The following is a 72,089-nucleotide window of genomic DNA, read 5'->3' as shown; positions in this document are numbered from 1 at the left end:
CTCCTCTTGTTCAGCCACTTGAAGAAGAATATGATCAGAATTTTTCAGCCACCACACATACAACTCATCCATTCCAAAGGGTAAGTGAAGGTACGTCATTTTCTAACTTTTGACCATAGAATTCCATAAAAGCTAGAATGATAATTGTTGGAAAAACATTTCTCTTCCTCATTTCGTAAAATTGCCAATACCATCAGTTGGGGGGGGAATACATTCATATTCATATCTTGCCATGTCCATATCATATTCAGGAGCTCACATACTTCCAACATATATTAATTATTACATTGCTATTATGAGCATACAATGGCTTTTGAAAAAGATCTTAAAGGATAAATTGGATACAAACAAAATCATGGTTGTCACACAAGAACCAACCATCATGCAATCCAATAAAGATATACTTTGCAACAATAATCAAAATATCATTATGCAAAGTTCAAAGATCAAAGTAGAAGGCAACAAAAATAAAAATAAAAATAAAATGGTTGTAACACAAGAACCAACCATGTTGCAATTCAAGTAAAACACTTTGCAGAAATATGAAGTTATCAAATGATATCATGCAAATTTAAGCCAAAGCTCAAGGATCAAAAGAGTTAATGTAATATATATTGCATGAGGACATGCAATAGCTTCAGTTGGGGGGTATGTTGAGTCTTGAAAATGTCATTCATTTGCATTATACTTTCACTATTATGTCCATTATATCACCTCCATTTCACTACTATGTCACTACATTCATCCCACTTTCATTATCATTGGGCCACCTTTATGTTTTTCCAATCTTTATTATTTCTAAGCCTTTTAAGTGAATTTATGGTTAAACATTAGAAAATAATGTGCATATGCTTATACCTAACAAATGGGTTGAGGTTGTTGACATGTGTAGGTTGAAAGGAGACTTCTAGAAGACCCTTATGTGGCACTCTAAGGCCAAATTCGAATTTGGTTGGAAAGAATCATGGGATCATGAGGATATGTGTCACATATCCTAATTGTATTGTAACTCTAAGAAGACATGTGTCTTATCAGTTCCTATTTTGATTAGGACTCTAGAGGTAGAGGGAGAGATTCATGGACTATCATTAATGAGATGGCTCTCATCTTTTTGTATAAATAGGAGATCTCTCTCCTTCATTTGTTAGTCCTTTTTAGTCTTTTAGTTTCTAGTTCTCAAGTTTGTAGTTCTTCCTTGATGGCTTTTGAAAGCTTTGGAGGACTTTGTTGTACTTTGTACTTTTGAAGAAATTGAATAAAGCTTTGATGTTCTCAACATGGAAGGAGATGTGAAGTAGATGTCATGGAGCATATTAGGATGTAAGGTAGAGTAGATTTCATTTTGTAAATATTGCTTTGTAGAATGTAAGGTAGATTAAATTTTTCATTCATGCAATTTTAATTCATGCAAGTGTGTTTAATTTTGCTTTGATTTCATGACTAGTGGCATGTGTGATCATCTTGTCTATGTTGCTGACCTTTATTTTTCTATAGTTTGATTTTCATTAGTATCATTTCTTTAACTTGCACTTTACTTTTGCTCTTAGATATCAAGTTGTTCATCTATTGATGGTTCTTTTTCCATAATCAAATAACTTTATTGGAGCCAAAATATCACTTAGCACAGCTTGGTTTAGTTTGCTTTAAGACTCACATTGCTGACTTGTTCATAACTGTTCTCACATGATAAATCTAGCTGAAAGGCAAAAAGGTTAAGAAAAGGTTAAAGTAGTGTGATTTGTCTCCTTTATGTAGTGACACTTAGATTTCATATTGCTTAGATTAAGTTTTAATTTTCATTTTAATCAGCAGTAGAGATACTGGGCCGATGTCATTAGTCCTTTATTTGATGTCTTTATTTTCTTTTAAGCATTTGATTTCATAGGTAGTAGGGGGCCCCTGCCTTGTATAGTTGTCATTTTATTTTTGCATTTTATTTCACCATGTATATTAGCTGTACATAAATTGCTTTCAAGTTGATTGTAGATTAGTGATGCACATAGACTTTTAATGAACTAATGAAATGATAGAATCATCTTGTCCTTTTGCTGAAGCAGCAAGGATACTGGGTCTCATAGTCATTCTCTCATTAATTGATTATTGCATTTTATTTTGATTGAACTAGTTGTATATTTACACTTTTGTTTAAATACTAACTCCATCAATAATATGTTTTAAGTTCTTTTGAAGTGCTAAGTTTTGGAAATTACCATTAGGGACAAAGGCCTTGTCTTGAAATATTTATCCATACTTGTCCTTTAAAAGTATTCTTAAGACCTTAGAATAGGATTTCCATTTGCATTAAACACTTTAGAAAACCAACAAAAACAAAACCCCAAAAACAAACATAAACTATAAAACAACGAAGTAAGAGAAAGGTTAACTAAGCACATATAGTGCACCACACTTCATCAGTTTACGATACCCGGATTGATAATTTATGTAGAGAAATTTAAGACATTAAATTGACTAGACAGTTTCAACCATCTCCTTTGTATGTGCAATCTAGGTGAAAGCATTATTATTTTATCAGCCACAAAGTTTGCTCAAAATCTCATGGAATCAAGTCAAAGTCCCAACCTATGTAGTAGTGTGTATATGTATAAAAAAGAGAGGACTTGGGCCTTTTCATAGTGTACATTAGAATGGATAAATATAAATATAATGAAATCACAAGAGAATCAAATCAAATATAAATTAACCCCAATCCAATTTATATTTCCATATTTCGAGCATGCTTACCATTTTTTTGTGTTAATACGATAGTTGTTTAGCCATGAAAAATGTTGCAATTTGATTTGAATGTGAAACATATTGGCAGGGATCGTGCGTGTTATATCACACTAGGAGGTTAAACTCGAAAAGAATAAAGGTGGGCACTTAAGGAATAGACAGGAGATATAAAGTAGGCGAATGTGGAAAGGGAAAAGGTTAAGCATCTAGTAAGAACGCAAAGAGAAAGAGGTGAAAGTGGGCCACGAATGAAGAGTTGTCCCAACTAAGACATCATGGCTATTTCAAATGAATGAGTGAAGTAAAGCTCGAAGGTAAGATGGACAAGATGAATAGAAAGGAGGTGGTGTAGAGGATGAATCAATGAAGTCGTGCAGTACAAGGGGACTATAACTACTTTGATGTTGTTAATGCTCATGTCACCCCAAAAGGAGATTACTGGGAGGATGGAAAGGAGAAACTTAGGAAGGATATGGGTAGAAAACCTCTGGGATATGTGTAAAAAGAAGGCAAATATGCATGAAATGAAAAGGGGACCCATGAGCAATGCACTTCCTTGGCGCTTAGGCTAACCCAACGCTAATTAAAATTACAAATAATATAACTTCCATGAAAAAGGTATCGGGCTGACGTGTAAAGTGGATAGCATGGAAATCCAATAAACATAAACCATAATGTGAATGTAACATGTTGTGTAAGCTCAGAACGAAAATCCTGGATGTATTCGAGAAATGAAAATGGGGAACATCCTGGACTAATACCTCCAGGCTATGTGGTATAATAAAGCAAGGCACATGAAAAGAGAATAAAAGAAAGAAAAAGGGGCCCATCTATCCACGTCATCCTGAAAGGATAAAGTCCTCGAAGAAATAGAAGAGGCTTAAAAAATTGTTGTCAGGAAGAAACAAACGAGAAGATGTGGAAGGAGTGGAAGAGAGTGGACCAATAAGCATCACATAAGGGAGAATCCACATGCTTCAACATATTTATATGTCACCCTAGAAGGGAAAACCAAAAAGAAATGAAAAACAATGCTCTTCCAATAAACAGCTAGAATGATTACCTCCATAGTGAAACAAGGGTTGTTATAAAATGGTTTAGGATGACATGGCTTAAAAAAAGATTCATAGGGGCATGACAATGGGCAGGGATAATTATTTTTAACTGATATGAAATTAATTGTGATTTTGCTTTGCCTCCAGGAACCATTTTTTGGTTAAGCATTAAAAACTTCATAAACAAAAGGCGCATGACATAACGAGACAAACAGGAGCCAAGCATTTTGTTTCAGTTGTATCAACAAAAAAGGAAAAATATGATCATGATTCATCTTGCATATTTTCAAAGAAAATAAAATAAAAGCAAAGAACTTGTAGTACAGAGCTTAAAAATTATGATGAGTAAATGAATGCTTTCTTGAATATGTTTGTGAGAAATTTTTCTCTAAAAAGGATATTTTCTCACTTATTCTTCTTCTTGCAATATTAAAATAAAAACAAAAGAAAATTCATCTAAATTTAAACTAATCCTATTCTAATCTATTCTAAGAGAGAAAACTAAAACTAAGTAAAATTATACTTCCATTGAAGCCGTTCCATTAATTTTATTTCTGTGCAAATGAAAATATAAAAAAATAGTAACATGAATAAAATTATTGCTAAATTATTAAAACAAATGTTAATCCTATTATGTACATTGGCTTCTAAATCTATCAAAATAAACATATCTACAAAATTTCTCTCTTGAAATGTATTTTCCAGTTGTATCATAGAAATATGAATGGATTTCTATTATTGATTGGAGAGGACACTATGGAAGAGAGGATAACATGCTAGATTTGAACGATATTTTTCTTTGATATTGTAGCCTATGGAAAATTATTAGTATTATGTACATAAGGAAAACCATTAGAAATATTATGTTGAATTGAATTTTCCAAACAAGTTTCAAATGAGAATTCGACGAAAGGATGAAATATTAATGAATAATCCAGAAGATCTTTATTTGAATTAGATGGTTGGTCATTCTGTGAATTTACACCCTCAAGTGATGATTCATGCAGAAAATGAATTCTAGAAGAAAGAGTAAGTTGATAAGACATGAACATCAAATCAAACTGAAAGCTTAAAATATCTTGATGCTCATGATTAAAGCTTTGAAATTCATTTTCACACACTTTCTGTAATGGACTTTGCAAGTGTTCATTGCTTGGCTATTCAATATGTCCACATAGAATATTCAAGAATTGAAAAATAAAAGAAGTAAACAAATCTAAAAATGACCATAATAAATAAAGAAAAAAATAATAAAATCATATCATTATTTACATTATTATTACAGCTAGTGATATAATACAGTTGGTACTTGTTTTAAAAATTGTCTTTCTCACCAGTTTTGCTCATAATAATGAAATCAAAAGAAATACTGGAAATTGCTTGTGAATGAAGAAGAGGCTTGGAAATATGACCAGGAATGAGAACTTGAAGATTGTCTGAATCATAAATAGGACTGGAAAAATCTTCATGATTAGATGAGGATTCAAAATGCAACTCTTCAATAACAATATCGGTAAAAGGAGAGTTTTCATTTTGAAACATACAAGAACTATTAATAGTGTGAGGAATTGATAATGACTTAAATGACTCATTATCTTCCAACTCTAAATAATCATCATAAATGACTTGACTATGTTCATTAGAATTCTCTTCCTTTTCATAAGATGTATCAGAACAAGAAGAACGATTTAGTAAACTTTCAATGTCATTGAAGGAATGTTCATTAAATTACTTTTTATCAAAATCAAAACTAATTGGTAATTCATTATTTATGAAATTTATAACAACCTGTCCACTCTCAAGATTACCATTTGTTAAAAGAGGAATTGTTGGATTAATAGCAAATGAATTACCATTAGCAAAAATATCAGGATAAAGAGAAAAATCATTGTTGGATGAAATGGACCTAAAAAATTCTCTACTTGGAGTAGACGGTTGCTTTCCATATTACAAATTTAGATTCTATATTGTTGGGCACACTTTCTTGAAGATTGATGTCTGGTTGCCCAAATCTTTGTGATTCATCACAAATTTTATCATGAGAATCATTTATTGTTGAAAACTTATTGTTGGAATTTTCAATTTGTAATTTTTCTTACTGATTTCCTTGTTGCACATTGTTTGCTAAAGTTGTTTCTTGCTAATTTTCATATTTATTTGCAATTGATTCTTCAAGTATCCTATCCATATTTTCTTGAAGTTGTTATCAAGTATTTCCAAGCTCTATGATTGTAGATTAATAACATGAGAGAAAGCATCATGGCCTTCAACAACTTGTTTCAAGGATTCTTTAAAATCAGTTCAAGATTATAGGTAGTATTTACAAGTTGTAGGAATCTATCATACATAGTTGATGAATTTCATCATGATTGAAATGTGCGTCTTTAGTAGGTGAATTTTTAGTCATGTTAATAGAAACAAAAGGTGACTCATCAAAGCTTGAAATTGTTTTATTATATGGATTTGGAATGTAGAAAAGAGAAACTAAATGTTTAAACCATCCTGCTAACTAAAATTCAAGGGGCAAGTCTTAAGATTGAAACTGAAAACAAACTTATTTAAATCTAATAAGAAAATCATCCAAAAACTCACCTTCAAATATATGAAGTACTACAAGTTGATCACAAACCTTTTCACAATCGTAACCTGAAAAGCATGAAGGAAGGTTTTTTGTGAATTCATCCCAAGTGTGTATAGAGGCAAATGGAAATCATCTATACTAGTCTTTGGCTAATCCTGTCAAAGTAAGAGTAAACATATTGCACATCACACCTTCATTTATATTAAAATTATTACAATTTAAAATAAATTGAATAATATATGATCATAGGTAGTGTTGAAAATAGCAACAAGAAATGTTAAAAATAACATCAAGAAAAATCCTAATTTAACTTTTTCCTTGAATTAAATTAGGAATTAAGTTGCACTTCTAATTTTCATTGCAACTTGTAATAGTTAACTAAGCTAATTTGACTTATTTGGCTCAATTCATTCGAGTTGGGAGTCTATCTAGAGTCATGTAGAGTGGTTCCTAAATTTTAGGGGCCTAGGTTGAGTTCTTTTTAGTTGTACTTATTTAATTTAGTTTAACTGAGTTAAATTCACTTAAACTAGTTCCAACTGATGGAGGAATTAGCGGGAGATCCAGTAGTGGGGTGTAACCAGCACTGATCAACCAGTAAACTGAAGATTCACTTGTAATTAACTCATGCATGTCAGATCATAGAAAGACCCAGTTGATATTGGATTTCAGGGACAATGTATTATCAATTGTATAATCATCTGAATTGTACAAGTGGTGCATGCAATCAGAGGAAGGCCTATGATGCATTGTGCAATTCTAATGGAGGAAAATTCCTATTAAATAGGGGCCTAATTCCTCACTGAGCATTGCAAGGAAGTAGGATCTTGGAAGGCTAGGAAATTGGTTGAGTATTGGCCAAATCTTGTCCAAGAAGTTGTGATATAGATAAATATATGAAGAGGTTTCTCGGGCTCGAGCAAAGCACTGTAATATTCTCATATTTTCTGACTAATGCAATATACATATAGCATAGGTTTTTAGCTGTGAATTTCCCCATGAAATCATTGTGTAATGAGTTGATTGAATTATTTATCTTGTATGCTTTGTGATTTCTTGATCAATTAATTATTTCCGCTGATGAATAGAGTAGATTCAAGTCTATTATTTTAGCATATTACAATCTATAGTTTGAATCTACAAGGAATTTCTACATTGTATTGGAGCTAAAATCAATATAGAAGAGAAGAATATGAGTTTGTATTTTACAGGAGAAATCGAATTTGCAATCTCATACTTCAGAGCCAGCAAGATATCATTCTATGGATTGAGACTCGAATATGCCCTTGAGGGTAGTTCAAATTATATTTCTTGGAAGGATAGGATGGAGGCAGTGTTGGAATACAACGAGCTTAAGGAATTCATAGATAAAGACATTCCTAAGACATATGATGCTTAGGATCTGGCAGAGTGGAGAAAGTGTGTGGAAAAGGAGAGAAGGATTATCCTAGAAGGAGTTCGAGATCATATTTTCTCAAACCTCCACAGTAAGGAAACTCCATTTGCAATACAGAAGGCCTTGATAGACCTATTTCAAAACAATAGTGACCACAAGAAGATGGCACTAAAGGAAAATCTCAGAAAGATCAAGATGGAGAAGGGAGACAGTATACCAAAGTACTTGACCAAGTTTACCCAATGTTAGGATGAGCTTGGAAGTGTTAGTGTTATAGTTGTTGAACACGATATGGTGATATTACTTCTTTTATGCCTTCTCAAGAGCCAGAACAATTACCAGGACTCGGTTAATGGGAGGGAGAAGCTACCAGAGTATGAGAAATTATGGTCTGAATTGGTGCAATAAGAGATTTGGCAGAACATCAGAGATGGGACCTCATCCAAAGAAGTGGAAGATAACTTTGCATTAGTCAGCAAAGAAAATAAATCCAAGGGAAAGAATCCCCAAGGCAAGGAGGGTAGAAAGAAGAAATAATTATTGAACATCAAGTGTTTTCACTGTCATGAGTTTAGGCACTATTCCATGAAATTCCCACAGAAGAAAGAAAGAAAGAGGGAGCCTATAGTAGCAGCAGCAGGTGAAGCTATAGCTTCACAATTCAAACTTGATTTCACTCTCATTACATGCATGGCAAGAACTGTAATGGGAAGCATGTGGTATCTCAGCAGCAGTGCCTCATTCCATATGATGGGGAATAGAGATCTCTTCAGTGACTTGGAGGAGAAAGACCTCAAGAAGAACATAGGGTTTGGAGATGATGGGAGGTATAACGCGACCAACATTGGGATTGTTACTTTTTAGAGTGAGTCTAGCTCCCCTCTCAGACTCACAAATGTGATGTATGTTCTAGGACTAAAGAAGAACCTTGTTTCCTTCGTGGTATTGAAAGACAATGGCTACAATGTGATATTTAGCAAAGGAAAGGTTTTCCTTAGACACGTCACCATGGGATAGGTGAAATAGATTGGTGTGTGAGTCAAGAACTTGTATGCTCTTAAGGCACAAGATGCATGCAAATCCTTGAGGAGCAAGGCAAAGGTTAGAGACTTGGTGGTTGAGAGAGAACATGAATTACCTCTCAACATGTAGCCTCAAAAACAACCTTAGCAAGTTGTGGAGTAGCCAAAACTAGAGAAGCAGAGAGGAAACTGATTGGAGACATTCACTCAAGTAGAGATCTCCAATATGGGGAAATTTTGAGCCAAGTGAGCAGAAGGAGCACATGCAACCACTCCTCCAAGTGTTAGATGGGGCGATATGAAACCTTAGTCTAAGAGTTTTAGAAATTTAGGCAAGGTCCATGGAGGTGTGTTCCTCTCATAGATCATTACCTTGATACATGGGCCCACATTATTCAGAAGCAGAAGGATCAATGTCAGTCAAATACTAAAGAGTGTAGAGCAGTGTTGACAGTAGAGCAGGAGGTTTAGGGGCAAATTCAGCGGCAACATAGTTTTCGCAGTAGACAATTGTACACATAGTTGATTCATTTTATTTTGTTTGGATGATTTTTAGTTGTAGTAGCAACAAAAACAGTGACAAGAGTTGCATGCAAAGCATTATAAAAATACCTGATCGGGATAGAGCTGGATTCCTTTCTTGTTGAGAAGGAGTATTGAAAATAGAAACAAGAAATGTTAAAAATAACATCAAGAGAGATCCTAATTTAATTTTTTCCTTGAATTAAATTAGGAATTAAATTGTAATTCTAATTCTCATAGAAACCTATAATAGTTAACTAAGTTAATTTGACTTAATTGGATCAGCTAATTTGAGTTGGGAGTCTATATAGAGTCATGTAGAGAAGTTCCTAAATTTAGGGGCCCAGGTTGAGTTCTTTTGAGTTATAATTATTTAATTCAGTTTAACTGAATTAAATTCAATTAAAATAGTTCCAATTGATGGAGGAATTAGTGGGAGATCTAGTAGTGGGGTGTAACATGCAGTAATGGGGTGTATCCAACACTGATCACCTAGTAAATTGAAGATTCACTCATAATTAACTCAGGCATGTTAGATCAAAGAAAGACTTAGTTGAGGTTGGAGTTCAGGGACAATGTACTATTAGTTGTATAATCATCTGAATTGTATAGGTGGTGCATGTAGTCAGAGGAAGGCATATGATGGATTGCGCAATTTCAATGGAGGAAAATTTATATTAAATAGGGGCCTAATTCTTCGTTGAACATCACAAGGAAGTAGGAGCTTGGAAGGCTAGGAAATTGGCAAATTATTGGCCAAGACTTGTCTAGGAAGCTGTGAGACAAATAGAGATAGTGCAAAGGTTGCTCTAGCTTAAGCAAAGCATCGTAATATTCTCATATTTTATGACTAAGGAAATATACATATAGCAGGGGTTTTTAGTTGTGCCTTTCCCCAAGAAATCGTTGTGTAATGTGTTGATTGAATTCTTTCTCTTGTATTATTCGTGATTTCTCGATCGATTAATTATTTCCACTAATGAGTAGAGTAGATTCATGTATATTGTTTTAGCATATTACATAAGCAATTTGAATCTACAAGGAATTTCTACAAGCAGAAACATTTTCTATACCTGTAAACTTTGTTTTTGACAGAAGCTTTAGTACCTTTATTGGGGTGGTGGCTTGTGGAAGTCTAGTAAAACAACTCTAAATAGGAATTTTATAAGGCACCATTACAAAGAGATAAAACTTTTAAAACCAAAAACCTTAAAAGGAAAACTTAATTTTGGTCCTCCTTCTAGCACCACGTTGATGGAGAAAAATGACCTCATCAAAAGTTTGAAAGATCACTTGGTCAGAGCCCCAAATAAGTTCTTATCAATTTTATTTTCCTATTTTGACGGGTTCTATTAGGTCCAGTTACCATAACACCCTTCCTGTTGACTTGTGATGTATCTAACTAACTATCAAAAAGAAGAGGAAATTGAACTTACCTTCCTTTAGTGCACATTCAGGAAAGCAAACCTTAAGCTGATTTAATGGCTCAACCAAGACACACCTAAGGTTGCTCCGTATTAAAGAGACATGTAAAATGAAATGTATTAATTCTACATGAAAATATATTCTAGGATGCAACCAACAAAAAGGAAATCTAATCTATCTTGTCTCGGTTAGGACAATATATAGATCTCATCCAAATCAAGAGAAAGGTTCTTTAAAAGAATGGAGATTTAACATGCCTCTCTTATGATGAATATGAAACTATTGAATAGTTCTAACAATTGATATTATTATTACAAAACATGCGTTGTTCCAAGATTTAAAACCATGAAAGATAGCCATTAAAATATAGAAATAGTTCTTACAATTCAATGACATTTAAATTAATCTATTATGGCAAATTTATGAGTAAATAGTTACTTAGAAAAATGATTAAGCACAAGAGAAAATTGGAAATAAATAATAGATCTATAAAAACATTAGATAATATAGCTAATATAGAGGATTATTATTCTCATATTCGACGAAAGTGTAAAATATGAAAAAATTTACGCAGATATTCAATTGAAAAGAATAAAAATTTCATTACCAAATAAATGTATTTGCATACAAATTAAACCTGAAACCTTTTTCCTTGTTTACAAAAAGATCTCCAACAATCCTTCCAAAATCATGAGTTTTGTCACTGAAGAAAAGAGTTGCAATAGTGCAAGCTTTGTCTCAAAGAGAAGCACTAGATCTTGAAAAGAAAATCCCCGAACATTCAGATATGAGTATTCCTCTCTACCTACAGCTAAAATTCTCCTCACAAAAGTGCTTAGAGCCTCAAAGTTGTAGAAAAGAGGAACCACTTCCTTATTCTCAAAACTAATATTTATAATTATAGAAAGAATCTCCAAAAAAGAGAGTTGTTGAGCATAGATCTGCTTCATTAATTTTTAGTTGGAAAAAATTCCTTTTGTTTTCTCTCTTGCTGATGGAATTTGATTGCTCTAGAAATATTTAGGGTCTTCTCTTCTCACTTTCTCCCTTCCAAAACTAATCAAAATAAAAGAAATTAATCTCAAAATATCAATTGTCATAACCAAAATCCCAAATTAAAACTAAATAAATCCAAAAACCAAATTAAATCCAAAAGTATCCATGTATTCAATCACTATGGAGATTTGATTAGCCCTTGAATAATTTGGAAAATGAATTTGCATCAACAACTCTTCCAAACCAATGAAATTTTCTTGAATCAAACTTGACAAAAGTAATTTCGATTGCAAATTCGTCACTTAGACTTTTGCTAAATTTTTTGGGTTATTGAATGACCAAATCTACTTGATTTGATACTACCATATTGTTCTCCATTATTTTATCTTTCTATCGAGTAGTATTGGGCCTCATTTGGCTCAGTAGAACTCCATTTAGAGCTTTCCAAAGATCGAGTTTCAAAACTAGTAAAGTCCTTGAAAATTCACAATTTGAACAAAATTTCCTGGGTAGTTTTATAAAACTTATGATTTATTAAAATTAAGATTTAAATAATAAAATTAAACTTACCAATTTTTTTTTAACTATAATGGTTGTATTAATTATTTAAAAACTAGTTGGGTTGAAACCAAAACAACCATCATTACAATATTCAGAAGTACTTCTAGTTACGTCTATCATTTTCCTTACAAAGGTGTAGATATACTCTAGATTATGGGATCGGGATCCATGTAGGTTCTTCATCATTCTTTCTAAATTCTCCTTGAGGTAGGAGGCATGCCAGGTTCGATTTTGTGTCTGCTTACTTATTTGAACCACGTAGGATATGGAAAAGAAGGTAGGAAGAGAAATATTGAAGCACGTATTGCAGCTTTTGAAGTGTCTTGCTTAGCGCCGGATTGCTGAAGTGGTCCTTCGAATTTAATATCTTTATCAGAATTTCTGAATCCCTGAAGACTTGTATTTCCTTATTTCCTTTTTCACGTGCTATCTAAGAAGCTTTTAATAGCCAAAGGATTTCTGCCTGGTTGTTGGATCTATGTCCAAGACCCCAACTGAAGCTATCTTCTCGGATACCATCTGGGGAGTAGTTCACTCCGCCTGCTCTTGCTGTTCCTCGATTTCCTTTGGAGGCACCATAAAAAAAGATTGTTATTTTACCCTGTTTCCTCCACCAAGCTTGAAAATCTGTGTCCATATCTCGTACTCCCCATACAAGAATTTTACTAGGGCGAGTAGTGTCCTTTATCCTGTCTCGGAATATATAAGTCCCCAACCATTTCTTTTCTTCAGGGAGGAGTGAGTTATAATTTTTAAAGGGGTGATTGGCCACAGTCTCAAGGAGTAGTTCTTTTTCTTTTGTTGCCACCTTCAAAGGGGAATTCAGAATGCTATTGAAGATCTGATCATTTTTGGCAAGCCATGTTTTCTAGCAAACATATTTAGGTAATGCTTTCCAAATTCTGTTCCATGCTGTCTTTCTTTGGGTCACGTGGGGGTATCGCATTCTCTAGGTGCTAAAGAGGGTTACTATTGTGACTTGTGATGGGGCAGAGACATTAAGGCCTTGAAGGATGCAATCCCAAACTTCTTGAGAAAATGAGCAATCCACGAACAAGTGCTCCATGGTTTCCTGGGCTTTGTAGCAAAGAGAACACCAATGTGGCCTGTAAATACCTCTTTTACTCAGATTGTCGCCAGTTAGCACTTTCCTATGCATTAAAACCCAGGTGAAGAAGTTTATTTTGGGGAGACCAAGAGGGTCCCAGATCTGTTGTCACAATGCTATAGTGTGGATCAGAGCTTGGTGAGCTTGAAGAGAGGTGAATCCATGCATTGCCTTGTAGATTCCAGTCTCCCCCAATCCCCATTTGTCTGTCGAATGTAAGTGGACCGGTGTCAAGCCCGTTAAATCTTATTCCATAAGTGTCTTTTGAATGTGCAGCTGCTCTGGAGCTCGTGGAATATTCCAATCTTTCCAGTTTCCAGAGTCATCCCATGTTGAAATGTCTGCTAGGGTGAGAATTCCTTGTCGCATGAGCCAATTCCTGACTTCTTTGATTACTTCAGAATTTCCAAGAGGTGACTGCCCATTATATTGTCTTGCGATAGCATCGTGTTTTTTCCATTGCCATGGATACGGTATAGGTTATTTTGGAAGAAATCAATCCCATAATGATAGAGATGCCACATCATCGTCCCTTTGATGCTGTTATCGATTTGAAGGTTTTTTAGCATGGATCCATTTAGATATTTTTTCTTTAGAACTTGATTAACAGGGTGTTTGTTGTTTGAGAAGAGGGTCTAGAGGATTTTTCCTCCCAGAGCCAGATTGGAAAGGCCTAAGTCTCTTATCTGTAGGCCTCCTTAAGAAATAGGGCGCTTAACTATGCCCCAGTTCACTAAGTGAAATTTTCTTTGATTTCTTCTTCCTCCTCTCCACATAAAATCCCTGATCAGTTTGGAGATCTAGTCTATGATCTTATTTGGAGCCAGAAGAAAGGAATCCTGATAAATTGGCAAGGGGGATAAAACATATTTAATAAGGATGATTTTGCGAGTGTTGGTGAGCCATTGCCCTCCCAAGCTATAATCTTGGACTTAATTTTTCTTATTACATCTTTCCACAGTGAATATTTGTTAGAACCCAGGGTTATTGGTAACCCGAGGTATTTGATTTTATCCCAAGAAGAGAAACCCAAGAATCCTAAGAAGAGGGATATTCTCTGGATTGAATGTTGATCCACATTCCACCCGTATATTGCACTTTTCCTTTTATTTATAAGATCTCCTGATATGCTGCATAATTTTTGGAGAATTCCACTGTAGACTTTGGATATCTTGATGGAGGCTCCAACCAAAAGAAGAGATTCACCTGCAAATAAGGCATGGTTGAGAGGTTCTAGCCCCTTCATCAACCTGATTCTTGGAGCTGTCCCTGCTTTATTTTCAGCTGTTAGTTTTCTACTTAATGAGTCTACCATCAGGATGTACAAGAAATGGGAAAGAGGGTAGCCTTACCTCATTCCCCTCGAGGCTTGAAAATAGACTAACGCTGCTATCCATGGCTTTTCAGTACAAGCTTTAATAAAATTGACAAAGTTAGAGCTGAAACCAAAGGAAATGAGGACTTTGTACAGGAAAGAAATACTTACCCGGTTGAATGCGTTTTCCATGTCTAGCTTTATGAGCATACCTTGCTCCTCCCGAAGATAACTAGAGTGTATGACTTCTTGCACCTGTATTACATTGTCCAGGAGATGTATCCCTTTGAAAAAGCCACCTTGGGTGGGAGAAATGAGTTTCCCAAGCAATGGCTTGATTCTTTTTGCCAGTAGTTTTGTCAGGATTTTGTATGATGCATTGCAGAGCGAGATTGGCCTAAACCCGTCAAAAGTGCCCAGATTCACTTCTTTTAGTATTAATGCAAGAAAGATAAAATTAGTACTGCCTCCCACTTTAGCTTTTTGGAGAAAATATTTAATCATCCTCAGTAAATAAGTTTTTATTATTTCCCAGCAGATTCTATAAAAATGAATTGAGAATCCATCTGGTCCTGATGCCTTGTTTGGCTCCATGGACCAAATTACTTTGCAGATTTCTTCCTCGGAGAAAGGTTTCAAGAGACTAGTGTTGTCCTACTTTCTTACCAAAGATCGAATATGAGAGAGAAAGTCAAAGATGAGTTCTTCATAGCCATTCCCACCCTCTTTATAATATTCTGAAAATGATCTTCTGCTGCCTCTTTAAGCTATTCTTGACCTTTGAGAACAGTCCCATCTGAAGAAGTGATTTCAGAGATATGATTTCAGGATAGACGAGCTCTATATTGCCTATGGAAGAATGAGGTGTTTCAGTCTCCAGCTTTTAGCCACAAGCTATGAGACTTAAGCCTCCAAAACTCTTCTTCTTGGCAAAAATCATGGAATGATTTGATTTGGGCAGCTTCTTCTTTTTCTAAATCTGAAGAAGGGATCTTCTTACTTTCCAAATCCATTTGTGTTGGGTTGTGTTATATTCTTTCCACGTAGTTAACAGGGGGTTTGAGGGGCACTCGTAACCCCACTTTATGGGGTTCGGGGTAGCGCCTCGGAAAATTTTGGTTTTGGACCCTATGTTAGGTTGGGCGGACCCACCTATGGATTTGTGCATGATTTTCACACATGTTTTTTGGACGCGATGGTTTTAGGTGCATGGTATTGGACGCGATGGTTTTCGGTCCATGGTATTGGATGCTTTGACATGCATAAATATGTATTATAAAATTGAAAGGAACATAATGAAAAATCAAGCTGGTAGTCCCGGTTTTGGGATCCAGGGGAAAATCTTTGTGTATATGTGTTTTATGTGTTATGATATCACATTGTTTATTTTGTTTGTTTTAGAATTCGTATGTAGGTAATTTCTGTACGGGGTTAAAACCTACATTTGGTATCAGAGCAGGTTTATGTCAAAACCAGAAAAGGAGCATTGGACAGCAGTGAAGCGGCTTTTCAAGTATTTGTGTGGCACTAGTGATTATGGTTTGTGCTACCAAGTAAGACCAGGATTGGACAGAGTGTTGGATATTCATGGCTTTGTTGATGCAGACTGGGCTGGAGATCTGAATTAGAGAAGATCTACAAGTGGGTATGTGTTTAACCTATTTGGAGGTGCAGTCAGTTGGATGAGTAAGAAACAATCTATAGTGGCACTATCAACTACAGAGGCAGAATACATGGCAGCCACTCATGCAAGCAAGGAAGCAGTTTGGTTGCAGAGATTGTGTTCAAGTATGGGGTTAGTACAGTGAGCTATAAGGATAGACTGTAACAACCAAAGTGCAATTTTCTTGGCAAAGAACCCTGCATATCATTCAAAGACAAAGCACATTGATGTTCAGTATCACTTTGTGAGGGATATGATAGAAGACAAAAAGGTGTTGCTAGTAAAGGTGGACACTTTGAAGAATATTGCATATGCATTGACAAAATCTGTGAGCTCTAAGAAGTTCTCTTGGTGTAGAGAGACAATGGACATTTTAGGGCTGGAAAAATGACTAAGCTCTCTTGTGGCCCCTTGTGGAAAGAAAACAACAAGTGGCAGAATGTTGGGTTGTGTTATATTCTTTCCGCGTAGTTAACAGGGGGTTTGAGGGGCACCCGTAACCCCACTTTATGGGGTCTGGGGCAGCGCCCTGGAAAATTTTGGTTTTGGACCCTATGTTAGGTTGGGCAGACCCACCTATGGTTTTGTGCATGATTTTCGCACATGTTTTTTGGATGCGGTGGGTTTTGGTCCATGGTATTGGACGCGATGGTTTTTGGTCCATGGTATTGGATGTGATGGTTTTCTGTCCATGGTATTGGATGCTTCGACATGTATAAATATGTATTATAACATTAAAAGGAACATAATGAAAAATCAAGCTGGTAGTCCCATTTTTTGGATCCAGGGGAAAATCTCTGTGTATATGTGTTTTATGTGTTATGATCTCACATTTTTTATTTTTTGTGTTTTATAATTCGTATGTAGGTAATTTCTGTACGAGGTTAAAACCTATAATTTGCAGATCTGATAAAAGTTGAATTGTCTCCTTTTTGTTGCTGGTAGGAGATTTTGAGGGTTTTCTAATCCATTTTTTCAGAGCTCCCTTGGTTGCTTTCAGTTTCTGCTCCCACACAAAGCTGGGAGATCCTGTCACAGGTGTGGACCATGCCCCTAGAGCAATTTCCATGAACCCTTCTTTCCCTGACCAAAGCGGGTTGAATCTAAAAGGGATGGGGCCCAAATTTTCTTCCTCTTCCAGTTGTAAGAGGATAGGTTTGTTGTATGAGGAAAACTTTGGGAGAATTTTTGAGGAGATCAAACTTTTTTCTAGCAACAAAGAACTTTGTGCTAGGAATCGATCTAGGCGAGCAGAGATGTGATCTACCCCAAGTCTATTATTTGTCCAAGTGTAAAGACCTTTCGTAGGTTTGAAGCAAAGAAGATCCCAATGAAGTATTAGCTCCTCTACAAATGGAAGCATTTGGTCCCTACCACTACTGCCACATCTCTTTTCTTTTGGATCAAAGACAAGGTTGAGATATCCAGCCACTATTATATTATGAGGGGAGTAAATTTCTAGGAAATCAGACAAGGTTTGCCAGCATTCTTTCTTCTCGGTAAGGAGGACTGGAACATAAAGGTTGAAGAGAGAGATGGTGAGCTTACTAGAGAGGTGCCAGAGTTCAGTGTAAATCCAGTGTTGGGTCTCAAAGGAACTTTCTAACTGAAACTTGTCCTCCAACCACATTTTTGCTAGGCCACCAGAAGAACCTCTTGCACTAAGGGCCTTTCCTACAATTTTTTCCATTTTAATTTGTTGATCTCAAGAAGGGTTTCCCCTTCAATCTTAGTCTCTTGGAGCATAAGGATCTTGGGAGTTTCTATTTCAAAAGGTCTTTAAATGCTTCAGATTTTGCAGGGTTCCCCAAGCCTCTACAATTCCAAGAGACTAATCTCATTATTTAACGGGTGTGGAGTGGGTTGGGTCCCCCTTAGGGGGCCTTGCTCTGGTGTTTCTCTCAATGGACATTTCAATGGTGGATTGGTTGCCTTGCATTTTTTTCCTCTCCACTTCTTCTTCCCTTCCTTTCTTATGAGATTTCCTCCAAACTCTTTTCAAGGGTCTCTCGAATATCTCATCTTCTGATGACCCAGAGGTTTTCTGAGGTTTTTTCCTTGTCATTTTTGCATAGGTAGGTGAGGAGGAGGTTCCCTGCTGGGGAGTCAAGATGGGTTACTTCTACGTTATCCTTTTCTACTTCGGGTGGAGAAACTTGGTGTTTAATCTCCTCTATCAGTGATTCTGGAATTTTTGTTGATGTGCTGAGGGTTTCGAATGGGTTTATTGAATCTGTTGTCCTTGGTTGTTCTCCTCTTCCTTCTGCTTGTACCGTTCCTGTTAAGGGAGCACCAGACTTTGACGGTACCTCTTTCCCTTTATTTATGTTACTCTCCTTAGCCGAGACTGCTTTCTGTACCTGGGTCCATTTTTCTCCTTTCAACTTCCCTAGGTCTTCCTCCGCCTTTTTTTTGCAGTATATTGCGAAATGCCCATAGTCATGGCAATGCCTACATTGAATGGAAGTTACTCGTAGTCTAACTCTTGAATATAAGACCAGTCTCCTATTGTTAAATTTATGCCTTCAGGTAACCCTATTTCCAAGTCGACTTTGATGCATATTCTTGCACATGAGTACTGATCCCTTCTCTCTGCTCATTCTATGTATTTTCTCAGAGTTTTCCCAATTGATTCTAGTGACTACGGGTTCTAGTAGTGTAGTGGTAGATGTGGGAGGCGCACCCACACTGGAATTGCTGACGGCACATCTTGTGTCGGATCAAAGTTTGGTGACCATGAGTTTAAATACAGACCATGAGGGCCCATGAAATATGGTCCATTCCTAAAAATGATATTTCTATCTTCTATCGAATAAAAAACAAAGACAAAAAGTCCCTTACCAACCAGAAAACTTCTGATGCCTTCCTTGACTAATGGTCGCCAGTTCCTCTGTACCCACACCTCAACAGCCTTGGGGGAAGGCCATAGGCCTATAAATTAACATATGAGCCATCTTTTAGCTAATTTCATAGAAGATCTGCAAGAATCTTCAGCGGTCAGGGTGACTGTGGGGATGCTGTCAAGTTTCTTTACAAACTTGCGTTGAATTTCCCTTGCTGGGCATTTACTACTGGAGTCGATTAGCTTCCTGAATGCAAGGATATCCGGTAGAGAAGGCAGAGGAGGATGGGCCTCGGGGCCCCCTCCTGGGGCCATGGTGAAGGAGGCAGAGACTCAAGTCGCACTAGGGCTATGCGTGCGCAAAGGAGCAGTATCTCCTTACTAATTTTAAAACCAAATAAAAAATATAAAAACTATAAAACAAATAAAATGAATTTAATTTAAATTAAATATCGTTAGGCCCCTATACTACTAGTGTAACCCCTTATTTTTATTAGTACAACCCACTTATTATATTGATGTACCCATGTAGTGCCCATATTGTTACTATTGTGCCCCATAGAAGCCCACTATTGTTATTATTGTGCCCTTACATTATTATTGTTATGTCGGTTGTAATTATGTTATGACCCCTTAGACTCCTATATATAGAAAGGAGGTATTTTCATTTGTATCATCCAAGAATTGTTCATTTATGTAATGTAAAGGAGGTTTCCCCCTCAAAGAGGCTAAATTCTAAGGCGTTGATCTATCTTTTCTATCTTTTCTTGAGCTGGTTTCATAACATTTGGTATCAGAGCTTTGGATTCTAGGGTTTCGCTGCTCCAAATAGGTCATCATGGAATTTTTGCTATAACTTTGTTTCTGTGATGTTTCAGAAGCTAAAAAAAAACCCATTTGAGATAAGATCGCACTGAAGCTTGGATCCGAATTTCAGATGTTTTTGTGCTATATTTGCGGAGATATGACCTGAGGAAGTTGCTATTTTTGCAGACTCCTGAATTACATTCCAAACAGGTGACATGGGGAAAATCATTATAACTTTCTCTCTGAGCATCGGATTGAAATTTCGTAAGAAGGTATAGAAAGAGGATGGACTTTAGTTTCTCGTAGATATTTTTCAAAGCCAAAGGTCGAAAAAGTGACACGTGGCACTTCATACAAGTTCGCTCTTCTGGAAAGGTCTATAATCAGGTCATCTTGGGAGATTGTGCATAACTCTTTCTTGGAGAATCCAATTTGGATCAGACTGGTGGCATTGGAAAGAGAAAAAAAAGGGTTACCACAGGTCGCAATTTTAAGAACTTAAAGATCTGAAACTACAGAGTTACAATCGTTTCAAGATCGAGCTCCTAAAATCAAGAAAAAGAAAGATGAGGAAGTTTGATGGCAAGGATCCAGTAAATTGGATACTTAAGATGGAGCAATATTTTGATCTACATGGTGTACCACTGTTACAAAAGGTATGTATTGCATCTTCATATTTAGAACCAGATCAATTTTTATGGTATGAAGGGTTTTGTTCTCATAAACAACTTGTTACGTGGTCAATTTTCATGGAGGAAATGATAGCACATTATGAGGATACAAAGAGCAACACCTTCTTTAGAGCAACGCCACTACAATTGGAAAGAGTAAAAGGGCTTTGTGACATAGTGGAAAGAAAAATTATGGAAACTAGGAAGCCTACCCCTCACAACTATAAATATGGAATTGTTGTTTCTCCTAGCCTTCCACAACCTACAAGGGTTACACCACAACAATTGGAAGAAAAAAGAGAAAAAGGGCTTTGTTACAATTGTGATAGCAAATGCACTAAAGGTCATAAGTGTGCTGAGAAGAAATTATTTTACATAGAATATGAAGAGGAGGAAGAAAAGGATCAAGAAACATCAAAAGAAGAAGATATATGCCAGGACCCCACCCCAGAGAAAGAAGAAATGAATCAGACCATATCTTGTAAAGCATTGGCAAGAATTACCACTCGTCACACTCTCAAGATAGAAAGACATATCAAGAAGAAAAAGGTGCAAGAAGTGAAAGATCACATCGAGAAAGAAGAAATGAATCCAACCATATCTTGTAATTCATTGGTCGAAATTACCACTCCTCAAACTATCAAGATAGAAGGACATATCAAGAAGAAAAATGTTCAAGAAGTGAAAGATCACATCGAGCATCAAGAAATGAATCCGACCATATCTTGTAAAGGATTGGAAGAAATTACCACTCCTAAAACTCTAGAGATACAAGGACATATCAAGAAGGAAAAGGTTCAAGCGGTGAAAGATCACATCGAGCATCAACAACAAGTTCTCCAAATTTTAAAGGATAACGCCGCTTCGGTGTAAAAGAAAATGAAACAACAGGTAGATCAACATCATAGTGAAAAATGTTTAGATGTAGGTATTGGTTATTTTTACTGCTACATCTCAGCAAGCTATTTATGAGAAGGAAATGTTGGCAATACTACATGCACTTAAAAAATGGCGACTTTACCGAATGGGAAGACTCTTCAAGGATGAGGATGTGGAAGCATTGTTTTGTGCTATTTCTATTATCCAACTAGATTGGATAAACAAAGCAAGGGATGAATGGAAGAATGACGAAGAAGTATGGCCACTTATTCAAAAGTTTCAAAAGATCCCAATTCAAACAATATTGCCAGAAATTGAAGAGGAAGGAAAAAACATATTGGAACCTGGAGTAGTCACAAAAACAAGAACCTGACAGCTACGAAATCGATCAATTTCAGAGTATCTCATCAAGTGGAAGAACTTACTCTCTGAAGATTCCACATGGGACGAAAATTTTTTTATATAGAAACATCAAGAACTACTCAAGCGTTGAGGACAATGCTTTTGAAGGAGAGGGGCATGTTAGGCCCCTATACTACTAGTGTAACCCCTTATTGTTATTAGTACAACCCACTTATTATATTGATGTACCCATGTAGTGCCCATATTGTTACTATTGTTCCCCATAGAAGCCCACTATTGTTATTATTGTGCCCTTACATTATTATTGTTATGTCGGCTCTGATTATGTTATGACCCCTTAGACTCCTATATATAGAAAGGAGGTCTTTTCATTTGTATCATCCAAGAATTGTTCATTTATGTAATGTAAAGGAGGTTGCCCCTTCAAAGAGACTAAATTCTAAGGCGTTGATCTATCTTTTCTATCTTTTCTTGAGCTGGTTTCATAACATTTGGTATGAGAGCTTTGGATTCTAGGGTTTCGCTGCTCCAAACAGGTCATCGTGGAATTTTCGCTATAACTTTGTTTCTGCGACGTTTCAGAAGCTAAAACAAAAACCCATTTGAGACAAGATCGTACTGAAGCTCGGGTCCGAATTTCAGATATTTTTGTGCTATATTTGTGGAGATATGATCTGAGGAAGTTGGTCTTCTTGCAGACTCCTGAATTACATTCCAAACATGTGACCTAGGGAAAATTGTTATAACTTTCTCTCTGAGAATCGGATTGAAATTTAATAAGAAGGTACAGAAAGAGGACGGACTTTAGTTTCTCATAGATATTTTTCAGAGCCAAAGGTCGAAAGCGTGACACGTGGCACTTCATACAAGTTCACTCTTCTGGAAAGGTCTATAATCAGGTCATCTTGGGAGATTGTGCATAACTCTTTCTTGGAGAATCCAATTTGGATCAGACTGGTGGCATTGGAAAGAGAAAAAAGAGAGCTACCATAGGTCGCAATTTTAAGAACTTAAAGATCTGAAACTACAGAGTTATAGTCGTTTCAAGATCGAGCTCCTAAAATCAAGAAAAAGAAATATGAGGAAGTTTGATGGCAAGGATCCAGTAAATTGGATACTTCAGATGGAGCAATATTTTGATCTACATGGTGTACCACTGTTACAAAAGGTATGTATTGCATCTTCATATTTAGAACCAGATCAATTTTTATGGTATGAAGGGCTTTGTTCTCATAAACAACTTGTTACGTGGTCAATTTTCACGGAGGAAATGATAGCACATTATGAGGATACAAAGAGCAACACCTTCTTTAGAGCAACACCACAACAATTGGAAAGAGTAAAAGGGCTTTGTGACATAGTGGAAAGAAAAATTATGGAAACTAGGAAGCCTACCCCTCACAACTATAAATATGGAAGTGTTGTTTCTCCTAGCCTTCCACAACCTACAAGGGTTACACCACAACAATTGGAAGAAAAAAGAGAAAAAGGGCTTTGTTACAATTGTGATAGCAAATGCACTAAAGGTCATAAGTGTGCTGAGAAGAAATTATTTTACATAGAATATGAAGAGGAGGAAGAAAAGGATCAAGAAAAATCAAAAGAAGAAGATATACACCAGGACCCCACCCCAGAGAAAGAAGAAATGAATCAGACCATATCTTGTAAAGCATTGGCAAGAATTACCACTCCTCACACTCTCAAGATAGAAATACATATCAAGAAGAAAAAGGTGCAAGAAGTGAAAGATCACATCGAGAAAGAAGAAATGAATCCAACCATATATTGTAATTCATTGGTCGAAATTACCACTCCTCAAACTATCAAGATAGAAGGACATATCAAGAAGAAAAATGTTCAAGAAGTGAAAGATCACATCGAGCATCAAGAAATTAATCCGACCATATCTTGTAAAGGATTGGAAGAAATTACCACTCCTCAAACTCTAGAGATAGAAGGACATATCAAAAAGGAAAAGGTTCAAGTGGTGAAATATCACATCGAGCATCAACAACAAGTTCTCCAAATTTTAAAGGATAACGCCACTTCGGTGCAAAAGAAAATGAAACAACAGGTAGATCAACATCACAGTGAAAAATGTTTATATGTAGGTATTGTGTATTTTTACTGCTACATCTCAAGCAAGCTATTTATGAGAAGGAAATGTTGGCAATACTACATGCACTTAAAAAATGGCGACTTTACTGAATGGGAAGACTCTTCAAGGATGAGGATGTGGAAGCATTGTTTTGTTCTATTTATATTATCCAACTAGATTGGATAAACGAAGCAAGGGATGAATGGAAGAAGGACAAAGAAGTATGGCCACTTATTCAAAAGTTTCAAAAGATCCCAATTCAAACAATATTGCCAGAAATTGAAGAGGAAGGAAAAAACATATTGGAACCTGGAGCAGTCACAGAAACAAGAACCTGACAGCTATGAAATCGATCAATTTCAGAGTATCTCATCAAGTGGAAGAACTTACTCTCTGAAGATTCCACATGGGAGGACAAGAATTTTATACAGAAGCATCAAGAACTACTCAAGCGTTGAGGACAATGCTTTTTGAAGGAGAGGGGCATGTTAGGCCCCTATACTACTAGTGTAACCCCTTATTTTTATTAGTACAACCCACTTATTATATTGATGTACCCATGTAGTGCCCATATTGTTACTATTGTTCCCCATAGAAGCCCACTATTGTTATTATTGTGCCCTTACATTATTATTGTTATGTCGGCTTTGATTATGTTATGACCCCTTAGACTCCTATATATAGAAAGGAGGTCTTTTCATTTGTATCATCCAAGAATTGTTCATTTATGTAATGTAAAGGAGGTTGCCCTCTTGAAGAGGCTAAATTCTAAGGTGTTGATCTATCTTTTCTATCTTTTCTTGAGCTGGTTTCATAACAAATATTATATAAATAAACAAAATTATAATATCAATTAAATCAAATAAAATGAAAAAGTTAATATAAAAGATAACATGAGGTATATTAAGAGGAGTAAAGGTTTATATATTAGTGATCGTATGGGAAGTAAAGGAATCAAATCAAACAAGGGAAGTTGCATGGTAGCTAGTCCCTACCCGAGGCTTGAATAAAACTACGAGAGGTAAAGCACAATCAAGCCAAAGAATTATGTGGAGTTTCAATTGGCTAATAAACAATGATAGGGGTAGCTTTAGTTTAGTTCAAGGCTAGTGAGAGTTTTAACTCTTGGATCGGGTGGTTGATCCGAAACAACTTATCAAATGCATGTTTGAATAAAGCGAACCTTTGTTTGTATAGGTTTCAAGTCATATTAATCCATCGGGGTTTAAAACACAATTTTTGTATGGGGAATCGAGCTACTTAGTAATTTTTAAGCTATAAGAATTACCGTATTCAAACGTGTTGGTTACATTGTATATGGGTATTCCATGGAGAGTTGCATGTCTAACAGGAAGGGAACAGAAAGCGATCGATCAAGCTAGTCTATTTTTTTTGTTGGTGTCCTGATAATCCAACCTTTCCTAGCAGGACGATTCCAGAAAACTACAACTACAAGAGGGCACTAAATCGTTGAAAACTACAAATACTATGAGGTTCTCACCTAGTGGATTACACACTTTACTCACATGTGCATGATATTTATAAGGCACCCACCTTAGCAAAATAAAATTTACCCGATTTCAATGTTGAATACATTTGCATTAATGTAAAATAATAAATTAATCTCAAGTATAAGAGAAATATTCAATCTTGAAGTAACTCTAAATGGAGTCTTGGTTGAATGATAACACTAAGATTATAATTGAATCCAACTTAGTGCCTTAAACTTCGTTAAGAAGGATTATTGAGATTTACAAAAATTATAAATATTATTGAATTATATTATAATTAATATTTGCGAAGCAATTTATCTATACGCAAGAAAGGATGTTATGGCTTACCACTTTGGAATATATTTTAAGTTCCATAATCCTTAGCAAATTCAATTACCATTATATGTTCCAAAATTTATAAGAGTGATGGTTGGTACAAATTTTATTTTTTCCCTAAACTTGATCATTAGTGTGCAAGAGGTAAATAACAATATGTGCATTGGACATGTAATAATTTATTAATCCAAGCTTATTAAACTCATATCAGCATGCACTCCTTCCTATTAAAATAAAAGGTTATAGGACCCTGCAAAGGTTGGTCTAATGTTTGCTTTCTAGACAGAACATTACTCCATCTTCACCAAAGTTGGAAGTTGCAACTCTTGGCTACTGAGAAAGGAAGGAGATGTGTCAACACGACGTGCATGTTTCACATCTATTTGAACTTGGAATAATGTTATACATTAATTTTCGGGTATGCATCCAAGATTGCATGCAAGCTATGTGCCATGGTTATTGGTAAATTATATTCATCGTTTGGATCTACCCTATTTTTATTGGCAGACCCTACCTTCTTTATATTTGTAAATTGAATGTGGATTCATTCTATTTTTGTGACTTAGGGTGTACTTTTTAAAATCAGGTGTTGTTTTTTTTACAGTAAACCAAAAGAGGGAGAGCTTATTATCGCGGAATATGATTGATTTCAACAGTTAGTTGAATTTCTTGTCTCTATGCCTTCTGGAGTATGGAGTATGGGATGAGAGTCTTTGTGCCTTTTAGAGTATGGGATGAGAGAAAAAGAGGCTTGAATTGAAGATCGTTCTTACAGATCCATTTCAAGCCCATTAACCTTGATTCCAAGCTATCTCTTTTCCTATGCTCTGGCTGCTTCTAGCTTTGTCTTTCCTCCTACTGTCTTTGTTGGTTAAACCTATGCTTCTTCAACGTGTGCTTCAACCGGCTCCCCATATCTATTATAGGTAAACCGGGCGGGTAAACTTTATATCGAACTTCCACCGACGGTTATGGGTAAACGAGTGAAACTCCAACTACTTATAAAATTTCCTTTCCCTTTGCTACTAATGAGTATGGCTTTCAACAAGCAAGATGGTACTCTATTTCAAGGCAAGGCAATGTCAGAAGTTGGTGATTACACCATCTACATGGGCATTGATAAGTTCGAAAATGAAGAACTCATTAGATACGATATTCCTAAGGATACCAGGTATGTATGGATGTTCTCTTCTATTATCTCTTCTTTTTCCTTTTTGGAGATTGGGATTGTGTGTTATACCTAGGTTTCCTTCTGCAACGTATATTAAATATTGTGCTACAAATTGATAATATTATCTTCTCTCTTGCCAATGCATATATGAGTAGGGCCTCCCCTCTCTACAAGGAAAGGTGTGCTTTCCCTTTCTTGTCACTTTACTGGGGCTATTTTCAAATTTTCGATCAAAGCATGCTGGTCTAAAATTAAGCAGCCGGCTTGGATATCCTTAATCATGGGAAAACCTAGGTGCTTAATAAACATGGATTTATGTCTGAGCCATGAAATTCCCTAATAAAATAAAAAAAAATGGTTGATTGGCCGGTTGGTGGGTTCAATGATTAGTCTCTATTGTTTTTCCAGCTTTTTGTCCTTTTAAATTTACATTTTTTTTTGTAGATAAGCACCCAAGGGGGATTTGAACCAGTGACCTATCTCAAGGAGTGCCTTCATAGTGCACCCATTCACTGTCAATCCAAAGCCCTGTGGGCCATTTTAAATTTACATTGATCATATATGATAAAAGATTTAATTGCAACTTTACATTGATTATATATGATAGCAGATTTAATTGCAGCCATCAAATATGAAATGCCATGTTTGTTGTTGCGAACCCCAATTCTATAGATTTAGAGATGTATTGGCTTTCTCTTTATTATTTTGTAGGTATTTTATTTTAAGATATTCAACTGATTGTCCTTTATACCACATTTAATTTCTTTTTCACAACTTTGAAACTGCTCTTAATTGTTGGCATGTGAAAATATTGTAGTTTTTTCATTATTCAGAAGTTGTCTGTTGAAAGCTCTTAGCTATCTGCTACACTATTCTGTGAATGATTTGCAAGAATTGATTTAAAGCTCACCATGCCAAGAAGCTAGTCGATATGATAAAAAAAAACTGTTGGAAAATATAAGTTTATTACAAGATTGCATGATGGAAGTTTAGATTTGGGATGCTCAAATGTTCATAATTAGATTTTAACATAGATCCCCATGGTTTTCTTTCAGACCTAACAGATGTTAATAAATTATTGTGCTACATGTTCATGTTTCTTATTGTTAGTTTCTTTAAACCCTATATGCCCTAATAGCATTGCATAATAAACACTATAAACTTCTAACTTTGCTAATACATAATACTTGTTTGTATTAGTAGTATCATCATTGAATCCTCTTCTCTGTGTGAAGAAGAACCTACCTACGGAAAGAAGCTAGGGAAGCTAGAGGAAGAACCTACCTGCAAAAAGAAGCCAGGGAAGCCAGCTTAAGGACTAAGAGCAACTGAACCTACCTGCAGAAAGAAGCCAAGGAAGGCAGGGAAGTCAGCTTAAAGACTAAGAGCAAATGAAGTACCACTGGTGCACTGTATGATCCTCTTCCATGCAGCACTCCTGAAATATAACATAGAAAGGGAAGAACTTCTAGTGCCATGGAACAAAGATCAGGTAAAACTTGGGTAATGCAAGTTCACGTAATGCTCTTGCATTGCAAGTTCAAGTAATGCAAGTTCAGTTAATGCTCGTAAGTTTAGGTTTTTACCTGTAACTTGACAGCACACCATGTAATTTGAAAGCACACAATCATGTCCTCATTTACATTAGAAAATGCCCCAAACATTAAGTGAAATATCATCCCAAACATTTAATTCTTGCTAAATAATGCTAGAATTAGTTTCTATTTCGACAACTTGGAAATACCAAAAAAATAATATATGATTAAACCGAAGTTATATAAGGAATATATCCAATCTGCCTTGGGAAGAGGCCAAATAAGATGATCAAAATATTTTTATTGGTCTTGAAAATAATTCCTGCAATTTCATAGGCTGAGCAACATTTGTTTTATGAAACAGAGTTAAAAAATTTAGGTTAACGATAGGCAATAATAATGCTATTGCCTCATTTAGATTACTATAGTCCATTGTTGGCTTAAGGGGGCCTGACCCAGGTTTAGCATTATTTAGCCAAACAAATCCTTGCACTATTGGCCCTTTCAGCATCAGCCCGTAGAGCGCAGACTGAAGTCTCACTCGAAGCAGTATGGGGGGATGCTGGAACAAAGTTTCCGCACACTTGAGATGGTTGTGATGTCGTTTGATCTCTTCTATCCCTGCCTTCGTGCAGGTGATCTCGCTCTAGGGATTGTAAGGCAAACCCTATGTTCCGGATTTTAATACCTTCACGAAATTACACGATCGACCTTTGCGCAACTCTATCCTATAGCTTAGGTACTTTCACGTTGCTATAGTAGCGTGCTATGAAAATTCCTCAATTATCCTAATTTATTTTCTTATCTTGTCAAATACTTAAAGTTGTCACTGCGTAAGCAGATATTCGTGATTGTGTTCAATTATTCCATGTAATTTCATTCATTCACGCATTATATAAGCATAATAAAGGAAATTCATAGACAACATATCCAAACCTATTAACAGAACAAATACACAGAAATTGCATAATAACTTCTTTTATTAATATATTCCAAATATTACAGACTTTGTTCACCTTACGCACACAGCTGTAGGGGTACGCACACTCAGCTGCGGACTTCTGCCCTAGGCCTCCGTGCACTCAGTTGCAAAGCCTCTACCTATGCTAAAACCCAAGACTTAGACTTCTTGCTCTAAAGCTATGACTCTCTTCCTTGTTCCATTGATCGATTGATGCTTCTAACTAATTAGAGCTTAGCTCTTTTTATACAATCCCATGGTCTGCGAACCATGGGTAGATCTCTTACAGGTGACCTTACTTTACAAAACTAAGGGCGGACTACCCTTTGTGACACATAATACCTTCGCGCTCTGCGACCAAAAAATGTGGAGTATTTACAATAATATTACAAAAACATGGGTTTTTAGCCCCAAAATTGCCCTCGGGGGATCCCACTCCCAACAGGCCCCCAACACAAACATCGTGACTCGCCCTTGAGTCACTCAGTAGGCATGAATATCTTTTCATGAAGATCATGCAGCTCAACCCTCATGACTGCAACTTCGGCTGTGCACTAAGCTACTGCCTACTTCACAGCTTCGACTATCTTCTTAGTGACTGCCCTTGCATTGTCGACCTGAAGCTATTGTTGTGTCACTTGTAGAGTCGCAAGCTTGCCTTCCATGTTTCCTGTAACCGCATAAGCTTCCTCCATCCAGGGCTTGAGTCACACCTTCAACACTGCTTCCTTGTGCAGCATTGCGTCCACCTGCTCCTTCAGTTGCTTGACTTCCTGCATCATGGCTAACCTCTGTATTAGTGCGATGGTTCGTGCTGTGCCCTTAACTTCGTCATAGCACATTTGGAGTTCACGTGCTTCCATCTCGAGCCTCTGGATGTTTGGGTCCTCCTACAAGCCGTTCAGGACCTCAAAAGACTGTTCAAACAATTGTGTGTAGTCCGCTACTACACTCTCCACTGCCGCAACTGCTTCTGTGACAGCAGCCACCCACTGTTCCTTTACCTCGATTGGTGTCGAAGGCTGAGACCTCAACTAGATCTCTATAATCTGCAAGTTCAGCTCCAACTGAACCCATTCCATCTCCATCTGAGTGTCGCACACCCCTATGGCCAATTTGTGAATGCGGACCTCCACTGGCTCCTCCTCTGGAATGGCCAATTCCGGGACCATTTTGCAGGCCTCCTCCATGACTTGTATGATCTTCTGTCTCTTGCTAGTTGCCTTGGCCTCGGCGGTAATGCAAACATTCCTATGTAAGGTGATATTCTCATTGTTTATTCTCTGCTCACTGATCACTTGGAGGGTACAGTGCTCACGAGCCCTCAGCTCTGAAATTACTCCATCCTGCAAGGAGAGGAGTGCTTCATGTAGGAGCACTTCCAGGTTCAATCCTACTCCCTTCAAGGCACTGACTATGGGTCTATCAGCCTCATTCTATGTTGTCAGTGCTTCATCCGGTAGCACTAGTGCACTGGAAGTCTTCGTGCATAGCATATCAGCAGCCTCTGATGTGCCAATAGCCGAGCTGGTAGACACCACACCAACTTGCAACGCGTGGGCTTGCAACTCCTGTCGTCCCATCTATATGGCATAGGAAGATCTTCTGCTGCTTTTCAAACTACTACAGGGCCTCCACAGTGACATCTCTTACTGTGTCACCAATGTCGTATAGGCCTCTCTTCGTTAGTGTGATGGGGTCCAACGAGTTCTTGGTTGCCTTGGACTTCTTTCTAGACCCTCCCTTTTCTGGCTCTCTCAGGTGCTTGATACCGTCGGACATCTCCTGAGGGTTTGCGTTGTGTTGCTCTATGTCCTCTTCTTCAGTTGTGAAGGAAACCGCATGCCTTTATTAGAGCCCCACTCTGTGCCTCCTATTTTTTTTCCTACCTCCTTTCCTATCTATTCTGCCTTGGCCTTCTCAGCGGTCTCCTTCTTCCTCTTCTCGACCATCTGCGCCATCTTCAACTTGGCCTTGTCCTTCTTCTTTTGTGTGGTGGAATTGATTCCACCCACTGCTAAGTCCGTTGAGGTGCGCCACTCCACCAGCCATTTATCTAACACCGCATCCATAGCATTGTCTATGGCCAAGTACGAAAAATCATACCACTTCTGCGGTGCAGGGTCCTTCCATGCCCTGATTGAGATCCGATGGAAGTTTGATTTGAATTTGGAATAGCTCTACAGGTTAGCATATACCATGGGAGAAAATCAGAACTTGTGATTGATAGCCATACTGATGTTCATTTCCATCAAGATCCAGAAGATCATGCTGTCCCACATGTGGTCCGTGTCCTTGGTCGCCAAGAGCGAAGCATACTTTGCTGCTTCAGGGAGGTCTGGCACAACCGAGGGGAATTGGATTTCTTCTGGTAGCTCCCATGCTACAAGCATAATCGAGAGCAAGAGCCATGTGTAGTGGAACATCTTGCTCTGCTCTTGCGCTTTGCGGCAGCTGATCACGAACTCGCCGTGAAGGTATTCTGATAAGTTAATTTGGACTCCTTCTGCGCACTGTTGTGCGAGCACGACGACAGGCGTCGTAATCTCGTCGACACGAAACTTCCACATCACCTTTCCTGCAAGAATCTACATTGCCACCTTCACAGTAGGGTCATAGATGCTGGAGATTGTGTACTCGCACGACTTATTCACCAATTTAAACTTCTCTTTCATCGACTCTGCGAGAGCGAGCTCGCCACCCTTGCCACCAAAAATCATCGCTAGATTTTCGCTTGTATACGACAGACATGTGATGTGGTGAATCAACATATCGGTGATGGGTATCAGCTCCTCCAGCCACAGACACCCATCATGCACCAAGCACAACATCTTCTTGATGACTACAACCATCACAGGGGTGCAGTTATAGTGCGGCACCCAGAGCAGGTTGAGTAATCCTGCATTCTCAACTCCTCTAAGCCACTTCTGTGGCTCTAGTGCAGTCATCCCTATCTATGTGTCTATGATGCAACGGATCAATTGTTCGGTCTCTAGGTGCAGGAACTTCTCATGGTATACCAAGTCCTAGTCTTCGAGCTTCAAAATCGGAACCCGTGCCAAACACGTACCATCAAAATTGATCTCATTTCGTAGCAATGGGGTTTGTAGGGGAGTCTTACTTTCATCAATGTCCTTGGGGACCTTATACTGAGGCTTCCGCGGAGGGATATACTCTGAAAACCATGTAATAGGGTTCGCACCCTGGGCTTCAACCTCTTCTATTTCCACTCCCACATCTTCATCGTCCATGGGGATGTCTTCGATATCCTCCTCTTCAGGCTCGAGGTTTATAGTCTTGTCTCTCTCCTGGATAGTGGGCTTGGTTGGGTTTCATCTCAGTGATGTGCGCACCAAGACGACAGGTTGCTTGCCCTTCTTATCTTTCATGGTTTCCTTGATTGGGGTTGGCTTCAGTCTCGACATTCTCAGAGATTTAGGGACCTCCGCTAGTACTTCAACTACTTTTGGGGCAGCTTCTTCAGCCTGTTTCTCCATCTCTTGTACCAGATCTTCTACCACTTGTTGTGTATTGATAAATTCTAGGGGTGATGACATAACACTCTCTATCAGTACTCGCAACGTCTCAGGCAAGTTCGCAAATGCAGGGGTCTGTTTGAGAGTTGTGAAAAACTCTGGGTCCATAGGTGTCTGAGAGCTCAACAGTTGAATACTAAAAATGCCAAGCGTTTCTTATTGGAAAACCACTTGTAGTTTATAGGACAATTTGAATTCAAATCCAACTGTTCCCCCTAAAATCGGTTCATTAATGCCGAATTGGCAACAAATTTTCAAGGATCTAAGCCATAAATTTCGTCTTAAATGTCAGACGCCCACTCCATTTGGCCTCACTTCTGTCGTCTTTTCATGAATAGTGACATTAACGGTCACTTTCTAGCTAACCTGCGCGATTTCTCCTTGGGTAGCGCAACTCTCTTCACGTTGTTGTGGACCCAGTGACATGTCCTTGCTTCGTACCATATTCCAATCACGCAGTTCCCCAACATGGGCAGTATAGTTTATTGTCCCGTGCCTCCTTTCAACTGCCTGGAGCGCTAAGACTGTGCTACTTTTGTTTAGTTGCCTGGCTGGACTGTTGGTGTATGGATTCAAGCAACTACATTCACCTTTCTTGGGAAGGGTTCTCCATTTAACTTGACCAGTTGTACCGCTCCTCCATCGGTAATCTCCTTAATAACATAAGGCCCTAAACAGTGCATCCTGAATTTTCCCAAGAATTTGTCAAACTTACTATTATACAACAAAACCATATCATTTACCTTAAATGTTCATAGCTTGATGTGTCGATCATGCCATGCCTTTTCTTGCTCCTTTTGGACCTAATGATGAAATTCAGCCAAAAATCTTTCTTCTTTGAGCTCATCCAGCTGTGCGGTCCTCTCTTCCAGGGCTCCGCGATCCGTCATACCTATGAGCGCTACTATGCGCAGACTAGGCATGATGTATTCCATAGGCATTACGACTTCCACACTAGAGACAAGCCTAAAAGGGGTTTGTCTTGTCAACTTCTTGCATGCCATTCGATAAGCTCACAATACTGCAGGTATGTGTAGGTCCCAATCACTTCGCTGAGCATTGTAAACCTTGGTCAGTGCATTTTCAAGCACTTTGTTGAATGCCTCCAATGTCACATTAGCCAGGGGGTGATAAGGTGTGCTCTTCTGGTGATATACCTGAAATTCATCCATTAGTGCGCTGATCATCTCATTCAGGAAGTGTGTACCATGATCACTCATCAATATCCTTGGGCATCCAAATCATGTTAGTACATGTTCAAATAAGAACGTCTCGGTCATCGCACCTATGCAGTTCTTCACCAGCTGCGCTTCTGCCCAACAAGTCAAATACTCCGTTGTAGTGATAATGCACCTCTCTCATGTCTTCCCTTGTGGCTGAATGGTTCCTACAAAATCTATTGCCCACTTCTTGAAGGGTTGCAACGTCATTTATGGATTCAAAGGCATTCCATCCCTCCGCGATGACTTGCCTATTCTTTGACATACATCACATGCCTTACAATATGCTTTTGAATCCTGATGAGGTGTTAGCCAACACAACCCTGCGCATAGAATATTCTGCACAGTTTCTCTCCCTGCATAGTGTCCTCCCATGGCACCACCATGAGCGTCCACGAGGATGCTGCTTCATTCAAACTCAGGTACATATCGTCGCAATATCTCATCAGTGCCCATCTTGTATAGATGCCCAGCAATGACAGAGAAAATTGCCGCGTGCACCACTAATTCCTTCTTTTGTTGGATAGAGTATCCTTCTGGTGTAGTTCCTGTTGTTAGGAAGTGTATTATATCCTCAAAATGACCATCCGTGACACGCACTGCAAATAGCTGTGTGTTAGGCAATCCTTCTTCCAAGTTAGTAGGTTCCTCCCCTTTTTCGATCTGTGATAGATGGTTTGGTCCCGCATTCAATCATACTCTTACAATAATAAGAGCCATCTATAGATTCGCCCCCCCAACACAGGCTTATTAACCAAGTACTTCAGCATAGAGTGATCCGTATACATCTTAAAATGGCCTCCTAGAAAGTAGTGTCGGTACTTCTGGAGCGCATACACCATAGCTAGCCCCTTGTGTTCAGTGGTAGAGTAGTTCTTCTCTACTTTGGATAATCTGCGGCCTACGAATACAATAGGATGGTCTTAGGCTTCTCTACCATCCTGCATTAGTACTGCCCTCAGTGCTATACATGACGCAACGGCATGTACATGAAATTCTTTCTTCTAGTCCGGGAAGACTAGAATCGATGCAATAACCATATTTTCTTTCAATATATCCAAGCTCTTATTACAGTCATCGTTCCAGCAAAACGTGACATCCTTCTTCAACAATTTTTCCATTGGCGTGGTGATCTGGGCATAGATTTTGATAAACTTTTTGTAATATTCCATATGTCCCAGAGTAGCACGCAACTATTTCACACTCCTTGATGCTTCCAAGTTCAGCATCACCATGATCTTCACGAGGTCTACCATCAGTCCTTGTCTATAAACCACATGCACTAATAGGTTCCCAAAAGGAACGCAAAACAAACATTTCTTGAGATTGAGTGCGATCTGGTATCTTCGACAGGTATCCAGCATCAAGTGCAAGCTCGCTACGTGGTGCTTAACCAGCCCAAATACAGACCAGTCATCAAAATATACCTCCAGGAACTTATGAATAAATTCCTTGAATGCCGCAACAACCATGCGCGAAAATATTATAGTCTCATTCTTCAATCCAAATGATATCACAATGTATTGAAAACAACCCCACTCAGTTGCGAAGGTTGTCTTGCTCATATCCTTCGATGCGATTTAGATTTGGTGGTACCTAGAGAATCCATCAGTCAAGGAATATGCTTCCTGGCCACCTACATTTTCCAACACTTCATTCGTGAACGGAGTTGGGAAAGGATCATGTACACAAGTGTCATTTATTTTTCTGAGATCCACGCATATTATTATCTCATCCTTTTGCTTCTTCTCTTGCACCACCATTGGGCTTACCCAATTGGATTCTTCCACCAGCTCAATGATGCCTTCCACTGGAATTTTTTCTAGCTCTAAGCGAACCTTCTCCTTGTATTTCGGATTGAGGCGGTAAGGCCTCTGCTTAACTGGCTTCACGTTGGGCTTTAACATGATCTTCATCACTCCCAGGTCTCTGATTATTCACTTCAGATCTGTAAATTTGGTAGGGAATAAGTCCTGGTATTCGCAGAGCAATTCAGCGACCTTATCCACCATTGCATCATCCCAGTAATCTCCAATCTTCGTGAATTTGGGCTCTGCCTCTGTACTGATGTTCACTTGTTTTGTTTTCACCGACGCAGTTATATCAAGTTTCTCAATATATGGTCCTTGAACCTCACGGTGTCCTTCTGTTTCTGGAATGTTGATCTTCCGCGGATCCTCATCCTCATATTTAGTAGTTACATTATAACATTCGAGCATGTGTCTTAACTGAGTAGCACATTCAGGCTAAATCAGGTCTAAAGGATCTTGTGGTATCCTAAAGATGGCTGCTTTCACTTCTTGTAGCACTTCGTCAATACTATCAAACCCATCCTCAAAACTGAATGTCATCATGAATCCTTCGCGCAGGATATCCCATTCACTTGTCCCATGGTGGAGCTTTGTTTCTATATACCAATTCATTGGGATAACATCCAGGGTATGAAAAAATAGGTGCACCCACTTAGGTTGGGGTTTTTCTCCATAAGCTTGTGTCCATTTGGCCAGATGCATGTTTGGATCATTCTACCCATCGTACTTTTCTGTCAGTCACATCTTAGGCTTCCCAAATCATGTTCTCATCATCTTCCTACATTCATGCCTATCATCAAAGCTTCCCTTGTGCGTACCCCACCATCTTGCAGGCGTAGCGTGTAGTGCCCAGTCCAAGGCCTAGAAGCGTTGCGTTTCTGGTACCTCCCTTTAAACTACATCCAAAAAGATATCTATTTCTTACTTAATGACACGCAGTGCAACGACCGGTTCATCATGTTGCAATTCAGCGTAGTTACTTCATGTAACCAATTCTACCAACTTCTATTTCTTCGTCGGAGTCTGAAGTGCAAGAACTCTCACAATCCCACGTGATTCATCCATTTGCAGTGGGATTCACGCAATCTTGGTCTCGTGCTGTTATCTTATAGATACAGTCCAGGTCGTCATCACTCTCATAATCACGGACAGTCTCAGTATAGCATGATCGTTCAGCATGATCAAGGGGTATTATTACACGCAGTGATTTCTTCTCAAAGATCATCTTTCGCTTCTTTAGATTGATTACCCCATTCATCTCAGTAGCCCAGTCAATTCCCGAGAGCGTAGGCTAGGGATTGTTGTCACCCACTATCTCTATTACTTCAAAATCAGCTAGCGCGCTTGCTACCTCAACATCCATAGTCAACCTTTGCAGCCGCCCTATGGGTATGATTTTCTGTTGATTTTCCATCCTTAGCTAAATCAAAGACCATTGCAGCACATGTCTCCTCATTCATTCCAAAGTCTGCTTTGGTAGGACATTCGCATTTGACCCCAGGTCCAAAATGACTTGATCCATTTCATACTCTCCTATTTGTGCAGTCAGTCTCATCTCAATCCCGTCCTTGTTTTATGCTTGCCAATCTTTCATACTACGTGCGGCTCACCTGGTATGGTTCCAATGCATCTATTGATGAGTTCTTGTAACCCTCTAACAGCCTTACTGTCGCGCAGTAACTTCATACAAGTTTCCAGGAAAGTTGTGAGCATAGAGGGGTCCATCTCAGGCTCAGGCTTGTCCTTACTTTCTGAGGTGGAGGCCTCAGCAAAGCTCTTCTTAGCTTCCATGAAGGCTTCACAAGCGCGCTCCAAATCGAACTAGTGTCTTTTGTCGGGTCTTTGTGAACCCATGTACTATCTTCTGGTTGTTTCCCTTTTTCATATCCCATCGCAATTTGACTTCTGAGTACTATAGTTACATTTGGATCTTCCTCGCGTGGCTTATATCTCATCATCTATAGGTTCTGAGTCGGTGGAGGTGGTAGCGCCCCTTTGTCACGTATCCTAGCTATCAACATAGGACAATCTTTCATTTCATGATTAAACAACATGCAATGTTTGCACGACAGATGCATTGGATTAGTGCAATCGTGGGCATAGTGTCTTGGTCCTCCACAATTGTAGAAAATCAACTGTCCTCGAACTCTACCAGGTCCTCCTCCATCTCGGCCTCATCCGCGCCCCTGAAACCCTGTCTGCGCTATCCAAGCATTCTGGTCAAAGGGCCGCATTTCATCCTAAACCTTGTAGGCAAGAGTTCTATCCATCATCAATTCATAGCTCCTGAAAGTATGCTCATTATGTCCTACTAATCTACAAAATTTGTAGAACAATTGTTGCGATGCTTGTACATACTTTTGTAGCAAGTGACAATTATTCGTGGCTTGTTTTCCCGCTATCTTATAGATAGTGCACTATAATGTAGGCCTCGCGGTAGGTCCTGCTTGTGCTTATGACCTTAAAGGCATCGGTCCTCCTCATGCAAGGTAATTTTCAAAGACCGAGAAATGGTCTTTGTCATGGCCCTGACTCTTGCATTTCAAGCAACATACCTCCTCGCGTATCTCTGGCCGAACTATCCTATCCTGCTTCAGACTTTACATCTCAAGGCACAGATTCTTCAGTTGCGCATGAATCTGCTGAACTCCTAGATTAGGATCCTGCATCAGAGTCTCATGTAGTCTCATGGAAATCTCCAAGGCCTCTACTTGAGTTGTTATCTTATGATATGACAGTGCACTCCTTAAGTGTGGTAGTAGCGAAGCCACAAACCACTCGTGATGTTGTCAATCTGTCAAATTCATGTTGGCTTCGCAGTTTGTACATTTTATCCTTTTATCTAGTTCCCAAGGCATCTCGCCTGGTTGCATCGTGATCTCTTTGAATCCCACCAATTGACTGCACCTCATATTTAGGCCTACTAAATTCTCTATTTAGTGATGCCTGTATGTCCGCTACTCCAGCATTCGGGTTATCGTTAGAGTACTTAATATACTAGGTTAGCGCGCGATCTTGCAGAGCACTAACCAGTGTTGCCTTCTTTATATGATCATCTGTAACACCCTGTGTTGGGCATGGAATCCCCGAGGCATGTTTTGGGGCTCAAAGCCCATGTTTTGACCGACTGATGTTGCAAAGCCCCATGAATTGTGGGCGCGAAAGTATGTTAGAGTCATAGAGTTTTCCGCCCTAGTTTGTAATGTAATGTTGGCCTACCCATGGTCTGTGGACCATGGGATTGTATAAATAGAGTGAGGCTCTAAGTGTAAAGGAATTATAAGTCTAAGGGATTGAGTCGTAAGTGTAAAGTGTGTTTTGGGTCGTAGGGTAGGAGAAGGATCTGCAGCTGAGTGTGCAGGGGGGAGTCAAGTCTGTAACCAGGGAAGAAAGTAATAAAGAGAAGTTTTATCTTAATTATATGTATCTGTACTTGGATTAATGCATGGTTAATGTGAATCCCAAATATATTGTTTATTCACTACACGCACTTATATGAATGATTTATATTGCTAAGTATAAATTAACGCATGCAAGTAGGCTAAGGTAATCAACTAATAGTTGAATGATACTAAGGACTTGGGTAATAACAACGTTTGACCTCCAAGTAGGGCTGCGAAAAGGCAACATCTCAAGATGCGACATATGGGTAAGTGTGTGTAACGACGAGCGTACAGGGTCAAATTGCGGACCACTTGAACTCATCAGACATCTCCAAGGTGCGGAAACCTGGTTCTAGAAACCTCTCATACTACTTCAAGTGAGACCCAAGTTCGCGCTCCGCAGACTGTTGCCAAAAGGGCTAGTAGTACCGGGATTTGTTTCGCTAAATCACCTCTGAACCTGGGTCAGGCCCCAACAAGCCAACAAATGGTTTCGTTGTCAGGACCGGGATCTGCATAACAGATGTCTGATGTCGTGTCACTAGAATCTGACAAAGAAAGAAATTGAAGGGTGTTTGGACAAAAATATTCATGAGTTCGCGGCATAGGAAAATAGGAATCCATGAGTATCGAAGGAACAGTGGGTAGAGTGCTAATTATATACGGAAATCCACGAAATTTCCTTTGCATCCTTCCCCTTTGAGTTGTATGAGTGGATCGCGAAGCTAGCAGACAGTCAGGGAAGGTGTAGGCTCGACAAACCTATTGTGTGGAATCCAGAGTTGGTGCACAGACTAGAAGCATCGGAAGATAAGATCACGTGCGCTGTGGACCACTGGCTCGATTGAATTATAGGAGGGTTCCACCGAATTCATGGTAGACACGTTAGTCAGCTACAACGAGGTGGAACGACACTTCCTCAAAGGACTGCGAGGTAAGCACATTAAATCTTTGAACACTTGGATTAAAATGCTACTGTGTGAAAAGCAGGTTATGTGAATAAATTGATGTTTGGTGCTATGCGAGGTGGGAGGATCTACAGAAACAAAAGTAGTGAAGAATTAGAAACTAGCCCCTTGATTTCACCTCATCGAGAAAGCAAGGAAGAGCTCACAAAGGTTTCACCAAGGAGTGCGATCAGTCTGATAAGGCAACAAATTCCACGCATATGACCTCCACCTACACCACCACCAGTTTCATCATCTTCACCCTCATCTTCGCCCGCACCACCTCCGCCACCATCACAGTTCAATATAGCAAGCGCAATAAAGTTGTCGGTGTTCAAAGGGGTAGGAAAGAAAGATATAGACCAATTTTGGTTCATGGTAAAGCTTGTATGGAAAGCACGAGTCACAGATGACAACATAAAGAAGGCAACGTTGGTAGGCACGTTGCAGGATCGTGTACTAATGTGATACATTAAGAATTATAATGACAATCCAAATGCAGGGATCACGGATATCGAGGCTGAACTGAACATGGAATTTAGCAGGCCAAAATTGGAGACGTAGTCGATTATCGGGTTTAAGGAAATTGCGATGCTTCCAGGCAAGACCCCCTGGGAGCTAGATCAGAGACTGAAGGGTATGATTCATGAAGCCAACATGACCTTAACAGATGGACAACACCGTGCATGGTTTGTAGCGTCACTAAAACCACATATAGGGACCACACTATCACAGCAGAAGCTATCCACCCAGGCCAATTATTTGGATATTGCAGTGAGGCTGCACGAGACTCCAATACAAGATCATAGTATGGGAGTACAATAGATCCACGTGCAGTTGAAAGATTTGTGTCTTGATATGCAGAGTTTGAAACAAAATAGGACAACTTTCCTAGAGGCCCGCGAGGAGGTATGGTGCATAAAATACAAAGGCCAGGGACATGACAAGGACCATTCCCAGTCTTCGCGAACTACCTGGTGGGAGGAGGACCAATGGCATTGAGACTAGAGGCACAAGCAGGACCAAGCGCAACACCTGCATTATGGTGCACGATTTGTTAGATAGGAGGGAAGCATGCTACAAATAATTGCCACCTATTACAGAAGTATATGCAGATCCCATGCTATAGGGATGGTGCACATTGGATTTCAAAGGCGCAAACGAGGTCGAGGTGGAATAGGACCAGGAAGGGGTTGCAGACAGTTGATTTGTTACAATTGTAGAGGGCCAGGGCATTATGCCCGTGATTATACAAATCCAACGAGAGCATCCTATTTATATTGTACCCAGTTTGATCATGAGATGGAGGACAACCCCACATTGATAGCGAGGTTGCACAATAAAGAAATACTCTAGCCTCCCTCGACTCAGAACCTGCAATGATAAGGTCTGAACTGCCCGAGGAGGACCCGAATGTAAACATTGTGCTCCGAAGTGGTATCACGACAGGAGATGACAAAGATAAGCAGCGAGAAGAGAGTGCTTGGGTTCGCAAGGCTCCAACAAAGGAACCAGAGTTCAATTTGGAGCACGTGAAAGAGACATTCATGGAAGCTAAGAAGAGCTTCACGGAGGCCTCCACTTCAGGTAGTAAAGACAAACTAGAACCAGAGATGGACTCATCAATGCTTACTACCTTTCTGGAAACATGCATGAAGCTTTTGCGTGATAGCAAGGCTATGAAGGGATTGCAAGAAATCATCACTAGATGTGTTGGATAAGGGGAACTGCGCGTAGTCTGAAAGCTCAGGAAGCACACAACGCGAACAGGAAGGGAGATGAGATTGACTATGCAAATCGAGGAATATGAAATGGATCAAGTGATTATGGATTTAGGATTGGACACGAATGTACTTCCAAAGCAGACATGGGAGCGCATGGGCAGGCCCGCGTTGCAATGGTCTCCTATTCAATTGTGAATGGTGAACCAACAAAATATCCTGCCGATGGGAAGATTGCAGGGAATAATGATATATATTGGAGGTGCGAGTGTGCTTGTAGATTTCGAAGTGATAGAGATTGTTGATGACAACAATCCCTATTCCGTGCTACTGGGAATAGATTGGGCCATTGATATGAACGGAGTGATAAATCTAAAGAAGCGAAAAAATATTTTTGAGAAAAAGTCATTGCGCGTAGTGGGACCTTTAGACCCTATGGAAGGATCACACTACATAGAGCCAATGCGTGATGACGATCTAGACTGTATCTATAAGATAACCGCTTGGGAACAGGATTGGGTGAATTCTATAGCGGGTGGCAGGATTTTGTGGAAGCACAAAAGCTCCTACACCTTAGATTCAGATGAGGAAATAGAAAGATGGTAGAACGAGTTACACGAGGTAACCACGCTCAATTGCAACATGATGGTAAGAACACTGCACTGCGTGACAACAAAGGTAAGGAATCTTCCTATATATGATGGGTTGATAGTGGTGGATGAATTCCTGAACAAATTTGAAATTGAAGTTCTAGAACAAAAGCGGTTCAATGCTCTGAAATGGGCACTACGCTCTACGCCTGCAAGGTGGTGGGGTACGCGCCAGTCGAATTTTGAGGACTGACGCGAACATAGAAGGGTGATGCTTATACATTTTGGAAAGCCTCAGCTATGGATGGAAGCCGGGTATGATGGATGAAACAACCTATGCTCGCACCTCTCCAGATGGGTATAGGTGTATGGTACGCAGCTTGCACGAACGCACATCGTTGTCACGATAGTAAATAGGAACAACAAGAAGGAGCAGGCAAGACCAGGGCGCGAATGATGGAGTATGATAAGAACAAGCATGCCAAATATTATCCGCATGGAATCTTTTGACAAGGTGTGCGAAGTGCCGAACACGGTCCACTATGTGAGATGCATTGATTGGGACCTGCGCGTACCAACGGTTCTATGGGCTTATAGGACCATGTGCAAAAACCTGACTGCGTGAGCACTTCCGAAGTTGAAGTATGAAGCAAGGGCTATAATCCCTATGGAGCATGCGAAGCCTAGTCCGCGCATAGCAACACCTGTAGATATGACGGTTCACGAAACCCAAAACGAAGGAATCACACAGCCGCAAGAAACATAACACATTGGAATTGAGGAAGAAATTCGACAGGGAAACTTTAGACTCTGTGAACTTGAAAGAGAAAGGGTACGATTAAGGAAGAAAAGCGCTATGATGATCGCGAAGGTAAAGAAGCTAGAAGATGAGATACAAGAAGCGTTTATTGTCAAAAAACCTAGGATGGTATGGCAATGTGTGCATGATCATACTGACAAGTTTGAGAACTATTGTCGTGAATTGGTTAGTTTGTTGTCATGGCTTGGATCCATATCGCCAAACGTAGTAACCAGGGTAGTGTGTTGCAAATAGTAAAGTGCACAATGCTGCCCACAACAATGGAAGGTGAGGATTCTCTACGAACCATGGTGGAGGACGGTATGGAGCCCCACAAGGGTGGTGTGACTACCTGACTAGCCGCAAGAAGGACAGTATTAGTACTCTAGGCAGTTGAAATGGAGCGTGAGACTATAAACTATTATACCTAGGAGTTGTGTAATATTGGGGATGCACGCAAACGCAGAGCGTCACAAGGTCCATGACCGCACACAGAGGGCGGCGCTACCGCGTGGGTTGGCCGAAAAGTGACCGTTGAAGTCACTATGCACGATGGGATGCATCAATTTGAGGCCAAATGGAGCAAGTAGCAAGAATTTAAGACACAATTTATGGGCAAGATTTGGGAAAATCTTCCACCAAGAAAGCATTAATGGACCGGAATTGGGGGTAACGGTCGAATTCGAATTCAAAAGGCGCTATAAAACACAAAGGGCTGGCCAGCAAACAACACTTGGTCATTTGAGAATTAAGCGATTGAGAAGAGCATTGAGCATTGAGAGCCAAGCAATAATTGAGCCCCTGAGTTCGCGAGTGACAGAATACAACCTAGAAATGATGACAACAATTAAGGGTGGTTTGGGAATTGAAGAGGTAATCATCAGCGAGGCCGCGCAGACCCCAATGGTGGAGGATGTTCCAAAAGGTTCTGGGGTTGTGGCAGAGATCCCAAAATCACCACGTACACCAAGGCCCAAGAAAGATAAACAAGCAATGGTCCTCGTATGCGTGTCCCTGAGGGACCCATTATGTAGCAAACTATCGATGGCAGAGCAGGGGAAGTTGTCACGATAGAAACAGATGAGGAAGAATAAGATTCGCAGGCCTTGATCATCACCGAGGAAGAAGACGAAGACATGGAGGAGGATATTCAACCTACACGCTCTGCAAAACAATTGCCTGCATATGTCCCTTCATGGCAAGGGAAGACTAAAGTGCCGAAGGACCTGGATGAAACCAAGAGTTCACTCCAGACCTTGCTCCTCCCAGACGGAATTGTGTTTGAAGGCATGCACCTGGGCCACGTGCCAACCATGAAGTTTTAAGGTTGGGACCTCGCTGACTGCAAGAAGTTCCCTCACCTGGAGACCAGGAACCTCATGAAGCAGAACACCGCGGGGGTGGTGACAATGTTAGAGCCGCGGAAGTGGCTATGCGATGTGGAAAAGGCCAGGCTGCTGCACTTATTATGGGTGCCGCATTTCCACCGTGTGCCCATAAACATTTTTGTCATCAGGAAACTGCTTTGCCTGGTGCATGATGGGTATCTATGGTTGGAGGACCCTATCCCCATAACGGTAGACCTAATTCACCGCATTTCTTGGCTCCCCTATAAAGGAAAGGACCCCGCGACCATAGCTGAAGGAAAAGGTAGGATTTAGCCCTTGCAAAAGCCATGAAGACAAAATACAAGATGGAGAAGAAGAAGAGGGGCTACGCCATCTCCAACGTCAAGGACAAAGGGGTACCCGTAGCAACCCAAATCCTAGCCGGAAAAGTTATGAGAAAGTGTTGCGTTGATGAGATACCAGTGCCAGTGGTTGCACTGGCCGAGTAGTGCACGGAGGGGGTCTAGTTCAACTGGTCCAAAGTCTTCTGTGAGGAATTTTTGAAGAATTGTCACAAAGCCCAGGAGCAGGGTAAAACCTTCCACTATGCGTGGCTATTGTTATCCATAGTGCTCGTAGCAGCAGAACTACCGGAGGACAGTCAATTCCCCAACATCGATAGAGAATTACTTGAGGCCGCGAAGTATGCTTCACTCTGGACCGTGAAGGACGTGAAACGGATCCATGACACCAAGATATTCTAGGTGCTCATGGAGATGAACATCCGAATGTGGATCAATCGGAGGTCGCGCCTGTCGCCCACGATGTACAACAGTCTATAGAGTTTTGTAGAATTCAAATCTGACATGCATCATGTATACATTAGGGTGTGCAAGGATACAATGAAGCTGTGGATGAAGCTCCCTTTTATAGCCACTGACGACTCCATTTTTACTGTCTTGGAGACATGGCCTCTGGAATGGCACGCCCCAGATCTTGCAGAACTTGAGAAGGCGACAGCGCAGAAGAATAAGGACGATTCCAAGTTGCACGTCACAAAATTGGCCAAGAAAAGGCGGAAGGAAATAGCAATAGCTGAGGTAAGGGCAACGTGTGAAGCAGCATAGAAAGCCGCCAAGTAGAAGAAGGCTGCAAAAGCAGTAGCAGTAGCATAGGAGGTAGAGGAAGCAACTGATAAGGTGGACGAGAGCCAAGCAACGCCCTCGCAGGAGCAGGAGGCAGAGGAAGCAGAAACAATAGAAGGGAGCATGAACCCAGGGACCGCATCCACACTGTTAAAGTGCCCACACACGGTAGAAAGAGGAGGACTGAAGAAGAAGGTCAAGGCCTCGAAGTTGGCCATTGACCCAATCACCTTAACCGAAGGTGACCTCCATGACATCGGCTAAATGGTTCGTGATGTCACCAATGAGGCTCTTCAGGATTTTATGCAGGAGCATCAGACTGTATTGGGGGCCCTCAGGGTGTAGCTACAGGAGTTACAGGTGCCTCCCCCTTAGGTGGGTACCCTTTCGACCCACCTCGTAGCAGGATCATTGGCAGCAGAGCAGATGCTGTGTGCAAAGATGGAAAACACAATAATGTTGCCGAAAGGGGCCCTAGTCACAACGAACAAGACCGATAGATTTTTGGTCAACATGATGAAAGGCCTTGGCCTTAATCTGGATACCCTTCCACGTGAGACACTGTATCTACTACAGGATGGGATAACGACAGAGCTTCGCGCCAGGGAGAGTCGCGCGATCCATGTTCTTAGTGAACAAAAAATAAACATGGAACAACTCGGTTTGCAGTGCGACGAATCAGTGTCACAGAATCAATAGTTGATGCAGGTGGTAGACGATGCTTGTTGACGTGTCTCGAAGCTATCCATCCCAGCAGATCTACCAGTAGAGGTGCGTATCCACAAGTTGGAAACCAGAGTCCGCGAGGCTAGAGAAGAAATGACCAAGGTTCAACTAGAGCTGAATCTTCAGATCATCAAATTGTGGTTAAAGACACAGCCTTCCACTCGCTCAGAGGTCTAAGAACAATGAACTAGTGCTATCGTAGCGGGATTGGAAGAAATTGGAAGTGCAGTACAAGACTGTACCGCTTTGTTGGGGCAAGCACTTGAGGTCCTCACAAATCTACCGGAGGACCCCAACATCCAGTGCCTGGAGATAGAGGCACGAGAACTTCAACAACAATACGATAGTGTCCAAGGAGCTGCACAGACAGTAGTCCTCACTCAGCAGCTTGTGAGGATGCAGCAAGCTAAGGCACTGAAGGAGCAGGTGGACACAGCGCGACATAAGGAAGCAGTTCTCAAAGCGCACGTCCAACTGTGGATCGACGAGACTTTCACTATCATGGAAAACATCAAAGGAAAGCTCGTGCACATACAAGGGATGCACATGTTAATGCAAAGAAGCACCTCAGACACGGAGGTCTCAGAATAGAGGATGCAACAGATTCAAAAAGAAGTGGTTCAGTGCACTGCCGACATCAGCACAGTTCAAGGACAGTTAGAGGAACTCTGTGCCAAGATCACCGCGCCGACAGAGTGACTAGAGGGTGAGTCACGATGTTTATGTTGGGGGCCTGTTGGGCATGGAATCCCCTGAGGCATGTTTTGGAGCTCAAAGCCCATGTTTTGACTGAATGATGTTGTAAAGCCCGGCGAATTGTGAGCGCGGAAGTATGTTAGAGTCATAGGGTTGTTTGCCCTAGTTTGTAATGTAATTTCGGCCTACCCATGGTCCGCGGACCATGGGATTGTATAAATAGAGCAAGGCTCTAAGCGTAAAGGAATGACAAGTCTAAGGGATTGAGTCACAAGTGTAAAGTGTGTCTTGGGTTGTAGGGTAGGAGAAGGCTCTGCAATTGATTACACAGAGGCCTAGTAGTCCGCAGCTGAGTGCGCGGACCCTTGCAACTGAGTTCGCAAGGGGGAGTCAAGTCTATAACTGGAGAAGAAAATAATAAAGAGAAGTTTTATCTTAATTCTGTGTATCTATTCTTGGATTAATGCATGGTTAATGTGAATCGCAAATATATTGTTTATTCACTGCACGCACTTATATGAATGATTTATATTGTTAAGTATAACTTAACACATACAAGTAGGCTAAGTTAATCAACTAACAGTGGAATACTAGTAAGGACTTGGGTAATAACAGAGTTCGGCCCCGGAGTAGGGATCTGCGAAGGCAGCATCTCAGGCTGCGAGGTACGGGTAAGTGTGCGTAGCGACAGGCGTGAAAACCTGGGTGCGGAAACCTGGTTCTAGCACCCTCCCATACTACTTCGGGTGAGACCTCAGTCCACGCTCCGCGAACTGTTGCTGAAAGGGCCAGTAATACCGGTATTTGTTTGGGTAAATAACCTCTAAACCTGGGTCAGGCCCCAAGAGGCCAACACCCTGAGCTTCCCATATAGCCCTTACAATGAACCAGAATTTTTCCAAGTCCTCATTTCCCAAGCCTTTGAACAAAGGAAACTTCACCGTGTTTTCCATACTGAACCATGGTGGAGGTGGAGATGGTATAGGTGAAGTCGGAGGCGATGGTGGTGAAGTCGAAGTTGGTGTGGGTGGAGGTGGTATTCATGGGAATCCTTGTCTTATTAACTGAATAGCACTTCACGGAGAAACCTTCACTATCCTTTCTTCCTCTCTTCGTGGAGGTGAAATCAAGGGGCTATACTCTGGACCCCTATTTCCTTCATTCCTGTAAGTTTTTCTGCTTCGCATAGTCCCGAACATCAAGGTAGTTGCATAACCCATTTTTTGCACAACAACATTTTAATCCAAGTATTCAAAGATTTTATGTACTTACCTCGTGATCCTTTAAAAAAGTGTCACTCTGCTTCACTATAACTGACTGAGGTGTCGACTGCAAATTTAGTTACAAATCTTCCTATGACGCAATCAAGCCAATGATCGACAATGCAGGCGATATTATCCTCTAATGCTTCCAACTTTCACACTAGCTCTAGGGTCCACACCCTAGGACCATCAAGTTCCCACCTTCCTTGGCTATCTGCTAGCTTACCGTCAAGTTCCCACCTTCCTTGGCTATCTGCTATCTTCCCGATCCACTTGTATAGCTCAATAGGGAAAGAACAGAAAAAGATTTCATGGATCTCTATATATAGGTATCGATCCAACCACTGTTCTTTTGATAGTCACAGGTTTCTGTTCTCCTGTGTTGCAAATTCATGGATCTTTCTATCTAACTAGTCTCCATTCTCTTTCTTAGTTGGATTCCAGTGATATGACATCACACATCTCTTATGCAAATTCCGGTCCTAGCAATGGAACCATTTGTTGCCTTGTGGTGGCCTGACCCAAGTTCAACGTTATTTAGCCAAACAAATCCCTATACTACTGGCCCTTTCGGCATCAGCCTGCAGAGTGTAGACTGAAATTTTACCCAAAACAGTATGGGGGTATGTTGGAACCAAGTTTCCGCACCCTAAGATGGTTGTGATGTCGTTTGATCTCTTCTATCCTTGCCTTCGCGCACGTGATCTCGCTCTAGGGCTTGTAAGACAAACCCTCTGTTCTGGCTTTCAATACCTTCGTGAAAGTGCACGATCGACCTTCGTGTAGCTCTATCCTGTAGCTCAGGGACTTTTGCGCTGCTATAGCAGTGTGTCGTGTAGATTCCTCAATTATCCTAAGTGATTTTCTTATATTGTCAAATACTTAAAGTTGTCACCGCGTAAGCAGATATTCGTGATTGCGTTCAATTATTCCATGTAATTGCATTCATTCATGTATTATATAAGCATAATAAAGGAAATTCATACACAACATATCCAAACCTATTAACATAACAAATACACAAAAATTGTAGAATAACTTCTTTTATTAATATCTTCCAAATATTACAGACTTTGTTCATCCTGCGCACACAGCGGCAGGGATTCGCGCACTCAACTGCAGACTTCTACCCTAGGCCTCTGCGCATTAAGTTGCAGAGCCTCTACCTACACTACAACCCAAGACTTAGACTTCTTTCTCTAAAGCTATGACTCTCTTCCTTGTTCCATTGATTGATTGATGCTTCTAACTACTTAGAGCTTAACTCTTTTTATACAATCTCATGGTTCGCAGACCATGGGTAGATCTCTTACAGCCGACCTTACTTTACAAAACTAAGGGAGGACTACCCTTTGTAACACATAATACCTTCGCACTCTATAACCACAAAATGCATAGTCTTTACAATAACATGGGCTTTTAGCCCCAAAACTTCCATTGGGAGATCTCGCTCCCAACATTCACTGCCACAGGTGACAAGGACTAATAAAATGAAAAAGTTAATATAAAAGATAACATGAGGTATATTAAGAGGAGTAAAGGTTTATATATTAATGATTGTATGGGAGGTAAAGGAAAGGCAAAGGAGGTCCATGTGGGTTCTCCATTTTACCATACTATAATAAGTCTCTCCTTCCACTATACATGAGCCTGTGAGCCCCTTCCACTCATACCTTACAACTCCTCTTTGATGACATCCTATGGCATTGTTAGCCTAGAATGAAAAGAAAAATCCACAGTTTAAACTTATGGAAAATGAAAACAGCTAGAAACAGGATGATGTCATAAAATGTTTGTGTTTTCTTTTTAAGTTTAATTATAATATTTTGATTTTTATCTTGTTTTGATTTTTTAAAATATAAAATTAAATTAAAATTAAAATGAAAAAATATATAAAATTAAATTAAATAATAAATGAAAAGAAATTTAATTAAATAAATAAACATATATATTAAAAAAGAAAAAAGAGTAGAAATAAGTTAAAGCTAAGTATGGTAACTAGGCATAAGCAAATAAGAGGCATAAATGGGAATACATATGGAAATTGACGTTCCAAAAATTTCATTTCATTTTGACACTTGCGGGGAGCCAAGAGGAAATGAGGTTTTATATATATAAAAGTTTTTTAGTTAAATTAATTAAATAAGAATATTTACAAATTTAATAATTTACATTTAAATTAATTAATTGTAATTAATTAAAAACTAATAATTTAATATTTATAATTTGGTTATATTGAATTAACTTAACAAATTAATCTATGTAATTAAAACTAAGTGAATTAATGAAAATAAAATGAAGTTTATTTACAATTTACTAAAGATGATAAAATACAAATTCACATAATTTAAGTTCACGTGGTAAAATCAATCAAATTTTGAATAAGTGTGAGTTTCAAACCATAAGTCTAAGCTCAAAAAAATTAGAGTCATTGGAAATATGGCAAGAAACTACACACAACGAAGTAATCAAAGTGGAAAACTAAGAAAATTGAAAATCTCAAAAAATTAACAAAATCAAAACATAAAAGGGGTGATTTGACCAAAATATACATAGAGGATCCCTAGAATAAGTTTGAAAATTTATGGGGGTGTTGTGGCCACAATAGTGCTTCAATTAGGTTGGATCGTAGAGCAGGTTGGTGCCTCAATCAAGTTGTAGCCTACAGTGATCAGTTGCTTGCATACTTTTGAGGTTGGTGCCTCAATAAGGTTGTAGCTTACCACAAGTGTCAACTTGCATATCTTGGGGGATTGGTGCCTCCAATGGGTTGGAGCCTGCAAATATATTTAATAAATTGAAGCATATGAAAAAGAAGAATTTGTTGTTCTCTCATGTATGGGTTTCTACATAAAAGCTTGTGTCTATTTTTGATATGATGGCTTCATGATGCATCATTGATATTATAGTAGCTTTATGATGCATTGTTTTACTTGTTGATATGCTACATATGGTTATGATTCATTGCACTATGATTAATTGATTATGAAAATTCATGAAATGGTAAAATTTATCTCACACCGATTCACACCCCCCCTTTCAGTGTGACCTTTGGTCCAACAAGGATAACAACATTTTTTCTAGCCACCTAAGAAACATTTGATTCTCTCTCTCTCTCTCTCTCTCTCTCTCTCTCTCTCTCTCTCTCTCTCTCTCTATGTAATTATCACAGATCTCGAGGGTTCATGAACCCCTTACACACACAAACATACATATATAATTGTTTTCTGCTTTTTTTTTAAAGGGTATTTTTTATTCATTTAAAAAAAAACACCTATATACATATTTGTGTTAATTATTACTTTTAATGTCATTGTTAAAAAAAGATAATTAATAAATATTTTTTCAAGTAATAATTTAGGAGTTGATTTTGAGTTTTTTTTTTTATGATGCTACCAATTTAAGGTCGTGATTTCAATTAAGTTGTAATTTTAATTCTAAAATAAAAAAATATTGCTACTAGTAGCACCACTTTTTGATTTGAGCTTCAATTTGAAAGTTTTTCTTCAGCGTTCAATGTTGTGATTTCAACCAAGTCAAAAATTTAACCACCTTCCTCCTAAAAGGGCACTATAGATAGCCTAAATTTTTTATTCAAGGAAAAATTGCCACTAAATGCAACCTTTAAAAAATTGGAAACTTTAAAATGTTCTCATTAAATTGGTAAATTTGTTTTTGGCGCATGAATAGAAGTGATGAATTCAAATTAGTTCCCCAAAATCCTCACATGTAAATACTTTTAGAGAAGTGTAGGATTGTGCACATGGTATACATTATTTCATTATGACACCAGTAATTGTGAATCCAAGTAGACAATCATATGTCATATATCAAACATAATGGATTTTAAAATAATTTCAATAAATACACTATAATCAATAACATGATAGATCATATGGCTAAGATAACTTCTGTCTGAGTACATAAGCTAGTTTGTGGTAGAATAACTCACTCAAGCTATGGAAGTAATGTGTTGAATGCATTAACTATCACCATTTGCATATCCTACATATGCAAGTGCATAAGACAATGTCTGCCAATCAAGCACAAAGAATGATATTCAAGGACCAATTATCAAACTAGTTTAAAACTTAAACAAAGATAACTTGTATACAAAATTTATAATTTCCTTGCAAGGCATTCCTACTTACACGTAATAATTCTATATATAGATCGCATTATGGGGTTCAGCCAAAGGGGTGCCTTCATAATTGGAAATCTCATAAGCTCATTTCTTTAAAACACACCTAATAACATAATGACTATGCTACATGGGCTCAAATTTACCTATCCCTGTGTTATTATTATTTATATCAAAATACCTTTAGGGAAAAATTGATAATGAATTTCTTACCATATTAATCTTTAACACTGTTCTTATATTCCTCCTCTATTGATGCATTTTAAAAGATATCGACAATACATCATAATGAAGATATTTCACATCTAATTGGTAAAATCACATCCACTATTTTCACAAGTAAGATGGGGTGAATCCCATAGTAATCTTCATTGGGGTTTGATATGCCCAATAATGGGACTTTCTTTTGTTGACTATCCTTAGTGGCATGATTTTTGAAACCTTATGATATTTACTTGCCAATTTCCAATGACTTCTCTTATAAAAAAACCTAAGTTAGTTGTCAATTCCACCAATATATTATTTAAAAAATGTGTATTGATATCATTGATGATATATTTGGTTACATCAAACCTAGGATTATTTGGTTTATTATGAATCATGCTACTATCTTACCACTGAAAGTATACATGGCACTCACCCACTTAGTGAAGTAGCAATGTCCATAATGATTTACTTATGAAAAACAATGGAAGTTGGATGACACATCATATAATAAACCCCTCACTTTTTGAAGGGGACAACAATAGTAACATGGTTCAAGGGAGAAGGATGAGAAAACATTGTCTTGGTAATAACTTAATAGAGGTGACACTTTCATACCACTTCAATTTATTCTTTAAATATCGGTAACTAGCATTATCTTGTTTGCAATATTTAGGCTAGCTTGTCACCATCCTAGACAAATGAATACCATATGCTCCATTATGTTATGTATCCACATCAAAATAACTTAGAAACAAAAGATTATATAGATCAATGACTAGATAATAAGCCACTTCAAGGGGGAAACCTCCCTTTACATAAAATAAATGAAAAATTCTTGGATGATTCAAATGGAAATATATCTTTAGTATATATAGGAGTCTAAAGGGTCAAAATATAATTAAGGACTACATAACAATAATAATGTAAGGGCTCAACAATAACAATAATGGGCTATTATGGGGCACAACAATAATAATATGGGGAATACACTAGTATTATAGGGACCTAACATTCCCCTCTCCCTCACAAAGTGTTTTCATCAATACTTGAGTAGTTTCGGATGATTATGTATGAAATACTAATCCTCGCATGTGGAATCTTTATCAAGTAAGTTCTTCCACTTAATGAGATACTCTGAAATTAATTGATTTCATAGTTGTTGGATTCTTGTTTTCATGATTGTTTCAGGCTCCAATATGATTTTTCCTTCCTCTTTAATTTTCGGCAATATATTTAGAACGGGGAGCTTTTCACCTATAACCTTCTTTCAGAATGAAACATGGAAAATTGGGTTTACTTGCGAAGATGCAGGAAACTCCAATTTATATGCCATAGTACAAATCTTTTGCAACACCTTGTAAGGGGAATAGTACTTGGGCGATAATTTATTATCCTTCTTAGATTGTTTTAGGGACATTTTTTTGTATGGTTGTAGCCATAAAAATATCCAATCACCAACATCAAAACTTCTTTTATTGCGTTGATGATTTGTCAATTGTTTCATTCAATTATGCGCTAGGTTTAGGTTGTTCTTTAAGAGTTGAAGAACTTATTGTTGATGATCGATGTGATATTCTACTGCTTGAACCTTAGAATTGTCTCTTAAATACAATGTGATGACAGTAGATGATATCAATAAAGCCCCATAAATGGGGTCATTTTTGTTGTAGGATGGAAGGAAATGTTATACTACCATTCTTCTAGAGGTAACTACTTTATCCATTATGTTTGTTTATCAAATACAAAGAAATAAAGATATATTTCCAAACATTTTTTCACTCTCTCGGTTTGTCCATCAGATTGAGATTGATAATATGAGCTATGAGCTAATTGAGTACCAAAACAAGAAAATAATTTTGTCCTGAAATTTCTAGTGAAAATGGGATGTTTGTCACTTACAATAATCTTTGGGTTTCTATGTAGCTTTTCAATTGTTTCCACAAATGCAGTGGAAACTATATTAGCTTTGAAAGGATTAGATAGTCCACCAAAGTGTGCATACTTGGTAATTCTATCAACTACCACCATGATGACACGCTTTCCTTGAGAATTGGGTAAACATGTAATAAAATCCATAAAGATCCCCTCCCAACACTGACTTGGAATGGATAATGGCTGTAAAATATCTAGGGTCTAAATTGTTTCAACTTTATTTTGTTAGAAAAACAAACATTCTACCACGAACTTCAGAATATTAGATTTAAGGCCATCCCAAAAACATTCCTTCTTGACCATATGGTAAGTTTTTAAAATCCTGATTTCCCTCCCATAGGAAAGGTGTGTAATTCAAAAATAACCTTTTGCTTGAGTTGGGAGTTCTTACATAGATATGTTGGGTGTGGAGCTTGATTATCTTCTTTATTCAGAGGTGTTGCCACATTGGACCCCAGTTCGCGTTGCCGCCCGTAAAATGTGCGCCACCAAGGGGGTCCAAGGGGGTCATCTTTTAATGTGGCGGGAAACAATTTAAGTTTATGTGCATCGTCATAATAACTATAACTACGACATAAAATATCGAATTCAAAAAGAAAGGCATCAGGATCTTCAAATGATTTACCGTAGAATAATGGGAGAGATGCCATCAGAATACTTTTCATGGTGATATCACAAGTCATGTCTAAGATAGGGAAGTTGAAGGTAACCTCCTTTTTGTCTTCCTGGTTGCCCCCTCCAAAGAGGTTCCCATTGCATTGAGGACCTTCTCCCTCTTCCTGGCATTCTTCATTGTGTCTGTCCTCCCTATCTTGGTGATCCATATATGCAACCAGAACCCGCTGGAGTTTGCTGATTATGGTGTGAGTAGGGGGTATTGGAACACGATTGATGTTGGTTGATTGCTCGTCCAAGTTGTCTTATTGTTCCACTAGTTCTTCTAAAGGGTTATCAAAGACAACCTATTGAATGATCCTTTCTCCTCGATCTAAGAATTCTTGATCTGAGACCACATTGGCATCAACACTTCCTCCTTCTTGTCTCAATCTTGTATATCGATTAGCAGCGGTAAGAATGGGTATATTGACTGATCCAAAAGTTGCAAGAAATTTAAACCTGGAAATAAATATACCCTTGCTATCCCTAGGTCTTCCTGTACCCTTACGCATAAAGATAAAGGAAATAGAAACTCAAGAATAATCATTGATCGGTCAGACTTTGGAGCAACCCCACAAAATTTGATGCATGGCTCTTCACTCACATCTTATCGTACACTCTCCACCCTCTGACAGTCCTGCAAGATCCTGAAACTCAAATGATAATGGTTACCTGAATAATAAATGACAACTTCCCTGGAAATGATGCCAAAATGTTGAGAGATTTAATTGGTGAATTAATCCTCTAATATTTATATGTCATTCAAGGCTCATAAACACGAGTTGTATTGTGCTTTCTTTATTCAATTCTAGGTTAGAGTTTTAAAGCTTCATTTATGATGATCAACTGGGGAATAAAACACACCAATACTTGCAAACTTGAAAGAAATCAAACATCTAGCTAGCACAGGCAGGATCAATAATCAAATTTAATTTAAAGACTTTCAAACCTCTATGAATTTAACCTATTTGGAACTAGAACTGAAATCTAGACTTAACAGGTGACTTGACTCTTTACCATAGATTTCAGGTTATGAGAATGAATGGCTATTCAAACAGACCACACACAAAACTTAGTCAATCAAGACCCAAGCTCAAATTCTTACAATTCTTGCTCAAAATAATTAAAGGTTTACTCTACTTGTAATGGCAATCCAACTCTAGCTAAACAATCAAATTGTACTCAATGACTTTTTAACCCTACTAGCTTGTCATCAAACCAAACATCTTGGTGTTGAGCACTACTCTAGATACTCTGTTTCACACTTAACCAAACAAACTTGACTTTTTACTCTCACCCACGCTGTATACAGGTTCCTAATTGATCATAACCATGAGAACAATTTCAAGCACTAACTTTATTCAAACATGGCAACCAAACGAAACAACTATAAGAAAATGTACTCAAAAATACCCTACAGTCACATCAATCTTCAAAATGTAAGTAACCCTATTCGAAACCTTAACAAACCAATACTCTGCTTCCGAAATCCAATCAAGCATCTAAGCTATGGAAATATAACCAGGCATTCAAATGCAATAGGGGAATCAGGCAGTCCAAACGAAACGAAGGAAATTGCTTTTGAAACTAAAACTAGATCACTCTTTTGCACTCTGAAATCAATCCACGCATTCTACTTAACAAATTAAGAATCCATTTACAAACACAGATAACCTAACCTATAATAAACCTTTTTGAATCAATTACTCTGAAAGTAATGCTTCTATTGTATACACACCTATGCTAATAACTTAACATAAAAAAACAATCAATTTAAACTAAATCAAGCTCATGAAAAATCGCATCATTCCAAATAACCAACCTGAAACAAATACTTCCTATGGCGCATGCATATGTGGAAACAGTTTAGAAGAGAGTCAATCAATTCAATTACTAAAATAAATAGGAGAAATCGATTTTGAAATTGATTGAACACAATCCAAATTGAACTCAAATTCTATTCAACTCTGATTTCTAAATATGTTATCCAATTTAGGCATTAGAAAGTAGCTATGTGTTCTCAATGGATAGACTAGCTCATCATGAGCATTAAATGACAATGGAATTCAACAAGTTTCATATGCATCTATGACAATCACAGTCAAAGTAATACGATTTACAGTTTCCAAGAACAAAGTAGGTCTTTGCCTCGAAAGAAAGATCGTTAGTCACACAAGAGATATATATTTGGATTGCTGAAGCAAAGGGATCTGAAAGCATAATATCATCAACACAATAAAATCATTTGAAACTAATAAAAATCTCCACACAGCATGTAAACGAGTGATGAACCAATGAGAAATGAAGAATGATTATATCTAGCACACAGGTATACTCCTACGCAATAGTAAAGAGCTAATCCCAGATGGGTGGCCAGGCCATACCGGGGAGCTTATTAACTTACAGAGAGTGATAAACTTCAATCATAGCTAGCTCATCATCCACAGCGAACCATCGAACAATTTAATTTGAACTCAGTGCATAACCATTGTAAAAGTCTTTGATTAAAAATAATAAGTCTGAAAGATACACGATGACAATTAGCTTTTGTTCGCTAACACATAATCATTATAAAGTAGCCTTCTATAGGTGTTAACTTAGTTGAAACAAACTGAACCATAGATAGCAAATTCTAAAAGCCTAGCTAATTCAATCTTCTAGATTGGGTGGCTCGAACAACCTGTTCGATTTAGCCAAACAACCCTCAACCAATCCCAATCTTGGTGTCTGTTACATTTAGAGAGGATAACGAATATTCTTGTCTTGGCTGAAGTTGAACACGTTCAAACATTGTTGGAGGTGGTTCGCCCATATAGAAGTATGTAGCCTCTTATCCTTTGCATCGTTAGGTACTGAACCCAAAATGGTTGTTGAGTACGAGAGTGGAGGAATCATGGTTCATGGCCAGCATTCACCTATTGTCACCTTGCTCAGCTGCTACATTGCCCACACTTGACCATACTGATTAGTTAATTCATTGATAGCTACTCAAATTCACTTAAATTAAACTAATAAACAAAAAAATGTTACGATGAAAGGATTTACCTCATATTAGACTTTGGATAGTGTTTAGAGCAGTAAAAATGGTAGGTGAATAGGTTTAGGAGTGTAAGAAGGTCAAAAATAGAGGTGGAAAATAGTGGTAGTGGGAACAAAACGGGGGACCAACAAGAACATAGCATCTCTTTTCAAAAACTTCTCCATGGGTGTGGTGACCTGGGAATAGCTCTTGATGAACTTCCTATAGTATCCAATATGCTCAAGGGTCGCGCACAGCTGTTTCACATTCCTTGGCACCTCCAAGTTAATTATCACCGCAATCTTCGCGGTATCTACCATCAATCCCTGTCTGCACACCACATGCCCTTGCAGGATCCCAAATGGGAAAGAAAACAGACACTTCTTCAAATTGAATGTGATCTGGTACCTTCGACATGTATCTAACATTAAGCACAGACTTTCCACATGACGCTTGACCAATCCAAACATTGTCCAATCATCAAAGTACACTTCTAAGAACTTATGAATGAAGTCTTTGAATGCCGCAATGACTACGCACGAAAATAATTCTGGCGCATTCTTCAGCCCAAAAGGCATTATAGCATACTGAAAACATCCCCATTCCGTCACAAAGTTCGTCTTGCTTCTATCTTCAGGCGAGATTTTTATATAATGATACCCAGAGAACCCATCAGTGAAAGAGTATGCTTCTTGACCGCCTACATTATCTAGGACTTCATCAGTGAATGATGCATGCAAGCATCATTCAGCTTCCAGACATCCATGCATATCCTTATTTCTTCTTTTTATTTCTTTTCCTGAACCACTATTAGGCTTAGCCAATCAGAGTCTTCTACTAGTTCAATAATTCTTGTCGTGAGCATCTTATCCAACTTAGCGCAAACCATTTCTTTATACTTAGGATTAAGGCGGTAAGGACTTTGTTTTACAGGCTTCACGTCTAGTTTCAAGGTGATCTTCATGACACCTAGGTCTCCTATTATCTCTTTTAGATCAGAGAACTTTGTGGGGAACAAATCCTGATATTTGCGGGGAGCTCAGCGACCTTGTCTACTATCGCATCAACCCAATAGTCCCCAATTTTTGCAAATTTTGGTTCCACCTCTATGCCAATGTTGACTTGCCTGATTTTCAGTGGCGTGGTTATGTTAGGATCCTCTATCCATGGACCTTCAGCCTCACAGTGACCTTCAGTTTCCATAATATTAACTTTTCAAGGATCCTTGTCTTCTTCTTCAATGGTCACATTATAGCATTCTAGTGCATGAATCAACTGGGTAGTCCAATCAGGTTGGATCGAGCCTAAAGGATCTAGTGGTATCCTAAAGATCACTGCTTTAACCTCCTGTAGCGCCGCGTCAATACAATCAAACCCATCCTCAAAGTTGAACGTCATTAAAAATCCCTGGCGCAGGATGTCCCATTCTTCCATGGAATGGCGGAGCTCGGTTTCCAAGTACCAATTCATTGGTATGACACCCAGGGTATGGCAAAACAAATGCACCCATTCAGGCTAGGGCTTTGTGCCATAAATCTTATTCCATTTAGCCAACTGATCACGCGGGTCATCTCCTCCGTCATACTTATATATCATCCACACTTTTGGCTGCCCTAAACGTATTCTTATCATCCTCCTATAGTCGCGCTAATCACTAAAACTATCCTTGTGTGTACCCGACCATCTTGCAGGCATAGTGTGCAGTACCCAGTCCAAGGCCTGGAAGTGATGTTCCTCCAGTACTTCTCTTTCAAGCATCCAAAAAGCAATCAACATCAGTTAGCCCATCATAATGAGGCAGATTCCTGACCTCGGATGACACACAACACAATGATTTGGTCATCATATTAAAACGCAGGGTTGAGACTTCATGCAACCGGTTATGCCAATGCTCTAATTCTTCATCTGATTATGACATGCAGGAGCTTTTACGATCCCATGCAATGCATATGTCTGTTATTGGATTCACCCAATCCTAGGATCGCGTCGTTATTTTGTAAATCTAGTCCTGATCGTCATCACTTTTGTAATCTCAGACTAGTTCTGTATAGCAAGGTCCCTTCGCGGGATCCAGTGGCATCACTACATGGAGAGACTTGTTTTCAAATATCATCTTCTGCTTCTTCAGGTTGATTACCCCATTCATGTTAGTTTCCCTATCAATTCCAAGGAGCGCAAGGTAGGGATTGCTATCATCCACAATCTCTATTACCTCAAAATCCGCCAGCGTGCTTGCATCCTCAATGTCAACTATTGTTGTTGGGAAAAGTATCTATTCAGAACGCCCCTAACCCACTCTAAGGTGTGACAGTGCCTTAGCAACAAACAAGGAAAACTACTTGAGTATTATTCTTTATGAAATGTAAACAAAGAGGAAGGATAAACTAACCTGTGTCTTGCGCTAGTTTGTTGATACAATTGCTCCTCTCTTCAATAGCTCCCAGCTCCCTGCTCCCTTACCGGCCCAACTTCACCAAATTCCTGCAAGATCACAGAAGAGAGAAACTACACGAAGATATAGATTTACATTCATAAAAAGCTTAGGATCAGATTAAGCTAAACATGCAAATATAACAAAACATCATTGATACACAGCATGTAGGAGAAACTCAAATAGTTTTATTGATATGATAAGAAAGTCCAAGAGGAGATACAACCAAGTGAGTCCCGATCCAGCATCTACCTCCCAGCAAAGGAATCCCTTCCTCACCTCCAACAAAGCATAAATCACCCAATGCACTAATCTCAATCTCAAACCAACAACAATTCTCTGCAAAGTACAAAATTCCAGCCTCCTGGATCTCTGGGATGAGGGATCCATATATAGATGTAAGCAGAGAGGATGACTCAGCTTATGTTTTGACTTGTGGCTTCTCTCTGTCAGTTCTTGCTTCCACTTGGAGACTGAGAGCCTCTTACTCATCATTGGTCGAATTCAGTGAGGCAAGTGTCATTGGAGAAGATTCTGGAAGCTTCCATTGTCTCTCCACCTCGTTGAATGACTCTGCCACTTGTCATTTCCAGCTCAACGCACATGGGTAGTGCATTCAAGTGTGTTGCAACGCACCTAGCCAGTGTATTTGGGTACTTTGCAACGCAGGCAGCTAGTGGAGCACTTGAATTGATCCTAATTTGACTGTTTCTGAGTAGTTTTTGGTGGAGAACTTCTGGGAGAAGCTGTCATTGGTTGACCTTGTTCCTTTAGGGGCAGGAACAACACTTTTAGGGACTTTGGATCCCTTGGATTATGGACATTTCATGCTTAGAGCTGTAAGGCACAAAAATGTCTATAACAGTTGCCCCCTAAAGTATGAGGCTGTTTATCGGGTGAAATGCTTTATTAGGAGGATCCGAAGTTCTTTCAATGCTGGGAGGAGACCTGTAATAAGATACAATACAATACATTATTTTTCATACTATTTTCATGATCTAGCTGAGGCAGGCATTCCCATGCTCAGCTTTATAAATTCATTTTTATGTACATAGGACAGACAATCGTCTGATGGTAGACTGATGATTCTGATGAAATCATCATCCTTTTGGTAGGATGATTATCTGTTCTGCAATGCTGTACATGTCAATGTCTTTATTTTTCCTGAATATATATCGCAGCCTGGATGGATGAAACTAGATTCGGGGTCTTCAATCTCGTCCGATCTTCACTCTAAGTACAAGTCGATCCATGTGAGAAATGTTTTGAAGTCGAACATGGAAAGACATCGCTTGATTACCAGTCAATGATGTAAACTGTTAACAAGCGCGAGAGGAATCACCGATAATGATAATGACCCTCAAGGTACTGCAGTACAATTCACGTGGTGTGAATAAAGGACTTGGCGTCGAACACCACGCAAAATCTTTCGGTCGAAGGTCATTGATGTATTCCTGTCGCCGGAAGTGAGAAACTTGCCATTGAGGCATGCAAGCTTCAAAGTACTGAAGGGGGTGTTCCTAGATCAACTTCTTGGATAATGAGCCGATGTCGACAAGAAGCGATCCGTCAAAGGAGGGCCTTAATGAATCCCACATCGATGACACGGAACGGAGCAAATGATTTTGATGGAGGTGAAAACGATCTGATGATATATGGTTCAGGGTGGCGGTCATGAAAGAATGAAGTATAATGTATGGCAGTGGATGGGACACGGGTGACTTCTCTGGATGACTTCTCTTGAACATATCGGCGACACTTATATGATGGATTGGTAGCATTTACCCCAAAGGTGGATGGTATGGCGAGACCATGGTTATGTGACCGGTGAATGAAACAACCCAACCCAACTCAGGCATAGAGTGGAAGTGTCATGTTCAAGAGCGACTTGCTACCAATAAAGGTTCTTTGAGTTTCTTCCCAATTTTTCCCCAGTCATTGCTGACCAGTACCTCTTTATTTTTGTCAAGCTTGAGGAGGATAACATATGCTTGTTCTATAATTTGCCCTTCGGGCAAACCCATCGCTATGTTTTAACGAGCCTAGCGATAGTGAAACTCATTCTCGTCTAAAGACAAGTTTGTCGCTATTAATCTTTTTAACGAGTCTAACGACAAAGATAACTCGGTCCTTTTCATTTTTAGAGAGTCTGACAAGGTACGTAAAGTTAACTCCGGAATTCATTTTTCTTCATCTAATCTGTTATCACTAGGAACTATAGTTCATGTATATAAGAGTGTCCATAAGTTTTTATAAAGTATTGAGGTCTTGTAAATAGGTTTGTTAGTTGATGTCAATTTCAAATTTGAAATTCAAGAGTTGTGGATGAGAATTCGTGTAAAGGCAAGATCATTAGACACCCTCCATCATTGTTAGTTATGTCATGTCATGTCATTGGTACTTTGCGCAGTTTCGCAGCGCGGGTATGATGTCTTTGGTACTTGCGCAGTTTCGCAGCGCGGGTGTGATTGGTCAGTTTTGCTGCGAAATAATGTTTGCGTGTTTTCGTAGCGCTCTGTTTGTCAGCGATTTCGTAGCGCATCCTCTTAAATTTGAACTGCCCGCGCTACGAAATCGGAGTTTCAGGGTTTTTTGCAGCGTTTTTCTCTGAATGTCTAATCCGAGAGTAGTGAGTCACAAATCTGGTTATGATTGTCTTTTCACACCCTTTCTATGTCATGATTAGCCATTATTTTGCCATAAGGTTCGAAGTCATATAGTTGTGTGTCAGTTTGTAGGACGTTATAGGGGGTGGTCATTCCATAATGAGTTCTTCATATCATATGAATGTTTTTGCTCTATGAAAAGCCTGAGCTTTGTTTTAAACGGACTACTGCAAGCGAGCCTGCTCTCTACAGCTAAAGATTGTTTTCGTGCTGCAAAACACCGTCATTCCCTTGTGTAAAAATACTTAAAGAAGCATGGAAAGAAAGGAACACCGTTCGGGTAAATGTGTGAGAACAGAGCCGGAGGGGTTAGATGTAACTCTCGGAAATGAGGAGGTAGCAAAGGCATTTCGAAGTGCTGGTTGTTGGCGATTTTGTGAAAAATTAAAGGGTGGACATGCAGAAGTGACCAAGGCATTTGCATTGAACTTCACTGGACTGAATTCGAAGGTGGCCATGTTGGAGTTTCCGGTGTCCCCTGAAGTCATTTCTACTGTCACAGAAATCCCGAGGGGTGGCCAAGAGTGGTTCAAGAATTTCAAGTTTGACATGGGTCCGTGTAAAGAGTTCTTGAAGGCACCTTATGTAGATGAAGATCTCACTAAAGCTGTCCCAAGGAGCTATCTAAAGGAGAATTATGCTATGCTATTGACATGTATCCAGAAGTACCTGACATGTGAGGGTAGGTACAACAAAGTCTACTCATACCACTTCAAGCTGCTGTTACACTTCACTGGTAAGAGTTCAATAGACATACCTTTTTACTTGTTCAGGAGTATTAGCAAGATGTGTGATAAGATTCAGTTAAAGAAAGATGCTTATGAAACATCTCTTTTTCATCATGGTCTGGTTAAATTGCTGGTGTTGGATAGCCTACATAAAATTGGTAAAGACTGGGATTCATTTGTGTTTATGGCCGGTTTCCCAAGTAAAACGGGCCTCACTCCATTACCTGTAAGAGAAAGAGAAGAAAGGAGTGAGGAAACTACTTTGGCTGAAATTAGGAGAGAAATAACAGACCATAAGAAGCCCAAAGCTAAAACAAAGAAATCAGAGAGGTCTGTAACAGTTAAAGAAACACCTGAAGCATCAATGAAGAAAACTCCTAAGCCAGCAGTTAAAGAAACACCTGAAGCATCAGTAGATAAAACTTCAAAATCATCTAGAGTATCTGAAAAGGAAACCTCTAAGTCATCTCCCAAGGAAACACCTCAGTCATCAAAACAGAAGACTCACAAAAGAAAAGATGAAACTAAATCCAGTGAAGTTGAAAGGGTTTCAAGGGTGAGAACTAGAGGTCAGCTAAGCAAAGAAAAAGGAAAGTCAGCCTCTGTAGAAGAAAGTCCTATTTCAAAGGGTAGTTTAAATGACTTACTTGAAGCCATTGAATTAGAGCAAGATCATCCAATCCAAATTGAACCACTTGAACTTGAGCAAGATCAATTGGTATCACCAATGCATATTGATCTAACACAATCCTCACCTGAAAGTTCTAAGAAGTCAAAGGCTTCTAAAAGATTAAAGTTTGAAGAACCAAGTGAAGAGTATGCCTTTAAACCACGCAGACCAATGACTAGAAGGCAAATGAAAGAAGTGGAAAAAGCTCAGAAAGAGAAAGCACCTTCAGAGATGCCTAGGACAGAGGCACTTGAAGTCTTCTCTGAAATAGTCCAAGCAGCTAAAAACAAGAACAAGGATAATAAGGTTGTTATCAGTCAAAGTGGAAATGTGATTGCCATTAAGAAACAAGCTGAAGCAAGTAAGGAAATACCTCAGGTTCAAAATGTTTTTAAAGAAAAGGCAGTAAGATATACAAGCTATAAGAAAGCTGTAATGAAAGGTAAAACAAGTTTGATCAGTCAAGCTAGCTCAGTATCTGATGCCTATGTATGGACAGTGCCAGCTCTGAAGCAGGCGAAGACTATGAAACAAATAAATGCAGGTCTAAGAGCAGAGAACAAGAAGTTGAAGGAAGAAGTCATCAGCCTGAAAGAGAAGCTAGACAAACTAGCTAAATGATTCAAGAAGGGATGTGTTTTCCAAATTTTGATATATTTTGGCCATCGTCTTTTTAAAGCTTTTTGAGACTTTTTGATGTCTTTACACCTGTATAGAATGACTGAAGAAATCACAGACTTGAGTTATTGTTGCTTTAAGGTTCATGTATTTAATTTTGATGACCTACAGCAGTTTCGTAGCGCGCTACGAAACTGCTGTAGATGACTGGTTATGTTGAAAACTTGAGTTTGAATGCTGAGGTCAGCAAATATTTAAAGAGATGACTTAATGCCAGCATGGAGGTTATAGAAGGTCAATCAGATATTTAAAAAAGGATGCCAGGTGTAAATATTCGAAGAAAAGGTGAAGTTTTGTCTCTTATTGAAAGTTTCACTTTATGTCCGAGTTTTTAGGGTTATGATAGAGCTGCTGAGGTGTTAAGTGATACACTTGTCTAGTTATGGGATGGCCAGATCATGAGTTTTCTTCAGTCACACGGGACTATCCAAGGATTAAATGGCTTGAAACTGGATCATTAATACATGAACATCGATGGGAGGCAGCAACCGAGAATATAGGCTTCATTTTCTTATTGGTTGATGAATCATCTATGCATCAGGTATCCGGAGCTGTCCATACATTAAATTTGCTTTCAGTTTGGGTTTGGTTATTATTGTAATGCTACAGGTGGCAAGCTCCAAGAACGCAGCAAAGTATACGAGGAGAAAGACTTAAAGTGCCAATGTGATGGAGTCCTCTGTTTTCGTAGCACCATATCTCTTGTAATCAATTAGTTTGTTTATGATATAGTTAAGGTCATTAATGTCTAAATTCCGAGCTCCCTTCATGCTTGTTGAGGAGTCTCATGCAGTAGTGTTTTGATTGGCTATATATAGGAATAACTTTTATGTAAAAAAGGTTGGATACTTTATAGAAAAACAGTGTTGTTTTGGGCCATTGTAAGACCTTTTTTGACAGTAATAGTAAAACAGAGTTATTCTCTTCTCAAGATTCTTGAAGGATTGTCATGTTCAAATGTAGTGATGGTGTTTTATACTTTATGTTCTTTTATAGTCTTGTTGTAATGCAATCACTCAGAATTCATAATTATATGCTCTGACTTCCTGTGTATTCAGCAAGCTATGTTTTGGTGGAGTATGTTTGACATGTAATGCTAAGAGCCTTGATTTCCATGAGATCACTGTGTTTTCCTTGTTTACTTAATATTATAGACTCCATAGCCCAATGAGAGCCAGTTTGATGTGTTTCCAACCAGTTATGCTTTCATAAGTGAATAAAGAGTTAGCCATCTAGTGTTTGAAGGATTTTATCAAGAGTTGTGAGAGAGCCCTCTCTGATCAAAGAGGCTAATCTTTGGTGTAAAGATAGGTTGAAATAGTTACATGAAATCTTACTTGGTTGCAGCCCTCAGTAGTGATTTTGTGATAACATAATCCCTTAAGTCCGAAAAAGTATAAAACAATACAGAAGGGATGAATTTTCGATAGTTTTAACGAGCCGAACAAAACAAGCGCTCGATCTTTTTGTGCAATAATCCCTCAGGTCCAAAAAGATTAAAATCTAGAGGAGGGATAGCTCTTCCTATCGCTTTAACGAGCTGGAAGGCCAAAACTCAGCAATCTTTTCATATTTTACGAGTCAGATGAAAAGAGCTTAAAGAAGACTCGTCTTTTGAGGAACGAGTGATAAAACGGGTAGCAGCTGATTCCAGGTAAGGGTTGGAATTTTCCAAGCACGACAGTGTCACAAGGATGGCTAGTGAAATCACTCTTCGCAGCTGTTCCTCAAAATGGGTAAACAATCAAATGGAGGTGAATGATCGGCCAATGGAAAAGTGGAGGTGACGGTGCAAACACGACCAAGGCTTTAATGGCTGATAATGTTACATTCACGGTGGTTATTTACCGGAGGATAGTTCATTTTTTAACGAGATTAAACGCGGGTTGAAACACTTGCTCGATCTTATGTTTATTTTTTAACGAGCATGAACTATGTGCCAAAACTTCTCGATAATCCAGTCATATGATAAGAATGTCTCACATAAAACGACAACATTTAGATTTTTTCCCCACTTCCTTTCTTTATGCAAGTTAGGAAACGACTAATCCTACGAGTTTAAAGGGTTAGCCTACAGGTTTAAAGGGAGGACCTAAAAATTTAAAAAAATAAATAGCCACCCCTTGCTTGCACTCCAAAAGGTTTGCATGCCCCCAGGTATAAAACAGAGTTTCGAGGTCTCCCTCTATTCGAGCTGACAAAACATTTGCTTTATCAGGAAGGGTCACCCTTTATTCAAGCTGACAAAACATTCGTTTTATCAGGAAGGGTACTACCTCTTACAGGTTACCCAAAGATTGTTCTATTCACACAGCAAACAAAACACTTCTTCGGATGTTTCATCGTTGGACGACGATGGGAGATCGCATAATAATTCTGCAAAAACTAGAGCTTTCTTTGATTTGGATTTTACAAATTCCAGATCAAACTCTTGAAGGATTGCTATTCATTTTGAAATTTGCCCCCCAGCAACTGTCGCGATAATATATAAGTCACGGGGTTGCAATCTGACAGAATGGTAGTTTTCCGAAAGAGGACATAGTGTCGAAATCTTTGTATCGCTTGAACAGCTGCAAGCGCTAGTTTTTCAACATAAGAATATTTGCTTTCTGTATCATTTAAGTTTTTACTTAAATAATATATAGGGTGTTCAATTCCATCAACTTCTTGAACTAAAACCATTGCGATGGTTGTATCTGCTGCAGCCAGATACAGGTTAAAATCTCTTTGATAATCGGGGGCGTACATTAATGATGCTTTTACTAAGGAATCTTTTAAAGCATCAAAGGAAGCTTGCGCAACCTGATCCCATACGAAGGGTACCTCCTTTTTCAAAAGATGTGTATAACCTTTAGCTAGTTCGGCGTAATTTGGAATGAACCTCCTCAGAAAGTTTGCTTTCCCTTGGAGTTTCTGAATCTGAAGCAAATTCGAAGGTGGAGGCAAGTCTATGATTGCCTGGACCTTACAAGGGTCGAGACAAATCCCATCCTTGGAGACTCCAAAGCCAAGTAAACGACCAGAACTGACGCAAAATACACATTTGTGTGGATTGAGTCGTATCTTGTAGTGTCGGCAACGTAGACATATCGCTCTTAAATGCTGCGGATGATCAGTCCGCTTTCGCGAATGAGCCGGAAGGTCGTCAAGGTATGGTTGAACGATGTTCTTGATGTCATGGAAGGCATAATTCATTGCCCTCTGAAAGGTCGCCCCTGCGTTCTTTAAACCAAAGGGTAATTTTCGATATGCGAACGTGCCCCACGGACAAATGAATGCAGTCTTTGACTGGTCCTGTGGGCGGATATTTATTTGATTATACCCTGAAAATCCATCCATGAATGAAAAGATTTCGCATCCGGCGCATTCATCAATTATCTGGTCGATGAAGGGTGTAGGGTAGTTGTCTTTCGGACAAGCTTGATTTACATCCCTATAATCGACACACACTCTAATTGTCCCTTGTTTCTTCATAACAGGGACAATATTCGATACCCAATCAGTTAGAGGAACCGGGTAGATGAAACCAGCATGGAGAAGTTTCTCAACTTCTGCCTTAATGGCAGCGGCTTTCTTGGGGTGCACCTGCCTGAGCCGTTGTCTTACCGGTTTGACATCTGGATACATCTTAATTTCATGTTCAACAATACTCGAGTCGATGCCTGGAATTTCACTGTATGACCAAGCAAAGACATCTCTGAATTCGCGAAAAAGAGTGTTATATATTTCTAGTTCTGAAGGAGAACAACATTTTCCAACATATATATTCTCTACAACATCTATTTTAGTCGAGATATTTATGGCTATAGTCTCTTCAATGTTGGATAAGTTTCGCTCGGAATCCACCGTATTTACAGTATTTGAAAGGAATTCAAAAACTGAAGGATGATAAAGGTCATCTTGAGTATCTTCTCCATAATCCGGAAGAAGGGAACGATGGTGGCAATCATTCCATGGTGCCCCTTCAATCAACATTGATTGTACAATTCCTTCGTCTGTTCCATGCACTCGCGACCAAGGATCTGAAGGGGTACCATATTCTCTAGACCTATCTACCCAAATGCTTGATGAGCGTTGATTTGGGTTTGCCTCCCATGCTAGAAACATTGATTGCTACAATATTTCTATTGGGCTTGGGGGCAAAACCATTGCATGATCCATGTTGATATCGTTTTCTGAGATCTTTGTGGAAGATATCATATTGCAGGTTCCTATCGATGCTACTTCTGCCAGATTGATTGGAGGTGGAAGAGCGAAAGTTCCCATTAGTATAGGATCTTTTAGTAGGCCTACTCCGATATTCTGAAGCGAATGGGGGCTTCCATGGATCATGGGAATGCTTCCTGTAACTTGTGAGCCATTGGGGAGGAAGTTTTGTTGGTCGACGATTGTAATCCCCCCCTGAAAGGGAAATGCAATCTTTCTAAAATAGGTCGACACAACAGCTGCCATGGCATATATCCACGGTCTTCCTAGTAGGATGTTGTAATCAAGATTTCCATCGATGACTTCAACATCTATTTCTACTGTTTTTCCCCCTAGTTCAACCTTCAAGTTATTTAGGATACCATATGGCGTATATGTCCTTCCGTCAAATGCTTTTAATGTCGTCGAAGATCGCGACAAGGTTGGAGATCCTAAAGTTTTCCAGCAACTCATCGACATAATACATGTAGATGCCCCCTCATCAATAATTGTTCGATGAACAGTTTTGTTGAGGGCTTTCACTTGAATAAGGAAAGCTAGTTGGGCTGGTAACTGAGGATCGTATCCTTTGTGTCGAAGGATACAAGATTGGAATCCTTAGGATCAACCCCACCAATGGCTGATAACAAAGCCTGCCTTTGGGATGGGCAATTTTGTAGCACCTCAAGAGTCGACATAGCGGATGGCGATTGGGCCAAATATTTCACTATGTTATAATGCTGCGCCGCTCTAGCGCGGGGATTAAACGTCGACTTGTGTACTACTCCCTTTGGCGGTTTTATTGTTAATTCAGGAATGACAGGTGGTACAACTTCTGCCGAAGTTGTTGTCGAACTACTTGGTTGATCTTTATCCTTGTCGTTCGACAGCTGCGGATTCCCGTAATCTTTGTTCCTTGTCGCGACCAAAGCATCATTCTGCTGTTTCGAAATTGACAACATTAGCACTTGAGACGGGGAAGCATTTCCACTATCAACCAGATTTTGTCCTGGATTTGGAAACGGATTAGTCAACACAGCTGAGGTTTTTTAACTTTTAAAGAATTTCTTAAGCTCAGCTCTGTATGGACAATCTGCAGTCCAATGATCCTCATCGCATATGTAGCATGGATTTTTTGGTTTCCTATTTCCAGGAGGGTTTGAAGAAGATTTTTCAGGGGATGACTCATCCTGTTTCTCCTTCTTCCCTTTGCCTTGTTTCTTCTTGCTTCCTGGTTGTTTGGTTTCTTTGCCCTTATCTGTCGATACATCATTTACTTCCGAAGCAAGAATTTCGTCTTTTGCATTTTGATCTGAAATCTTACGGGCTTTCTTAGACGTAGCCTTTGTCGATTTCGCATTTGTCGTGCCAATCACGCCATCGCCGGCGTGAGAGTCATTGTTTGATTTAGGAGGAGGAGGAATTGAGAATTCCGGTCTAGGGGCGTCAGGTATTTTGTCGTAGAGCGTGCCAGACTGAGTATAGACCAAGTCCAGATATTGCGCACGAGTGATGACTTGCTCTTCCGTTACGACCCCCCCCCCTTTGCCACATCTTCCGTGATTGTAGGAAGTAAGGATTTGATAAACCATTCAGCTAATAGCTGATCGGGAACGTACGTTTTTACCATCCTACGACGACGTCGCCACTCATGTATATGATCAGATATGTGAGTGGCCATTGTCTGTTTGAAGTTGGTTAGGAGTTCCATTCCCGTTTCATACCTTATCGGTAATTGAAAATGGGTTAAGAAAGTCGTGGCTAAGGTACTGAAGTTGTCGAACGAAGCTCTAGGCAATTCAATATACCATTTTTCCGCTGGACCCGTTAACATCCTATGAAAAAGGCGAAGCCTTATCGAATCATCGTTTAGGGTGTTTGATGAACACCATAGATGAAATTTCATCACGTGATTCGATGGATCTTCACCTGGAATTCCATTAAATTTAGGAATATCTGATGGAAGTTTATGAGGGATCGCTGGCCACCAAGGGGCGTAAGCAATTGGATCGTTTGTTAACCGGTGTAAATCAGGTAACTCTAAAGTTGCCACGAAGGGTAACTGTTGATTCAGGTTA

The sequence above is a fragment of the Pinus tabuliformis genome, chromosome X (genome assembly GCF_031772625.1).
Source record: "Pinus tabuliformis cultivar Carrire ecotype Pingquan chromosome X, CPIR1, whole genome shotgun sequence".
Classification (NCBI taxonomy): Eukaryota; Viridiplantae; Streptophyta; class Pinopsida; order Pinales; family Pinaceae; genus Pinus; species Pinus tabuliformis.
This window is presented reverse-complemented; position numbering follows the sequence as displayed.